At 38.5% G+C, this 71,661-nt stretch overlaps 4 protein-coding genes and 2 long non-coding RNA genes across 14 annotated transcripts in view; 5 read left to right on the top strand and 1 right to left on the bottom strand.

Moving 5' to 3' along the window:
- LOC148879532 (uncharacterized) overlaps positions 1 to 2,853 on the top strand; it is an 8,433-nt gene extending 5,580 nt beyond the window's left edge. Inside the window, exons 5-7 of one of the 2 annotated variants that reach the window (XM_088961088.1) lie at positions 57 to 122; positions 953 to 1,153; positions 1,238 to 2,853. In XM_088961088.1, coding sequence (XP_088817214.1) covers positions 57 to 122; positions 953 to 1,144 — 258 coding nt within the window. In that variant the 3' untranslated portion in view covers positions 1,145 to 1,153; positions 1,238 to 2,853. The remainder of the gene's footprint in view (positions 1 to 56; positions 123 to 952; positions 1,154 to 1,237) is intronic. The other variant, XM_088961089.1, reaches the window with a different exon arrangement.
- Positions 2,075 to 2,853, top strand: LOC148879533 (uncharacterized). The gene has a single exon (XM_088961090.1). It carries the CDS (start codon positions 2,132 to 2,134, stop codon positions 2,579 to 2,581), a length of 450 nt encoding a protein of 149 aa, XP_088817216.1. The 5' UTR covers positions 2,075 to 2,131; the 3' UTR covers positions 2,582 to 2,853.
- A 365-nt stretch (positions 2,854 to 3,218) lies between these two features.
- On the bottom strand, positions 3,219 to 3,674 carry LOC148879531 (uncharacterized). The gene has a single exon (XM_088974656.1). The coding sequence runs from the start codon at positions 3,672 to 3,674 to the stop codon at positions 3,219 to 3,221; it is 456 nt and encodes a 151-aa protein (XP_088830782.1).
- Positions 3,675 to 8,380: 4,706 nt separating this feature from the next.
- Positions 8,381 to 9,238, top strand: LOC148879530 (uncharacterized). Its single transcript, XR_016104268.1, has 2 exons — positions 8,381 to 8,807; positions 8,885 to 9,238. It is a non-coding gene; the product is annotated as an uncharacterized LOC148879530 (long non-coding RNA).
- Positions 9,239 to 15,989: 6,751 nt separating this feature from the next.
- LOC148879529 (uncharacterized) lies at positions 15,990 to 45,908 on the top strand. Of its 7 annotated transcripts, none has more exons than XR_016104266.1 (18): positions 15,990 to 16,671; positions 19,475 to 19,533; positions 19,611 to 19,742; positions 20,234 to 20,374; positions 27,279 to 27,335; positions 28,217 to 28,311; positions 28,532 to 28,664; positions 28,983 to 29,162; positions 29,670 to 29,863; positions 29,985 to 30,051; positions 32,358 to 32,491; positions 34,377 to 34,443; positions 34,660 to 34,722; positions 34,815 to 35,059; positions 35,138 to 35,267; positions 42,934 to 43,012; positions 44,573 to 44,776; positions 45,411 to 45,908. XR_016104266.1 is itself a non-coding variant. In XM_088961083.1 (18 exons), exons 1-18 carry the CDS (start codon positions 16,257 to 16,259, stop codon positions 45,699 to 45,701), a joined length of 2,700 nt encoding a protein of 899 aa, XP_088817209.1. In that variant the 5' UTR covers positions 15,990 to 16,256; the 3' UTR covers positions 45,702 to 45,908. The 7 variants fall into 7 exon arrangements, 5 of the variants coding, with proteins under 5 accessions (XP_088817209.1, XP_088817210.1, XP_088817212.1 ...); XM_088961083.1 differs by having other exon boundaries at positions 42,934 to 43,026; XM_088961085.1 differs by having other exon boundaries at positions 16,000 to 16,671; positions 19,607 to 19,742; positions 42,934 to 43,026.
- Positions 45,909 to 46,622: 714 nt separating this feature from the next.
- Positions 46,623 to 66,436, top strand: LOC148879528 (uncharacterized). 2 transcript variants are annotated; one of them, XR_016104264.1, is made up of 2 exons: positions 46,623 to 47,886; positions 66,125 to 66,436. It is a non-coding gene; the product is annotated as an uncharacterized LOC148879528 (long non-coding RNA). The 2 variants fall into 2 exon arrangements; XR_016104265.1 differs by having other exon boundaries at positions 46,761 to 47,886; positions 66,122 to 66,436.
- Positions 66,437 to 71,661: the final 5,225 nt, after the last annotated feature.

Here is a 71,661-nt window from a genome sequence, read left to right as displayed (position 1 = left end):
CCGTTTATCTTCTTCCGACTATAGCTTTCTTACTCAATCAATTTACTTGCTTTCAGACCATCATCAATGACCCCTTCATGCTGAACAGTGTCATCCTGGTTTTCGCAAATAAACAGGACATGGTCTGTTGAGTTCTTTTTTTCTCTCTTTCTTTTAAATAATTTCCCCTTAAATACATGGACAAGAAAAATTACACTTGTGAGTTCAGATTCAGGTATAAAACAATTTCACATACCCAATATGTTATTAATAAGATATATCCTTGTCTATCAACTTGCAATAATATCCTTTAACCCGTCATTTGTCTTTCTTGAGGGGAAATAATTGATTAAGTTTCCATCTCAAAAATGCATTCTCACAAAGGAAAAGGACAAAACTATTGCCGTGTGGCCTTTTTTCCCCAACCACTAATTGGATTTGGACAGTGAAGAACTTTAGAAGCCTCTTTTTACTTAATTACGATATTATTGCAGGTTGTGGTGTTTATGTTTCTTGATTTGTTTAATTGTGTTTTTTTAATACATCAACTTTGGTGATTTTTCTCATTTCAGCATAAAAAATGCTTTTAGAAATTGGAATGAATAAGAAGATTAATCAAGTTGTTTTTATTAGTTGGACTTTTATTCATATACATTAGGTGCTATTTTTTTTTTTTTATTCCTAGCATCAGCATTTTTTTTTGTTTTTTTCCCGTATCAGTAAATATCATCATCATGATATTAGTAGAACCGTTGTGCAAGTACCTGGTTTTAGCATGGTTTCCCATTATCAGATTTTAGACCTATTAATTTTAATTGTGTCCTGGTAATGCTGGTAGATGCAAATTTATTTTCTGTAAAAGAAAGGGAAAACAAAAACCAGAGTTTGTCGCCAGAATCCTTGAGATTGGAATATACAAGAGTCCATGTATTCACTTGGTTATTTATTTGCTGGAATTTCTTTCTCTGCTTAGAAAGGCGCAATGTCCCCAATGGAGGTGTGCCAAGGGTTGGGTCTCTATGATGTGAAGAACAGAAAATGGCATATTCAAGGTACTTGTGCACTTAGAGGGGATGGCCTTTATGAGGGTTTGGATTGGCTATCTGGAACTCTCAAGGAATTAAAGGCCAGTAGGTCCTCCGCTTCAGTCAGCACATCTTTCTAAAAAACCCATGTGAGCTTTCCAATGTTCTGATTCCATATTTTCCTGTAACCTCTTTTTTTTTTTTCTCGTCTTACCGACTACTTTTCTCTGCAGCTTTATAGTTCAGGTTCAGGTAATCTGCCTTCAGACGAAGCCTGGGTAAGCTTAGTGTCAACTAACTGATACTAGAAAATCACATTACATGGTTTTGTAATCATGTTTAAAGCTAATGAAGTTCTATAATCAAACTCTGACCTGCTGCTGCTTTCAAAGCTCCAAATTTATTTCATGGTATAGAAACATTAATGGGGGGCTACAAATTCACGAAGATTAACTGGACTTCTGCTGATGTATTCTTGGATGTTCCCTGTAATACTCGTGTATACTACTTGGGAATTGTTGAAATTTTTTATTTGGGTTCCTTTAGCCCATAATAGCCTTGGAATATGGAAATGTGTTTTAACTGCAGCAGTACAGATTTTAGTTAAGAGTACTCTGGATTTCATTCTTTCATTTTTGATCCATTGAATTGTTGGACGTAACTGCAAGTAATTTGATCAGAATGTTGAAAGGGGTGCGGGGGGTATCTTCCAGTTTTGTCAAACATGGACCGGACGGGATGGTTGAACCATCAGAAGTGGGAGCCAAAGTGGTTTTTGGGCTGTTTGGTCTCAGAAATGTTTACTGACTTTAATCTTATTTTAACAAAAAAAAATTCAAGAAGATCTTTGCATTTTTTCAACCTTTTTAAAAATTGAATGGTCGTCCTTTCAATCTTCTGATACTTCAATTAGTATCCACCCACCCTTAGTTCCATTACTTGCAAAAATTATCCATCAGAGTCAATTTTTTTTTTACCGTGTTTGGGTCCCAAAGCCCATCTTAATTGCAAGGGCAATTAAGTCATTCTACCACTAGAGGCTAGAGAGAGATTTTTATAGTTTCCTATTGAGAAAACGGATAAACAAGATCGCTAGCGCTGGTCTTTGAACCTGACGTCGGAGAGAGATGGCGGTGGCAATGATTGCCCTCAGCTTTAGCCTCTCCTCGGTCCGTCCGGGATCTGACGCCAGAACCCACCGCCGCGTGGGCGGTGGAGGGCGAATAAAATCGGGAAGCACGATGAAGGTAAAGGCGATGAGGATAGAGAAGCCACTAGAAGAGCTGTACAACGTGGGAGTGGAGAGAGGGGTGTCAGCGCAGCGGCTAGAGGAGCTAGGAGTGCAGCGGTGGTCGGTCTGGAAAACGGGAAAGTGCAGATTGCCGTGGGACTGGCATGTGGACCAGCTGGTCTACATCGAGGAAGGGGAAGTGAGGGTGGTTCCCGAAGGGAGCGAGAGGTTCATGCGGTTCGTGAAGGGAGACCTGGTTCGGTACCCTAAATGGTTCGAGGCCGATCTCTACTTCAACGGCTTCTACCAGGAGCGTTACCGGTTCCGTGCCTACGGCGACGATTAGTGCTTGCTAGGTTTTATTTTAAGACTTTCCCTGCTCTCACAAACTGCTTCTGTTCTTGCTAAGGATTTGTTTTGGGGTGCTGGGGTTTTGCTAGGGCTTTGTTTGGAGAGTTGGGTCTCGTTGTATTTTGCTTTTGATTCTTCTCTCTACTTGTTCTGTGTGGATAAAGTAATCGCCGTGGACGCATGCTGAACCTCTCTCTCTCTCTCTCTCTCTGCAATGACCTCGTTTAGAAATGAAAGTGAACTTTGCAGGCTTTTGCATTCGACCCAGTCTAAGGAACTTGAAGTATTTAGCTCAAAAACCAGTGTAATCGAAGGAATTTAAGTGATTGCTGTTAGGCAGATGTTAATTATTGGAGTGGAGTGTACTAGTTTAAGTGATAAATCAGAGATGCCTCACCCTAAACGATGGCCGGAGTTTGCATAATTCAACAGCCTAGAAACCCAAGACCTTATAATAAGAAATTTTTTGACAAGAATGATGAGCATGCAAACTTCTCAATTTACCTCTAACAGATAAATTTAGTTGGATTTTTATTCTAATACAAACTAACTAGAAGATCTAAAGAGAAATGGAAAAGATAGAAAAGGCTGGAAGTTACTAATGTAGTCTAGACCTGTAGTAGCAATCACCTTTAGGGTAGGAGTTTGATTTCAATTTTTGAATCCTCAGTAACAAAATATGCAGAGAGGAAAAGAGCATCCTCCATTTCCCTGGAGAAATGAAAGAGTGCCATTTTCTCAACTGGAATTTTTGCAATGGCCTGAATTCTCTCCTTTAATTTGGCAACAGTCAATGCTTCTTCCACTTCTACGCTAAGCTCTTCTGTTGGTGTCTTAGCTACAATGGGGAATGTGTAGCCCAGAGATGCACGTTCATAGTTGAGAATGATGGTTGCCCCATCTTCAATATCATAGAATTCCTTATCTCTATCATCTCGTACTTCAGATCCATAAAGCCAAAGGGATTGACGAGCCACCCCGGCACCAGAAATCTGCTCCATCTTCTGCTTAACTTCAAGGAAAGTCATAGATGGTGTCACTTCAATTTGGTAATTATGCCGCTCCTGAGTTCTAATGGTGATATGCATTGCCCTGCCAAGGTACAAAATACTGAAAATAGGTCTAGCAACTCAATTAGGACAATGATCAAACAGCTGGTGCTCCTTTTGTTGTTCATTTTCTGGGATCTGAGTTTTTTTATAGGATAAAACTCATGCTAAACATGTAGATCAATCAAATTCATGTTCTGATTGTGAATCTGAGCACATGGTCATGACCTTTTGGTTTGTTACTTTGTTTCATCATCTAAAAGGCTCAAGGGAGACTAACAGGAAAAAAAAAAAAGGTGGTGAGGGCAGAAAATTAGATGCCCAATACAGGTCCAACGTCCAATTCAGCCTCCTCCATTGAGCAACTAAAAACTGCAAAGAAACCACAACAAACACGCAGTGCAGCGAGTGAATAGAATGTAAAACATATGATACCCTTTCATTTCGTATGACCCATCTATACTCAGAATGGTCCCCCGGCCCCTCCCTACAGTAAGAATTCAAATCATATAAGACTTTCAATTCGAATCAAATTCCAAAAGTAAGACTTATCATAAAAGTGATAATCAATCAGGTATTATTTATCAAAATTTACCCGCCGGGGGGTGTTGATTGGTCAAAGCCAGTGTATCAGCATAGATTTTCCCTCTATATATAGGATTGGTTCAACTCAGATCTGTTGGGCTAACCCAGACCATAGGAAGCCCTAATCTTTAGTTAAAAGGGTTTGACTATGATATGGGAAAGATATGATATCTGAAAAACTGCTATTTATCAAAATTCATGGATGGGTTTTGATTGGTCAAAGTCTTTCCTGTATCATAGATTTTTCCTTGTTAAAATCAGTGTTTCAAAAACTGATCTGGGAAAGGAATTGTTTTTCTGTACCAGATGCAGGTTACTGGTTTAACCATTTGGGTCAAATATGGATCAACTAGTGGTATCATAGTTAAGCAATAAAATATTAAAAAAATAGATGAAATTATAAAAATTCAGAATTTTTACCAAAAAGGGTTGTCTTGAATATTATATCTTCATTATATAAAACAAAATAAGTTTGACAAATGAAAATTATTATTATTAATAACGGTAATAACTAAAAGTACTAAAAGAAAGGTAATAGAAACAAATAATTGATATCGAATATGTGATTAATTGATCGAGTCAAATAATTCAGCAATTCAACCGGTCATATCACTTGATCGTTGAATGGTTCAAGGATAAAACAGACCCAAAAATTTAACTGGTCTAATATGTGTTATGATTCGTTGAATGGTTGCACATTAAAGGAGTCACACGACCTACTTAATTTTTTCTAGTAAGTATGCACATGACAATTTTTTATGGTGATGATTATGATAGTAAATAATGTGTTTCCAATTTTTTTTTACAATTTTTTATCTATAAAAAATTGTTTTTATTTGTTTAATATGATGAATGTACTATATTATAGATGTGCCCATTTTAGATTGTTTTTAAATTTGTATATTATTACTATCATCAATATTGTCACACTTATTTTTTTCTTTAATATAGTTAATTAATATATGATTCAACGAAAGAATAGAATTAATACCCTAAATATAAGACTTAATGAGAGGGAATTGAATGAAGAGAAATGTAATAGTTCAAATTACATTTTGTGCCCTCACAATTAGAGAGTAACCAAATTCAAAAATAGGGGTATTTTAGGCAATAATAGGACTCAATGAATGTTAATGAGAGGTTATACCTTGAAAATACTTAATGAGGGGTTTTAAATGAGGAGAAAAGTGATTATTCAAATTACATTTCTGTCCATACAAGTAAAGAGAGATCAAATTCAAAAATTGGGTATTTTAATCAAACAAAAGTTTCACGCTTTTAATATTAGTATAGATATAGGTGAGTTCACATTTCACAATGTGTAACTAACATTAAAGACTTTAATAATGTTAGATGTTCAATTGTGACTTGTCGCTTAATTGTTGGTTCAAGTTTCTTGCTTCACATTGAAGTTCATACACTAGATTTTGTCTCAATCCCATTAAGGGTGATAATTTTTGTATGTTGTTTTTTCACTACATTGTGATAGATATAAGTAATTTTTAATTCATTTTATTACCAATATATTATATTTTTTATAATTTTTAGTTCAATTTACTTATACTACTCAATATCTGAATAGAATCCAAATTTGATTCGAATCCGATATAAAATATAATTGATAAAAGTGAATTTAAATGAACCGGATTTGGATCCAGTTCAATTAGATCCATTTGCAGTCCTAATTGGGGTGTTCAAGTTTGGTTTTTGGAGATCTCAAACCAAACAAGTAAATTAGGGTTTGAGAAATTCTTAGACTAAACCATTTTACTATAGAAACCAAACCACTTGCGGTTTCGTCTGATTTCTAATGCGGTTTTGAATCACTCTATTGGGCTTAAACCAATTAAAAAGTCTACATAGCATGCATACCTATATAAATAACAAATATAATTCAAATATCAAATTGAAATGTTAACAAATGTCACCTATTAATATTATATAAATGTAAAATTATAAACTACATTAAAAAAATTTCAAACATAAATAGCTCATTAAATATCAAATTACAAGGAACAAACAACAATAATAAATGAAATGTTAAACGAATACATACATATGTTTAAACATATAAATATATATTATTAATAATTTAATTTAATATGATTTTCGTTTAGTCAGATTTCTAAAAATATAGAAAACTAGACAAAATCAAAAAGTTAATTTTGGAGGACCAAACTGTTTTAACACAAATCAGACCAAATAACTATTTTCAATTTAATTCAGTGTGAACCCTAACCCTAATTTTTGAATGCGGATGCGATTCTGAATCATGAATCACTGAATACTACTGATGTTGGGTGATCTAGATCTTCTTACGTGTCAAATGACTCGGACTCTGATTCGGATAGTACTTGTCAAGCCGAGCTGTGCTAGGTCGAGTTGGTTCTATTCTACAAGAGGAAGAGTTAGAGTGTCAGGGTTGTCTTTACCTGGGGTGGGCACTCCAATGCTTAAGTCAGAGAGTATTTTAAAGGGATTTTTGGATTGCAATCCCCCTCAAAAATCTAATTTTCAGCCCCCTCCTAGTCTACTAGTAGCCTCCCTATAAACTACATCCTACCCGCGAATTTGGTATCAATCCACGGTCAGGATTCATTCCACCCCTAGTCTATTAGTAGCTCCACCTAAGGGTGGACTGAATGGTAAAAACTCATATTTTAAAAAGTGAGAGAGCTTGAGAGCTTGTAATCGCACGTACCTTCATAGGTAGAAATGGGCACCTTATATAGGCATCAGTAGTTTGAGCACCCTTACAAAGGGTCTCATCGTCTCATAGAGCCATTTCCACTTGGTTTGGTGAGTTATTACGTCGATTGCGTGTTCTACACGGGGGTTATGATCTGTCTGCATAACTCTGGGGCATGCGATGCGGTAGGCCGGTCTAACGATTGAGGCACTAATGCTCCAGAGATCTCGGGATGGTAACGTCTCTTCGGGGCAAGTCAGCTCGCTCGCTCGTAGGTCACCAGAGATTCCTACAGCTTGGCCGATTTCTTAGACAAGTCATTGTAAGCAGGGAGACCTGTCAACTCGGCTTGGTCGAGGTGGAGGTCACTTGGGCAAGGTGCTTTAGGTTAACTTATCGAGCTAGTTTGCTTACTCAATGTTGTGGTGTCGTCTGTAGGCCACGTGTCACAATGCGATTCAAAGGACCAAATCACCCCTCATCAATTGCCCCCCACTCCCAAGCCCGCATCAACTCGGCGAAGGGAATAGCTCTCGATAAGGTAACTGATCCGACTGGTTCGTAGGTTGCCCAACTCGCTCTCCTGACCCGGTCTGAGGTTGGGCACGATGGCGACGAATTTCAAATTTCAAAATTGGAAAAGGGGCACGCATAGCAGACGCACTGATTTTAAACATGAAAAAGAGGTGCGATAGCAGGTGTGAAAAATTCTGAATTTGAAGTTGCCCGCGCGTCGCCAGTCATCTATTAGTTGTCAATGCATCTCTACCGCTCGTTCTTTTGCCTAGTGGATTATAAATATGGGGTCCCCACTAAGGTCCCCACTTACATTGTTTTTGGATTTTTCTGGGGCGGTATGCGATTTGAAGAGGTTGTTGTCGAAGTGTTGTTCTCGGTTCACTAGTCGAGGTTCTGTCAATTGTTGATGCCAATCTTATTTGTTTTCTTTCTGGTGAGTAGTATGCCCTTGGTGTTGAGGTACTATCAGTTGTCGAGGTTCTGTCGAAGTGTTGTTCTTCGGTTTCCCCTTCATCATTTCTTTCTCTTGGTGTTGAGGTACTATGTTATCTCTTTAGGTCAGCTCGTCCCTAATGCAGTTCGGACCTTGGTCAAGTTGATTTGTTTATGTCACTAACGCAATTTCCCTTCCGTGGCGGCTATAAGGTGCTCGATGAGTTTCCCAATAAAGTTAAGGACTGGAAGAGCATGTATTTCTTCCTCTCTAAGAGCGTGGCTGGGGCATGAGAACCGTTTGGCATAGTGATTGCCGGAGTTTCAGTGAGGGGTTTAGTGAAGAGTTGCACGTTGTGGTTTAGAAATTTGTCCGCCAAAAGGTTAAAGTAGAAACCATTCTAACCAAGCCCATGCTTATACATGTCAGCCTGAGTCACATAGGTAGATCAGTCTCTGAGATTTTGTTTTTGGTACTACTGCTTTTTAGCTCGAATAACCTTTCTTCCTCCTTTTTCAGACATGGCGAGCATGGAATCAATGTTGGCAGCTTCAAAGAAGAAGGCTTCAAGGAAGAAGCGAAGGGCAGATCATCGTTCATTGATGGAGGGGACCTTGGCCAATGCCAAGGTGAGGTCGCCATCTTTTGCTCCTCCTGCCGTCAACCTCGAGGGAGGTAGCGAACCAATGAGTACCGATCAGTACTCTACAGGTCCCACTACCTTTCGACCTCAAGTCAGCTAAGAGGAACGTGAGGCCGGCCCGTACACACCTCGGATATTCCTTGCTTCATTCCTAATGTCGATGTCTCCATACTTGATCGTGCGAATGATCCCTATGTAGCTCTTAGGATGGCCAGGGGCATGCTACTTCCTAAGGATGTGCGGTTTTACCGCGGCCTGGACCCAGTCGATGCTGGAGCTTGGTTAACTCGTTGCATTGTTCAGGTATGCTTTCTTTCGAGATTTCTGTCTTTTAGTTTCAATGATTCTCGTCCTGACCATATTTTTCTTTCTTTTGGTAGGCGAACACCATAAGCCAGGTCCTACTGGATCAGGTTTCTACGGGCCAGAAGGAGGGGCGCGAGCTGCAGGCTAACGTCACCACGCTGCAATCAAACATTGACGTGCTACAACCCAGATGCGTGGGATCCAACTCAATGTAGAGGAAGACCACCAACGTTTCATTGGGCTGAGTGAGAAAATGCAACATGAGTTGACCGAGGCTCGAGAGATTATCATTGCCCAAGAACGCCAAATGCCTTAGCGGTTTTTGAATACATGTAATTCGGCCATTGGCCTTTTGCTTAATAGAACATAGTTTCTCATATCTGATACTTGCCTTTCTGAATGGAGCTTCATTTTATTTTTTTCCTACAGTGCAAGTCGGTCGGACTGTTGAAAGGTCGGCCCAAATGCCTTAGCAGTTTTAGCAAGTTCATGGATGTAGCTCAGAACTCTTCTTCTACGCTTTCCTTTAGCCAAGCTGTTGAGAGGTCGGCCTGAATGCCTTTATAAATTTTCATTAGTTTGTGATTGTGGCTTAGAACTTTTTCTTTTAGATGTAGTATTTTCTCAAGTTGTCTATGTTCCATGCAAGGGGGTACAACCTTCCCCTCCAAAGTTTCGAGCTCGTATGCCACTTATCACTTTTGAGACCCTATAAGGGCCTTCCCAGTCCGGGCCTAGCTTTCCTACACCGGGCTCAGGTACCATAACTTTTCTAAGTACTGAGCCACTCGTCGTTGGCATGCTGTGGTCCAAATGTAGGCCAGGTCTCCGACTTCTTCTACTAGGTCGAGGTTGGTCTGAAGATATTCCTCATTAGCTTCCTCGTCGAATATCTCGATCCTTAAGGTTGACACTTCTATCTCTGTCAGTATCACAACTTCGGTCCTATATGTCAAGTTAAAGGGTGTTTCACCTATTGTCGTCTTGATGGTTGTTCAGTAAGCTCATAACACATTGGGCAGTTCGTCCACCCACAAACCTTTAGCTCTGGAAGCTTTAAGGTCGTGGAGGATTGCCTTGTTAGTTACCTAAGCTTGATTGTTAGCCTAGGGATGGGCGACTGATGTGAAGTTCTGCCTTATACACATTTCTACACACCATTTCTGAAACTTAGTGTCTTCGAACTGTTTGCCATTGTCTGAGATCAGGACCTTGTGTAATCCAAATCTACACATGATGCATTTTCAAAAGAAATTTTGCACATTCCAAGCTGTGATCATGACTAGTGGCTCGACCTCTACCCATTTCATGAAGTAGTCAACTGCCACCACTAAGAACCTCCTTTGTCTAGTTGCTAGTGGTAAAGGGCCCAGTATATCTATCCCCCATTGTGCAAATGGCCAGGGGCTGGTGAGGTACTTCAGGTCGGCCATTGGTTGGTGCAAGATGCTGGCATGTCGCTAGCACTTGTCATATCTTTGTACTAGTTCGATCGCATCTGCTTTCATCGTGTGCTAGTACCCCTGCCGTAAAGCCTTTTGAGCGAGGGCTCTGTCCCGCAAGTTTCCTCCACAAAGACCTTCGTGAATTTCACATAGTACCTGGTCTGCTTTAGCTCGACATAAGCAACACAGGTATAGTAATGTAAAAGATCTCCTGTATAGCTACTCGCCCATGATCACATAGCGAGTTGCCTGTCGTTCTATTCATCGAGTTGCATTACGTTCCTTTAGCAATATTCCTTGGTGTATGTAGTCGACAAGTGGGTCTATCCATCTCGGCTCTGCTATCGTTAGTTGGACAACCTCTTTTACTGCCCTTTCTATGGACGGGCGAGGTAAGTCTTCTATGTAGATTGTTCTGATCATCGAGTCGATTGTGTTGGCCAACCTAGAGAGTGTCGATCTCGGTGTTTTCTGATCTCAAAATTTGTTTGAGATACCAAGAGTGGAATCTGGGCAGGAGCTCCCTAACCTTGGCCAGGTAGGCTGACATGGTGGGTTCCCGAGCCTCACACTGTCCATTCACTTGGTTTACTACGAGTTATGAGTCGCTGCAAACCATGAGATGTTTGGCTCTGACTTCCTTTGCTAGTGACAGCCCGGCTATAAGTGCCTCGTACTCAGCCTCACTGTTTGAAGCTCAGAATAAAAACTGGAGCGCGTATTCCAGCTTCACCTCACTAGGTCCATAGAGTATTTACCCAGCTCCGCTTCCGCTCTGGTTGGATGAGTCATCCACATGGACGATGAAGCTGGGGCAGGTGCCATATTAGTAGAGGCCTCCAATGCGTTTGCTAGCTTGGCAACTTCTGGGGTCAACAAGTTGAAGGTACACTCGACGATGAAGTTGGCCAGGAACTGTGCTTTTTTTACTGGTTACGACTCATAATAGATATCATATTCGCTAAGCTCGACTGCTCACTTCGTAAGTCTCCTCGAGACCTCGGGCTTCTATAGGATTTGCATCAAAGGCTGGTCGGTCAGGACTACAACAGTGTGAGCTTGGAAGTAGGGTCTTAGCTTTCGGGCTGCTAACACTAGTGCAAAGGCTAATTTTTCAATGTTGGGGTTTGTCTTAGCAACGTGCAGGACTTTACTTACATAATAAATAGGGTGTTGTACTTTTCCTACTTCTCTAACTAGGACCGAGCTGATTACCTCGTCACTTGCGGAGAGGTAGAGCTTAAGCTTGTCCCCAATCTTAGGTCTGGTAAACAAGGGAGGTGAACTAAGGTATCTTTTCATCTCATCAAATGCGAGCTAACACTCTCCGATCCACTCAAAGTCTTGGTTATTTTTTATTGTTTTGAAAAACAGTAAACACTTCCCAACCGACTTAGACATAAATCGGTTCAGAGTAGCTATTCAGCCAATCAACTTTTGGACTTCTTTAATCGAGTTAGGAGGTTGCATATCTAGTATTGCCTGGATTTTTTTTTTGTTTGCTTCGATGCCATATCGGCTAAAAATGCATCTGAGGAAATTGCCTGACGCCACACCAAAGACACACTTGTTCGGATTGAGTTTTAAGTTGTATTTCCTCAAAACATTGAAAATGAGGCCCAGGTTGACAATCAAATCATTTGAAAATTGAGTCTTAACAACCATATTGTCTACATAATATTCAACTTTATTTCTGATTACATTTGAAAAAAAAAACATTATTTACAAGTCGCTGGAAAGTTGCTCCAGCATTTTTTAATCCGAAGGGCATGACTTTATAACAGTACAAGCCCATCTCTGTTACAAAGGCAATTTTTCTTCATCAACTATGTCCATCGAAATCTGGTTGTAGCTAGAGTAAGCATCCATGAAACTAAATAGCTTGAACCTTGAGGTTACATCTACCAGGTGGTCGAGTAAGCATCCATGAAACTTAACAGCTCGAACCTTGAGGTCGCATCTACCAGGCGGTCAATCTAGGAGAGATGAAAGCTGTCTTTAGGGCAGGCTTGGTTTAGGTCGGTATAGTCGACACACATGCGCCATTTGCTGTTGGCCTTCTTTATTAATACTGGCTTTGCAATCCATCTCAGGTGTTGGACTTCTTTCACAAAGTCCACAGTGAGCAGCTTCCCTACTTCTTCATCTATTATTTTACATCTCTCTAGGGCAAGGTTCATTTTCCTCTACCGGACTGGTCTGACAAGTTGGAGCGCATTAGTTCTATTAGGCAAGCTCCTATTTGAACCATCTTCTCTGGCTCAACCTTTGAGACCTGCACCATGACGGTTTCTTCAGTTGGCTGAGCTTGCTCGTCTATGTTTTCAGGTGGTGGCTCCAAGTCGATGTCGACGAAAATCTTGCCTTTCGCCTTCAGGGCGGCTATGTAGCACTTGCGAGACTCTAGTTGGTCGCCTCGCATGACTCCAATGCCTCAGTCAGTGGGGAACTTCATAGTTAGGTGATATGTCGAAACAACTGCTCGGAGGACATGTAGGATAGGTCGGCCTAATATGACATTGTACGGGGAGGGAGTGGCGACCACTAGAAAACTGTGATCGAACTAGATTGTGTTAGCAGGTGAGTCTGCCTCAACTGGTACCCTCTAGTTGGACTACTACCCCGCTGAAGCCAACTAGGGGTACGTCAACTAGTTGTAGGTCTTTTCTTCCAACCTCCATGTGCTCGAAGGCTTCTAAAAAGATGATATCAGTCGAGCTCTCAGAGTTCACCAAGATTCTTTTTACCTCGAAATCTTTAATTAACAATCTTATCACTAAGGCGTCGTCATGCAGATATTGTATTCCGCGTGTGTCGTCTTCTGTGAAGTAAATTACTTCTTCTCTTCGAGGGCGCTTTGGTGGATTGTCATTATCATGCTCAAGTTCCTTGATTGAGCTCTTTTCGGCCAAGGTGGTAGAACCGGCTACTATGGACCCTTCGATGACCATGCTGATGACCCCCCAGATAGGTCTTTCCTACTGCTTCTTGCTCCCAACTCGTCTGAGGTGCCTCCCTGCCTTGCTCATCAAGTCTGCCTTCATCTTTCATGAATTGCTTAAGGTATCCTCGGCGGATCAGGTCTTCAATCTCATTCTTCCAATTCCAACAGTCCTCTGTATCATGACCGACGTCACGATGGAAGTGATAGTACTTATTGGGGTTTCTAGTGGCTGGGTTGCCCTTCATCCTAGGTGGCCACTTTACATTGTTTGTTGATTTTATTTGCATCAATGTTTCTCCCCCTTTTTGCATTCAAGGGGGTAAAATGTCTTATTGTACAACGGTGGGGTGCCGGATCACTAATTTGAACCCCGCTGAGGTGACTTACTCTTTCTTCTGGGTGAGCTGCTTCGTCGGATTTTCAGTGACCTGCTTTTTTAGGGAGACTTGCTTCTCCTCTTCGACTTACTACTGCATGCTTCTTCTTCAGCTCGCTTTCGTTCCCCAGACAACTCGGACCATGACCCCAATGCTTCTTCTACCTTGATAAATTTATTTGCCACGTCGAGGAATTCCTCCATAGTGGTTGGGGGTTCAGTTCTATCTCCTAGCATAGGTTAGGGTGACGTATGCCATTTTTAGCTATAGTGAGCTATACAGCTAGGTTCAGATTTGGGATTTGCAGACGTTCCATGTTAAATCTTCTTATGTACTCTCGGAGAGTTTCATTAGGCTTTTGTATTACATTAAGCAAGCATGTCGCTAATTTAGAGTGTTTTTTACTCGTTGCAAAGTGTGTGATGAATAGGTTGGTGAACCAGGTGCCGAACTTGAATACCAGAGCCGAGCTTCATCTCGAAGGGTGGCGGAAAAAGCTATGCACATGCTGGCGTCATTGGCCTCGTGAAGCAGCATTAGGGCCTGAAAGTTGTTAGCATGATCAATCAGATCTATTGCACCTTTGTAGATCTCGAAGGTCAGCTCTCTAGAGTTCTTTAGAGTCAGGTCCTAGAGGATTTCCGGTGCAAGTGGTGACTCCTGAGTTATGAGGGGTTGTTTAAACGAAACGCCCACCTGGCTGGTCGTTTTGCTTTCTACTTTTTTGTCCATCACGCTCCCAGACAAAGTGAGCTGACTCTTTTTGGTGGTGTGATGAGCATATCTTATGCGCTTTCTCTTGGACCCTTCAAATGAGTTGGCGGCCTCTGTTCCGATGGAAGTTGTAGCTCGGCTCTCCATTGACAATTGGTTCTGGTTCAAGTCAGGGACCACGTTGTCAACTAGATGTTGGTTGTTAACTAGTTTAGGGACTCGGTTGGAGACCTAGACCTGATTGGGAACCCAGGCTAGGATTGGATTCTGGTTGCCTTTTTAATTCAGTCCAGCATTCTGTCATGGTACCTGCCGAGGTAGCTTTACCTATTGGTTCTACTGGTGTTGAACTGGCACATATCAACCCTAGCAGCAGTCGTCGTGGGCTCAACCGTAGGGGGAGGCACATTCATAGGTGCAAATGCAGGGTTTAGAGGGACGTCGATTTGTCCTATGGTCACTATGGGGACTTCTGGGATTGCCTTGAGCTGCCCAGTGACCTGGTTGTTGTTGTTGGATGGCTAGTTGCTTGATGATGGCATTGGTTTTTAGAAACTTATGAAATAAGATTGAGTACTTAGCTTTTGTGTTGGTTTCCCACACACGGCGCCAATTGATGTCTTGCGATCTTGCTCTTCTTGCTTGTTAGATGACTCGGATTCTGGTTTAGATAGTACTTGTTAGGCCAAGTTACGCCAGGCCGAGTTGGAGGTGGCCGAGCTGGTTCTGTTCTACAAGAGGAACTGTTAGAGTGCCCATGTTTTCTTTACTTAGGGTAGGCATTCCGATGCTTAAGTCAGAGAGTATTTTAGAAAGTGAGAGCTTGAGAGCTTGTAATCATGCGTACCTTCATAGGTAGAAATGGGCACCTTATATAGGCATCGGTAGTTTGAGCCCCCTTACAATGGGTCTCATCTTTTTGCGGAGCCATTTCCACTTGGTTTGGTGAGTTATTATATCGGTTATGTGTTCTTCGTGGGGGTTACGATCTATCTATCTAACTCTGGGGCATGCGATACGGTAGGCCGGTCTAATGGTCAAGGCACTAATACTCTGGAGGTCTCAGGTTGGTAACGTCTCTTCGGGGCAAGTTAATGAGCTCACTCGCAAGTTGCCAAAGATTCCTACAACTTGGCCGGTTTCTGAGACAGGTTGTTGTAGGTAGGGAGGCCTGCCAACTTGACTCAGCCGAGGTGGAGGTCAGCTTGGACAAGGTGCTTCACGTTAACTTGCCGAGTTAGTTCACTTACTCAACACCGTAGTGTCATGAGCCACATGTCGCAATGTGATTCGGAGGACCACATTACCCCTCATAAAATACCTCACCAAACCCACCCACATAGCTTTCGTGATATAGTGTTTAACGGTTGATTGATGGTGAGAAGTCATAGACCAACGATGAGTGCGGTCTAATAATATCAACTTTACAGGTGGACCCTTTTTCCCTCGATAAGTCCAAAGACACCAACTCAACAAGCAGAAGACAATGTAATGACTCATATCAGATTAGGCCAGAGTCTGTATAACTCACACTATTGGATCGGACCCCACATCTGAACGCTGATACGCGATTACTGTCAGCTGGTTCATAAGATGCCAATCCAACCGCAAGTAACAGCTATCCCTAATCCATTTAGTAGAAAAGCTGTACCGTATCATGAAAAACGATACAAATTCACTAAAAAAATCTCTATCATTTAGATTCTTTTGTCACCCTTCTCTCTCTCTTCCAAGTTCCAACGATACAAGAAGAACAACGACAGCCACGGAAGCCCTCGGGATTCCTCGTTTCTTCCTTCCCAGCCACACGTTTGTCGCCATTTCTGCGCCGTTAGCACCTCCGACTGATGTCGATACACCTAAATATCATCGTCTTCAGTTAAATTAAATCCTGTCTCCACTAAATTCTCGCAAGATGTGATTCTTCGAACCAGAAAAAGAAAAAAAGTGGAATCATCTAACTACCATGTCTTCCTGCAGCGGGACGGAGTTAGGGCATCATAATTCTCGGATGTTAGGCCACAAGAGCTCCCAAATTCTCTACAGAATTCCCTTAATGCGTTGCAGAACAGGTTTTCTGGGTGATTTCGTCCCATTCTTGGGAAATCCCAGTAGAATTCTTAGAAGTTCGGTGAAGTTTAGGTGTGTTTTGGACCAGATTCCTCCGAAATTCACTGCCATCTCTTCATCGCTGAATTCGGTTTTGACTACCGGAAATGCGATTGCGTCTGCCGCTGCGGCCACGACTGGCTCTGGTTCAGCTCATGCGGCAGTGACCTCGGCGTTGGCTCATGTTGCTGTCACTGCGGTGGCTATAGCTTCAGGAGCTTGTCTTTCTACCAAGGTTGATTTCTTGTGGCCCAAGGTGGAGGAGCAACCTGGTACGGTAATATCAGCTGGTTTATGCTTGCTTGCGAGGTGTTTGAATTTCCTTATTGAACATGTTCAAGAAGTAACAATTCTGACAATTTTGTTTCTCTAAGCTCACTGTTTGGTGTTCTTGCCACCAAAAGAGAAAATTTGTATTCCCCTCCAACGTTCATCTTGCGTTGTTATGGCCAAACAAGAATAAATAATTAAGTATTAGGATGTGGCTTCAAGAGAGTAAGGAGTAAGAAATCATGGACGTGATAGATGACATCCTGGAGGGGGTGCGTGTTCAGTGCATTGCATTAAAAACCATGTCCTTTTTGGTTGAATAACTGGTATGTTGATCACCTCATATTCATTTAACAAGCACCTCTATATAATAATAGGACCTCTAACACATACTCAAATTCTGATCATTCCATTGGCTTACTAATTAGTTATTGCTCATAAAATATGGATTAAATATCTAATTCTGAAACAAATCCAGTACAAAACGTCTGGTTTCTAATGTTTTGAGTGTTGAATTGACCTTGACTACAACTATGATATTGAACTTACAGTTTCATCACCAAAATGGAGCCAATTCCAGTGATTAAGGAAAATTTTGTATGACTTGAAATCCTGAAATGGAATCCTTAAAAGTGGTAGAGATCTTCAATTAAATAAAACCACTTCATTCCATGTGGCTTCTAGATGTTTATTAGGAAATCATATTTGTTTTTGTTTGGATTGGTGGGGAAATGAAAATTTGGGACAGAAACAGAACCCACTTTCCTTATCCAGATTTTGCACTTTGGGAACAATATAGGCCAAGTGGAATCTCAAAATTATCAGCATTTTAAGATCTCTTTTCCTCTGTTTGAGTAGAAAGAGTTTCATTTGCATATGCAGGGAGGTGGGGTTGGTGGCTCAAACTCACTGATTTGGGTGGATGGAATCTCCATATCATTTTCCTCTGCCTTCCCTGTATATAAATATATCCTTTCTAAAACTGAGATAACCTTATCTATAGGTGTTTGAAGACTTGGTCAAGTCCTAGGTTGATAGGTCAAACCTAGGTGAACAATTATGTGAATCTCCACCCAAAAATAATAAAAAAAGGAAGTCAGAGTCCAGTCAATGATGTGACCAGTAGAAGTAGGACTTTACTTCCCTTTTGACCACTTTTGGATTGATGCAGACCTCAACTTTTGCATTCATTTCATTTTTCATTTTCTTTTATTCTTTTTGTCCTTCTTAGCTTCTCCCATTTTTGATCCCTTTATGCATACATTTTCCTCTTTCCTGGTTGATTGGATTCTTGGAACCAAGTTGTACCCATAACTCGCTTAGTTATAGCTGAATTTGCCAATATAGGTTCTACTGTTCGTTCAGATGGGTCTGGCCTACAAGATAGATCCATTTGTTAAATGGGTCTGCTTCTAATTCTCACATAAACACAACCAAGCTAACTAGAAATGCAGAAGATAATCTGACCCCAACAAAACATCCAACCAGACTTCAGCCTGAACAAAATTGATGACATGCATTGCACGTCTTTTTTGTATTAATAACTTATACACTCATATGTAGTAATTTTTTATCTTGGGTTCTTTTGTAAACAAGTTGGAATGAAGAAAATCTGAACTAATCAACAAATAGTAATTTTATTTTAAGTATGAAAATTAAACTGGTGAAGGGACACTTCCTTGGAAGAGGCAGCATGTAACAAACTTGATTATGCATGAGCATTTTAGAAAATTATATTTGATCGGTTTTTCTGATATGGTGGATGAATTTTTTTCTTTCATTTTGTAGGATTATCATGATGATGAGGTAATTGGGAACAGTTATGGCGTTTTCTAGATGATTGTGATGTAGGAGACTTTAGCTTTGTTGATTTCTCATTTTCAAATGCGTCAAGGACCATATTTAGCCCCATTCCATGCCCTAGTTAATTATGATGTGCCTTTCCTTGCTTTAACTGGAGAATTTTATGAATCAATTAGTGTTGCATGGACATAGACATGGGAGTCAGAATCTGATATGTGTCCAAGAGTCTGATTCAGCAAGATGAGAAAACGTGGACTTGCAGGCACATCTAAGGAAAAGTGTATTCTATCAAAATAGTTCACAATTTTTGAATTCTGACATTATATACCTGCAAAAAGTATTTCCTTTGTCTCCAAGAATCCATGGGCTGTCAGGATCTGGCTTTAGGAGAGTCCATGCGGCACTGGAATCGATGAGACTAAATTTGTAGGGTAGTTTTAGAAATTTTGAACAACACCCATATATATTACATTGTCATTAATTTAAGCACCAGACTTTCCTTTGTTTTGAAACAGCCTCTAAATGTTTATCTCAATTCAAGTTATTTCTTATTTCTACAATTATAGTGGCTGACATACTTATTTATTCTCTGTCCTTTTTAGCATGTAGAGGATGATTTTTTTTTTTCCCTTCCTGCTTACAGAATATGTTTAAACCCCTTTGAACTGTTAAAGACATGGAATCATCTCAACCTCTTTTCAACTACTTATCTATGAGACTCTAACTACTTTCTGATATTGAAATCACAATTAGAATTAAGGCTTGGATCATTCCTTGTTTTTAACTATCAGCTTATTTTCTTATGAATTTATTAATTTACCAAAAAGCCTTTTTTGCCACCTCGTTATGGTGGCATTTAAAGAAGTTAAGGATGGAATTAGTTGACTTTATAATAGTGAAGGTATACTGGTATTTATGAGACTCTTGAAGCAGAAATAAATTCATGAGTTTGTTTTCGATACATCTTCATCTTAATAAAGACAACTAATCCATGTGATGCAGATTCTCATATATTGGATGGAGTAGATGTCACCGGGTATCCAATCTTTTATGATGCAAAGGTTTATCATTTCCCCCTGTATCACATCAAGCATATAGTCATTTTCTGTCACTTAGACATTAACCTCTGTGAAGGCAGGTGCAAAAGGCTATTGCATTTGCAAGGAAAGCTCACCATGGCCAACTAAGGAAAACTGGAGACCCATATCTAACACATTGTATTCATACAGGAAGAATTCTAGCGGCTTTGGTTCCATCCAGTGGAAAACGAGTAAGTACCTCTTTTTTGAGCATTGGAATTAAATTCCATATCAGCGTATTTCAAACTTGTTCAGTCTTGTTTTACAATTGAATTATTGGCATATAATTTAAATGTTTTATGATTAGGTTTTCTGGAGAGTTTGTAATTCCAAGGATGCTATAAAACATGTTTATTGAACAAAATACATTTTGAATTGTCCCAATGGCTTAATTGGTTTATTGACCATCTTATGGATGTGAATTTTGTAGTCCAAATGCAAAATATTTTTCATTTAAGCTCCTATTATCCGAAGAATGTCTGTTACTAGATTTCCAAACAGTACACTCTAGCTGCTTGTTATGATGGTGGTTAACTGATATCATCTTCAACTAGAAAAGGGTGCTTAGGGATGCTTGTGCCGTCTACATTTCTTGATTAATAATGTTTTGTAGTCATGCTTGTTAGTAACATGAATCCAGCTCCCCATTTTCCTTTGTTTGATATAATAAATTCTGCTTCAGGCCATAGATACAGTTGTGGCTGGGATTCTACATGATGTGATTGATGACACATGTGAAAGCCTGCATAGCATAGAACAAGAATTTGGTGATGATGTGGCAAAGGTGGTAGCTGGTGTTTCCCGGCTAAGCTACATTAATCAGGTAATCCTGAACCTGAAACTCTCTAAATAATACTTGGAAACAATCAAAACATTGCTTACATTGTAGCATGTAAAATGAACTACAAGACAACTTTTACTAAATGAAACATGAAAGATTGTTAAGTTATATAAGAATTATTTACAATATAAATGAAGAACCTAATAATGGTCTTTCTTAGAACAAGTTAGTTGAAAAACAGCCCACTTGATGTATGGAACTGTTTGAGATTAGATGCAAACCAGAAAATGAACAAACAAGAGAGGAAGAGAAGAGAGAGCTGGCGGCAATGAGTGTTAGAGAGTAAGAGGTTCGAACTTAACCATTCTCTAACACTCTAAACATCTTATTAATAAGTTAATCTTTGACAAATTACAGAGAGGCCCTTGAGTGAGCAGGAAAATACAAAAAACAGAATATTACAGAGTATGGGCCCAGAATAAGGCCCACAACAGAGAGAAACATAACATAACATGAAATGACAGTCTATGGGCCATTCGGCCCATCTTCTCTACACTCCCCCTCAAGCTGAGCATAGATGTTAATCATGCCCAGTTTGCCAGTGTCATGTTGAAGCCTTGCCTTGGAAATGCCCTTGGTGAGAAAATCTGCCAGTTGTCCTTCAGAAGTAATGAATGGAAGACACACTTCACCGGAGGAGACTCTTTCACGAATAAAGTGTCTATCAACCTCAATATGTTTGGTTCTATCATGTTGTACCGGGTTGTGAGCAATGTTGATGGCAGCCTGATTATCACAGTACAACATCATGGGTTTGTCATGATCTACCCCAAGTTCTTCCATTAAGGACCTTAACCACAATAATTCCGAGACTCCATGTGCCATGGCTCTATATTCTGCTTCTGCGGAGGATCGAGCCACAACTGTTTGTTTCTTACTCTTCCAAGAGACAACATTACCAGCCACCAGACTGCAATACCCTGAAGGAGATCTTCTATCATCAATATTTCCAGCCCAATCAGCATCAGTATAGGCTTCAAGTTTCAGATGACCATGTTTGGCAAATAGAATTCCTTTTCCTGGAGAGCCTTTCAGGTAGCACAAAATCCATTCTGCTGCTGCCATATGGGTATCTCTAGGAGCATGCATGAACTGGCTAATGCAACTGACAGCATACGCGATATCTGGCCTAGTCATGCACAGGTACAAAAGCTTCCCAAGAAGTCTCTGAAAGACCCCTTTGTCTTTCAACAAACTTCCATCCGAAGCTGAAAGTTTGTGACTCATATCAATAGGAGTTGCAGCTGGTCTTGCACCCAATTTTCCAGTTTCAGACAACAAATCAAGGACATATTTCCTCTGGGAAATAAGAATCCCATCCCTGGATCTGGCAACTTCTATGCCAAGGAAATATCTCAACTCCCCCAGATCCTTAATCTCAAATTCTGTACGGAGGAAAGACTTAAGGCCCAGAATGCCAGAGGCATCATCACCAGTCACTATAATGTCATCAACATACACAATGAGATACACTGCTAGAGACCCACTTTTCTTCACAAAAAGAGTATGATCTGACTGTGTCTGAACATAGCCGAATTTAACAAGTGCAGCTCTAAATCTCTCAAACCAGGCTCTAGGAGATTGTTTGAGGCCATAAAGAGATTTCTTCAGTTTACATACCTTTCCTTGCATATCTTTCCCATACATTCCTGGAGGAAGACACATGTAGACCTCCTCATGTAAGTCACCATTCAGAAATGCATTCTTTACATCTAATTGATAGAGAGGCCAATCAAAGTGAGCTGCCAGAGATAAAAGAACCCTCACAGATGTCATCTTAGCAACAGGGGCAAAAGTCTCCAGATAGTCAATCCCATATGTCTGTGTGTAGCCTTTTGCAACAAGTCTGGCCTTGTACCTCTCAATAGTCCCATCTGCCCTGTATTTAATGGTAAAAACCCACTTGCATCCAACTGGATCCTTCCCTTCAGGCAAATCCACCACCTCCCAAGTACCATTTTCATGTAGAGCGTCCATTTCAGCCTGCATGGCATCTCTCAATTCTGGAATCCCAAGAGCTTCTGATACAGACCTAGGAATGGGGTTAGAAGCAACTGAAGAGAGATAGGCACAATATGAAGGGGAAAGTAGGTCATAAGAAAGGTGTTTGGAAATGCAGTGTGCAATACACTTCCGCTTTCCTTTCCTAACAGCAATGGGGACATCAAGATCTGGGAAGGGGGATTCCAAGGGAGCTGAAGCAATACCTGTTATCTCATCTGTGATTGGGAGGGTATGAGCCTCATCTGTTGTAAGGGAAACCACTTGCTCATTCCTGGATCTCTGCCTTTGATACACTTTAGGATTATGGGTAGGACGAGGAGGTAAAGAAATAGGAGCACTAGGACAAAAGGAATGAAGTGGCTGATCCTCCTTTGATTCATTTTGTGAGGATACAAATTTGTCAAGAGACTGAACTGGGACAGGAAGGGGAAGAGCAAAAACTTGTGACAGACTCTCCCCCTGTTGACAATGTCCTTCCTGAGAGGAACCATAAAAAGGATAAAGTTCATCAAAGGTAACATTCATAGAGACATGTCTGGTGCCAGTCTTTGGATGAAAACAACAATAACCCTTTTGTGTGGGGGAGTAACCGAGGAAGATGCATTTGTGGGCTTTTGGTTCAAACTTGTGTCTCTGCACACTTGGAATGTGAACATAACAAGTACAACCAAACACACGAAGAGGAATTGGGAAGAGATCCTTATCTGGATGAAGAAGACTGAAGGGGGATTTAAACCCTAAAACCTTGGATGGCATACGATTTATGAGATAGGTAGCAGTAAGTACAACATCACCCCAAAATCTTGTGGGAACATGTGAGGCAAATAAAAGGCTCCTTGCAACTTCAAGGATAAGCTCTTCTCAAAATACTCTTTTGCATTGTCAGATCTGAAAACCTTAATTCTGGTATCAAATTGAGTCAAAACAAGCTCATGAAATTGCCTCACAAGTCTTGGGACTTCATCTCGGGATTTCATTAAGTATATCCAAGTGAATCTAGAAAAGTCATCAATGAACAGGATAAAGTATTTGTAGCCCCCCATAGAGGATAAGTGGTAAGGCCCCCACACATCAGAGTGTACAATATGAAAAAGAAAAAATGATCTTTTATTGCTCACAGGGTAATTTTTTCTACAATGCTTTGACAACTGACATGACTCACAATTGAGACTGGACACACTGACTCCCTTAAACAGTTTGGGAAGCAAATGACTTAAAGCAGAAAAAGGTAAATGACCCAACCGACAATGACTCAACATAATTTGACTGACTGACTCTGAAGAAGTAGAACCAAAAGCAGCATTCTTGGGATGATCAAAGCATTGGCCAGGGGTGTCGAGCAAGTATATTCCATTCGCTTCATGGCCACTCCCAATCACCTTCCGAGACTTCAGGTCCTGAAACACACAGTGAGAAGGGAAAAAGGTTACACAGCAATTCAATGACTTGGTCAAGCTACTTACAGATAACAAGTTGGTATTTAACTTAGGTACATGAAGAGTGGAAGATAAAAGTAAAGAGTCTGTAGGCTTGACAGTTCCCTTGCCAGAAATGGGGGGCAAGAAAACCATAAGCTAAGGTGATTTTGTCACGACCAGGAAGCAAATCATATGACACAAACAAAGTGGAAAGGTTGGTCATGTGATCAGAAGCACCTGAGTCAATGATCTAAGGGGTCTTGGGATTACCTGAGGTAGATGCATGGTTAGCAGAAGCCCTTATACCTGAGTGAACAAATGCAGAGGTGGCTGGAATTCCAGAAGGGTTGGATGATGAAGTTACACCTTCAAGCTGGCTGATCATCCTTCCAAACTTCTCATAATCAGCTTTCATGGCTGCCAATTGTGCACTTGCAGACTCAAACTCTGTATCTGTACTTGTGGCTGTATGTGCACTTCCTGTCTTTTTACTGTCATTCTTCTTCTGGAATCGGATAGGGACAAGACTGGGATGCAATTTCCAGCACTTGTCCTTAGTGTGTTTCGGCTTCTTGCAATATTCACACACCACCTCCTTCTTTCCTGTGCCACTGGGGGCTTCTGTAACCCCTTTGGGTTTGATTCCCATATTTGCAAAATGATCATTGATACCGACCCCTTGAACCTGCATTTGCCTCCTACTTTCTTCACTGCTGACCAAAGCATATGCTTGAGACAATGAAACATCTTCCTTGGACAAGATGTTTTGCTTTGTAATGTCATATTCAGAATTCAGCCCTGTCAAGAACTCAAAGACCCTATTCCTTTCAACCAATTTCCTATATGTTTCAGCATCCTTAGGGGTATCCCATGTCATGGTCTCTATCAAATCAATCTCTTGCCATATAGATTTTAGGGCTGAGAAGTATGCTGCAAGTGACTTCTCCCCCTGTCTTAGATTCTTCACATCACTTCTCAGTTTGTAAGCTCTGGCAACATTCAACTTCTGGGAGTAAGTTTCTGCAACACTATCCCAGATTTCTTTAGCCGAGTTTATCCACAGATAATGCTGACTAATCTGTGGCTGCATTGAGTTCACAAACCACTCAATCACTGTGTAGTTTTCTTGTACCCATCTCTCATAAGATGGATCATCCTCTGGAGGAGCTTTCTTGCTCCCAGAAATAAAACCCCATTTTCCTTTGCTACAAATGTGGATTTTCACTGATTGTGACCAAGCCAAGTAGTTGGTCCCATCAAGCTTAACTGTAGTTACAGCCAGCATAGAATCAGTTGGGGTTCCCAAAATCTGTCCATATTCAGCAGCATTCTTGTTTTCAAGGCTTGAGAAATCCATCATGCAAAGGCTTCAATTAGGATTTTTAATAGGTTTCTCAAGGTACTGGGGTTTTGATGAGTTTAGTTTGAGCTGAATAGGCAACAACAACTAGCTCACAGAATCAGTTCAGACTTGATAACTGTGACAGTCCAGTTCGATGGTAGTTCTTTTCTTTACTGTTTCACCCTTTAAAGGACACCCAACAAACCTCCAATCACAAGGTATTTCAGGTTCTCAACAGCCGTTGTCCCAAAGAGAAGAAAACAGGGCCACAATCCTTAAGAGACTTTTCGTCGAACACTCAGTGTGCAGTAGTTAACAGTCTACTGTTAACTAGAAGAAACCACTTCAAGGTGTTCAGTATAGGTCCAAGAAGAGGCTGGGATGAAGATGAGACTAGTGCCACTTAGTTTTAGATCAGTTTTAGCAGCTCGACAGTCCAATAATCAGCCGAATAGCACTTCCAAAACAACCCAGAAAAACAGTCCAGCAACAGTGGGCCGAATGTATGTGGGCTTTGAATGCTTTAATAGTCCTCCCAAACAACAAAAAATAACTCAGCAAAGGATTGAGAAAAGACTTACAGCAAGAGAGTCTCTGGTTTGAACTATAAACCAGGCCGAACACTTGTTCTCTGAGATAACTTCAAAAGTCCTTTTCTCTGATTTCAAATCAGGCCAAACAACTTGCTCTCTGATTCTTCCTGGTCACCGAACCCTTCTCCAAGTGTATAGAAACTTGGGCACCCTCCAATGACCTCCAAGAACCAGGCGGATGACTGTAAACTTTCAGCCCTAGAACCTCCTCATGTAGTTGGCTGAACTAGAACCACATGAGGGACACGCCAAGCAATGGCCTGCTCTGATACCAAGTTGAAAAACAGCCCACTTGATGTATGGAACTGTTTGAGATTAGATGCAAACCAGAAAATGAACAAACAAGAGAGGAAGAGAAGAGAGAGCTGGCGGCAATGAGTGTTAGAGAGTAAGAGGTTCGAACTTAACCCTTCTCTAACAGTCTAAACATCTTATTAATAAGTTAATCTTTGACAAATTACAGAGAGGCCCTTGAGTGAGCAGGAAAATACAAAAAACAGAATATTACAGAGTATGGGCCCAGAATAAGGCCCACAACAGATAGAAACATAACATAACATGAAATGACAGTCTATGGGCCATTCGGCCCATCTTCTCTACAAAGTTCAATACTGGAAAATGAAGATTTCTTCCACAGACCTTTATTTATTTATTTTGAGAGGAAGGTGAAGTTAGTGAACAAAATTTACAGCTTCAGATGCAAGAATCTTCTTAGAGAAGAGAGAAGGAAGCAGTGAGAGAATGTGTGATGACCAGGGTAATACATTGGATCAGAACTATGGACACTTTATCACAATTCTCTTTCGATGATATGAGGAGAAGAAAGTGGGAGGTGGTGGTTAGAAGCTCCTCTAAAAAGGAAGGGTAAACTCGGCGTGGATGCCTCCTGAAGGAGGATGGGTAGAGGAGATCGGCTAATGTGATGGTGGATACCTTATATAAGCAAGAGGTAAATACTGAATAGGGATCAATTGTATTGGGCTGAGTTGTAATCTGTAATTTCTCTTATTATGACAGGAGATGTCACATTTCATGCCTCTCTTAGGAATTCTTGTACTGTATATATTTCTTGATTAATTAAAATTGTCTATTACAAAAAAAAATACAGCCTGAGATATTTGCATCCTTCATAACCTCCCTCATCTCTTGAATGAGGTGAATAACTTCGACAAAAGAATTAGTTGGAGACTCTTATTATGCATTATGTATCTAATGATCTTTTGAGATTCTGATTTATGTTTTATCTTAAAAATCCCACAATCTAGAGATTCAGTCATTACTTGCAAACAAATAGTGGATAAGAAAGAAAGAACTCTAGTTCTATACCCATATGTTCCCATATACAAATCATAACCTTCTCAAACCACTTCTAATTCATGCAACTGAATCCCATCTTTTGCATCCCATCATAGTTCACTGGGCCTAGAGTTTTCTTCAAGTTGATTGTTTCATCACCTATCAAGATAGTATCCTAGAAGCTGCTCATTTTATTTAAGTTTTTCTTTTTCAAATTCTTTTTGTATTTTCAGCTTCTGCGGAGACACCGCCGAATAAATGTAAGCCAGGGTAATTTTGGCCCTGAAGAGGTATGCGTACTACTTTAATCATATGTTGATATAATGATGAAACATGCTATGGCCTTTTCCTTTTTGATTCAGAATTATTGGAAGATAAATGATGCATATGTTATTTCATGTCCTTAATTTGTTACTACTGTTTCTTTTCACTGCCTGGAGTTAGCATGGGTATGGGCAGAAGACATTAGTTCATAGATAAATTAATAATCTGATAATGGCAATTGTCATTTTGTAAGAATTATTTACACATCCACATGATCTTTCATCTTGGGGCGAGTACATAAATGTGCATAAAAGGTCTTATTTTTAGTCACATGATAAAGGTTCTTAAGCTGAAACTTGGCTTATAAATAAAGTGAGGGAAGATGGGTCTTTTTGGGACCTTAACCTTAGCATTGAAAGATTATTGGGTTCTTTAGATTTCTTTAAATAATCTAACGTACCATGCACACTTATGTATGTATATATGTGTCACCTAGAAGGTTAAAATAATCTATGAACAACTGATACTCATGCTGTTGAAGCTATAATATATTGCAAGCAGTTTATCCCGTAAAATTCTAGGAATAAAATAGGATTATGTAGATCCAAACATTATTTGCTGGTTACTTAATTGTAAAATCATGAAGATGTCATTGAAGAACTCAGTGTTGTCCAAATTACCTTCTGCAATTCTAATATACTTAAAACTTAAAACCCTTTCCATAAAAAAGGTATCATACTTTACCTTTAAAAGGAAGTACTGTAATTTCATGAAAAATCATGCATTTTCATGATAAGCCAATTGAATTTATCTTATGAGTTAGTTCTTTGAAAGTTAAACACCAAAGCATAGTTTGTAGCTATAATGGTTCTATTTATCTTATAGGTTTCATTTGTTGGATTTTCAGGTTAATAATTTACGAGTGATGCTTTTGGGCATGGTAGATGATCCCCGTGTTGTTCTTATCAAGCTCGCAGATCGCCTTCATAATATGAGAACCATGTAAAGTACCCAAACCATTTGTGGTATTTTTGTTCTTCTGTTATCGATTCAAAAATTGAGTAATATTCTTCTCGTGGTATTTTTGTCAATCAATTTTCTATTAGTCATGTTTAGGTTAATCATTTCAATTTGAGAAACTTAAAATGCGGTATTGAACTTATATGGTTTTGATCATAATGTTATCATATGAAGTCACGTTTCTATGTGCTATCTTTTACAGTTATGCTCTTTCATCTCCTAAGGCTCAAGCTGTTGCACAGGAGACATTGGCTGTTTGGTGTTCACTTGCTTCCAGATTGGGTGTATGGGCTCTAAAAGCTGAGCTGGAAGATCTATGCTTTGCAGTTATTCAGGTTTTGTCACTAACTTCTTTAATGTTCCTTAGCAGATGCGAATTTCATTTATTAATGCATATTAAAGATGTTTTAAATGGTTGTTGGTACCTTGAAGACATCTCAGTAAAAGTTGCAAAAATAGTTTTTGATATTATGGGCTTGTTTTTCTTCAAAATCGTCTTATGAATCAAGTTGCTTTATCAATACTTCTTGACCTATGTTTGTAAGTGTGTATTTTGATGTTATTTCTGTTTTTCTCCTATTACCTTATCTGAGAAAGTTGAAATTCAATAATTCAATCATGTTTAGTATTTGACTATTTGTTAACGTATACAGCCTAAAACCTTCCGTCGGATGCGAGCTGAGCTAGCTTCAATGTGGAATCCTAACAAAAAGGCAAGAATTCTGAGAAGAATATCCACTAAATCCAGCACATTTGTGCCCTTGCACGAAAATGATATAATTTCTGACTATGAAGGGCTTATGGCAACTGAGGAAGATCCATCAACCATGAAGGTAGTACAGGTTCTGTGGAAGAGTTTTTGTAATTTTGATGGCTTTGAATTTTGCATTTTCTTCAGATTTTCTTTCATCAATTCAAATTAGCTTTTCCCACTTTATGGATAACTGGAAGTAGAAAAGGGCATTACCAATACTGGTCCTGGCCACAAGAGTCCTGGGAATTATGGACCTAGCCTCTGGCATTTTAGCACAAAGTGGCTGCTTTCAGACTGAAACCTGTGTTCTCATGCTTGTCAGCCTGAGATTTTACCAAGCTATGGCCCCTTCATGAATTACTTTGAATGTATTTTCCACAAGAAAATGTGAATAAGAAAGTGTCAAAAGTTTATAACCTATCAAGATTTCTAAATTGAGATTCTGGATGTTAACTGCACAATTCTCTCCATGTTCTGTATTACTATGCTTTCAGGATTGTCAAAGATAATTTATTTGCACCTTAATGTTTCTCTAGGTTTTCTTGGATGCGTATTCTCATTTTCTCTAGATATTCCTTTTACGCAGGATCTTCTGCAAGCTGTTCTCCCATTTGATCTCTTGCTAGATCGGAGAAAGCGCACTAACTTTCTTAATAATCTTAGAGAATACTCAGAGGCTCCTAAAACAAAACCCAAGGTTGTTAGAGATGCCGGAATTGCTTTAGCTTCTTTGGTGGTTTGCGAGGAAGCACTTGAGAGGGAGTTATTTATATCAACTTCGTATGTTTTTATATATCTGACATCTGGGTCATTCACAATTTCTAATTCGATCCATTTATTTTTCATACCATATCATACATGTTTAATAGTCACATTGAATTTGTTTTTTTTCTACTTTCAGTTATGTTCCAGGAATGGAAGTAACCTTATCTAGTCGCCTAAAGAGCTTATATAGTATGTACTGCAAGGTATATAACCTAGGTCATGATTCATCTTGTCTAAGAAAAAGTTTATTGTGCATTTCTTTTTCTCATTATGATTTTTTTTCCATTTTATCTTACTAGGAATTCCTAGAACTACCATATTTTACTATGTTAATATGAGCAACTGTTTCCCTTTTGAAGGAAAAATATGATCAACATGCATAGGCATTATGCATTTATGCATAACAAATATCACTTCAATCTCTCTATTAAATAGAACTTCTTAATTCCATCTATAGAAAACAGGAAATGGTTTCCAAATTCTTTTTTTTTTTTTCTTTTGAGTAATCAAAAAGTATTTTAGGTAATAATAATATGTATGAAATTGTACAGAAGGGCTTTTGAAAACATTAAGATAAAGAGGCTAATCCATTAAAATCCTCCTATCACACAGAAAGTGAACATTTGACCAAAGCCCTTCAACCTCCATCCAATAAAATCCAAGAGAAAATCAAATGCAAGACTTGGAGTAAAGACATCAGCTCCATTCTAAATCTAATAGATTCTCATAGCCAATGAGACCTGAGTATTGGTGTACTCAGAAAGCACCACCAACACCTTGGTGACCTGGGTAGGGGTGCAAGTCAGGTACCTAACTGAAGAATTTACACAGCATCAGGCCTGGGCCCTCAAGCTGGGGCTATTCGAATTTTAACAAATCAACTTAATCACTCTTTTGGAAGGAAGGGACCAAAGCTTGGGAACAACAGATCTACTAGTTAATTATGGAATATAAATTTTGGTATGATTTAGCAATTTCATGCCAATAAGATAATGGTTTAACTCAGCGCTTAGACACTGCAGAACAAAGATGAAGTTGTCAAAATGACTCTATTTTCTGAGTAGGGTAAGGGTGCTTTTGTGTGATACGTCTGGCAAGAATGTTGAGAGAAAATATTAACAGAGAATGCTATAAGATGATGGTTTGTCAAGGGGGATACGAAATACCTATTGACAGCTTTGGAGCCAAAAATTCAATTTGCATCATGTTTCAACAAGTTGTTCTCATTGTCTGAGCACCTTGACACAGTAGGGCTAGGGACAAGTGATCAAGGTGCATCTTTGTTGGTTCAGATAGGGAAAAGGGTGCTTTGTATGACATGTCTGTGGTATTCTGACAGTGATTAAGAGAAAATACTGAAAGTTAATGTATAAAAATATGGAGAAGAAAATTCAATACCAAACATGTGAGAAAGGGTATTTGGCTCAAAAAACATGCATGAAAAAAGGGAATTGACATTCTTTCTGATGCGGGCAAACAATCAAGATATACACAGTATTTTAAGTGAACAACAATAGGCAAAGTAGTACTGAACTGAAAATCACAAAAACACACTATATTTTCTTAGATTTTAAAACTGAACCTGATATAAAAATCCTCTTGGAACCATACTGCTACAGTAGTAATGGTGTCAAGCTGGCCTCTTGTGCGGATATTCAACGATAGAGGGATTGGAATTTGGAAGGCACCCAATGGGTTGACTCCTCAAAACATGCTCCCAATATTTGAAAACCCGTAGTCCCAATATCTGAATGTTAAGTCAAAACACATATCAAGAAACACGTGTTAAGGAAATGCATTAATTTCTCATGGAAAGAGTTTGGTTTTATGTTTCCAACATTCTTGTTATCAATTCATTTGGTTTTGTGTTTGGCATTGAAAGTTATTTAGTTACGTCTCTATGCTTCTTGATATTTATCAAAAGATTGTCATATGAAATACTCAATCAATTAATTCCATGGAAATGCATTTACACTTCCCATCATCTTGAGCCTCACTAAGTAAACCTTTACTGTAAACCTCATTTCTTTGTATCAATTCATTTAGTTTTGTTTTTGGCATTAAAATATCTGCAATTATATTTTTATCCTTGTTGATATTTATCAAAATATTTTTATCTGAAATACTCAATCAATTAATTCAATGGAATGCTTTCACATTTCTCATCATATGGATGGAACCAAGGTTCAAAATATCGATACAGCCTGATACACCGGTAGGGCGTATCGGGGCTTGCTCCCCTTTTTTTTGGTTTCTTTAAAACCTGGTTCAAAGGGGTCGGTTTAAGTCCTGTCTACCCCCTGAACTGGGTTAAACCCCAAAACACCCCCTTTAGGGGTGTATTGGGAAGCCCTCGATACAATACGTATTGGCTGATACGGCCTGTACATATCAAAATTTTGAACCTTGTATGGAACCTCATTAAATAAACCTTTACTGTAAAGCTTACTTCTTTATAATAGAAATTTCTATTCTTATCTATGTTTTTTTCACTGTGCTTCCTAAGTAGATGAAACGTAAAAATGTTGGCATCAGGCAAGTGTATGATGCCCGTGCACTAAGGGTTGTTGTTGGTGATAATAATGGGGCATTGCATGGAGCTGCAGTTAAGTGTTGCTACAGCCTTCTTAACATTGTGCACAGGTGAATGAAGAGATTAATGGTTTTTTTCACAGTATTTCAAAATTCTAAGCTAAAAGATTTTGCATCTATGCAGCTAGAGTACTCTTAACTTCGATATATTGTTGGATGATAAACTCTCACACTCATAAACACCTTTTGTATGATTTCACTTGTCACTTTGAAAGAACATTTGGCACAAGGTGGGCCTTAATGAAATAAACTAGACTAGAAATACTGTTCATTACTGAAAATACCCCATAGTAAACAAGAAATTGAGTCTTGGCAACTAGAATATGTTAAATACAATCCTATTTGACTGTAAATAATGGATCTCAAAAGAAGAAAAAGAATAAAGCACTAGATTCAAAATTTATTCATAAATGTTCCCCTAACCTAGCCTAATGAATTATTCCCAATTCCCAAAGATCACACAAATAACTATTGGTAGATGTATCTTAGACCATAGGCCATTCCTGGTCAATTATAGACTGATGAATCAGAGGTAGCTCCTTTTCATTTTGAGAACGTGAATGGAGAATTGAAAATTGTGGAGTTAGTGAAACTTTGGTGATCTGTCTCTAGTGCGAAGCAAAATCATCTTTTCTTTTGTTTTAGAGATTGAAAGACCTGAACAGGAGATAAAGGAAGGAAATAAGAAAGTCTTTTAAAATTAAGGCATTAAGAAGTAGCTTGAAAGCTTGGAAGGAAATCTGTTTGCAACTAATAAGGTTTAAAAGTACCAATTTCAAGGATAATTGACATCAAAATTCAATTGCTATCTTCACTTTAGAAGGGTGAAAATATCTAAAGTACAATGCCATTTAGAAGCTTAAAATTGTCAGAAACTTGGTCAAGGAGAATACAATTAGGACTGAAGAGGTAAAATCCTACTGATAAGATCTGGTTCGTTGCATTCCTTAGTTCAAGCTATATATGATGTTTGGAGACAGGAACTCAGCAAGGATGAGCATTGAGAGCACTGGGTCATTTGAGTGGGGATAATGCATTACGATCTTATGGTTTTTGTATTGGCACTCTGTATGAAGCTTTCAAGAAACACTCAGACAGTCATGGAGGAGGTTCACAGGGGTGCTACTTGGAATGGTGTGATTCCTAGGTTAATTCTATCCATCTCAAAGAAAGTGAAAGCCATGAATGTAATGACTATAGCCTATTTTCATAAGCAATGGATATATGCTTATTATCTTTATTTTGGCATCAAGACTGAAAGTAGTGATGGATGGAGTTAATTCTTCATTTCAAGGGGAATTGATTCAAGGGAGGCAATCCTTTTTTTTTTGTTAGTTTAATAGAGACTGGATTAAGGTTCTTATGCAATAGTGGCTTGGAAAAGTTTGACTCGTGGAAGCTATTAAAAACAGGAAAATTGGATACACCATAAATTATAAATTCAGAATGTACTATAAATAGAGATTTTGAAAATTGGAGCATGCTGTAAGTAGAAAGTCCTTAAAATGCCGAGTTATAAGTTTGCTGATAAAAAATGCTGAGTTATAAGTTACTGAAAATGCTATACTCTACATCCCATCTTTACCAGTTATCACTTTATCTTGCTTCTTTATCCTTTTATATGTCCACTCTATTGACAATTAGTTTACATGATTCAGCTTAACTGTTCTGAAGATGGGTATGGCTACATGTTTCCACGTCTATGTATATCACCATAATCTTGTAGATTTATTTGATAATCCAATATACATTTCATCTCTACTACCAACTAAAGTAGCAACATGTCATCTATATTTTCATATGCCTTTGTTCATACTCCTGTTATTGTGATAAAGAAAGTATTCCATTTTACAATAATTATTTTTGATGCACAGTGCATTTTTTATAACACGACAGTGATCTAAATTTACATACTACTTGCCCTTGTTTCATGCAGGCTCTGGACCCCTATTGACGGTGAGTTCGATGATTACATTGTTAATCCAAAGCATAGTGGTTATCAGGTTAATACCTTCTTATTTATAGTACAATATTTCCAGTTGCTTTGTCAGTCAAATGTTGAATGTGGAAATTGAAAGGAAACACAAAGACAAAAACAGTGAACATGTTACATTAGATTATTGACCTGATTTGGCCCAGTCAACCTCTGAGTGTAAAACATCACTTCTATCATTGGTTCAGTCAACTTGTAAACACTAATATTTTCCTTCTAATTGCAGTCTCTCCATACTGCAGTACAAGGTCCCGATAATGCACCTTTAGAAATCCAAATAAGAACACAGGTATAATAAATATTCCAACTTTACATAAGACTTTCATCATCGGGGTGGTTTACTTTTTTTAGGTTATGCTAATTGTTGGACTGTGACTGTAGAGGATGCATGAGTGTGCAGAATATGGACTTGCTGCACATTGGCTTTATAAGGAAACTGAAAATAAGATGCCATCCATGAGTACCTTACATGATGCTGAAAAAAATTCAACTCCCTATGAATCTAAAGAATTGGAGGATGATAATTCTGCAGAATATGATGCACTGGAAAAGTATGGTCCTCTAAAAGTAGGACATCCAGCTCTTAGAGTGGAAGGAAGTCATTTACTTCCAGCAGTTATTGTTAGGTGAGCTAATTTCAAATATCCCAATTATTCTGCTAATGTGTTGCAAGTTACTTCTCAAACTAATACAAAATTTAACAGGGTAGATAAGGATGGAAGAGAGCTACTCGTGGCTGTGAGCTTTGGTCTTGAAGCTTCTGAAGCAGTTGCTGACAGGAGATCTTCTTTTCAGATAAGACGATGGGAAGCTTATGCAAGGCTCTACAAGAAGGTTGGGCTTCTTTATTCCACCATGTTTACTATGCTTGTTAAAAAATTAAAATAGTATGTGTGTATTTCAATATTCCAAAGATCACAAATTAAAATTGCAGGTATGAATACACGACAAGTACAATGGAACTTCCCCTGTATTTGTGTGCCTGTATAGTTTTAGATTCTTAGGGGCCATTTGATAACGGCTCAAGTTGCTGAACTGAAAAGATTATGCCGTCTTTTAGTGGATAAATTGAGTTGATAATTATACCCTTGAATATTTTATTGTTTAGTTATTTGTTTAATCCACTAAAAGGCAACGCAATAAGTCATTAAGTTCAGCAACTTCTGCCATTGTCAAAAAGCCTCTTAGCCTCCATTTCAGTCTTCTTGTCACCATCTGACAACATTGTTAAGATCAACAACTAGGGGGTGATTACCAGCAGTTTTGTCTCACTTCCTTTCCCAGCTGCTTCCCTTCCAACTATACAGGTGCCACTGAACCAACCTCCAGAAATGCCTTGTCGCCTTTCATCTTCTAAATGCTCAACATTACAAGTTTACAACCACCAAGTGGACTATTATACCCCTAACTAGTAGGTATTCTAGGCATAAATGTGAAAGAACTAACCCACTCATAAAATAGAACAATAAATAGTAAAGATATTGTAGAGGAGATGGGCCGAATGGCCCATAGACTATTATTTGACGTTATGTTTATGTTTCCCTCTATAATGGGCCTTATTTTGGGCCCATACTCTGTAATGTTCTGTTTTTGTAATTTCTTGCCCACTCAAGGGCCTCTCTATAATATTTCAAAGATTAACTTAATAAAATGTTTAGAGTGTTAGAGGGAGGTTTAGTTCGAGCCTCTCACTCTCTAACTCTCATTGCCGCCAACTCTCTCTCTCTCTCAACTTCTTAATCTTCTCTTGTTCATTTTTTTGGTTTTTCATCTAATCTCAAGCAGTCCTATACTTCAAGAGGACTGTTTTCAACTTGGTATCAGAGCGGGCCAGAGCTTGGCGTGACTCTCATGTGGTTCTAGTTCAGCCAACTACATGAGGATGTTCTAGGGCTGGAAGTTTAAAGTCATTCACCTGGTTCTTGGAGGTCATTGGAGGGTGCCCAAGTCTCTACACACTCGGAGAATAGTTCGGTGACCAGGAAGAATCAGAGAGCAAGGTGTTCGGCCTGATTTGAAATCAGAGAGAAAGGTGTTCGGCCTAGTTTGAAGTTCAAATAAGAGATTCACTTACTATAAGTTATCTCAGTTATTGCTGGGTTATTTTCGTTGCTTGGGAGGGCTGTAAAGTATTCGAAACCCTCCTCCATTTTGCCCCACTGTTCGGCTGTTGCTGGACTGATTCAACTCAGAGATTTCTGGGTTGTTTTGGAGTGCAGTTTGACTATTGTTGGATTGTCAAGTTGCTGAAACTGATTTGGACTCAGTGGTACTAGTCCAAAAATTCTGTCCAGCCTTTGTTTTGGACCTATACAAAACATTATTGAAGTGGTTCTTACTAGTTAACAGTAGGGTGTTAACTACTGCACACAGAGTGTTTGTCAAAAGGCCTCTTAAGGACTGCAGATTGTTATTTCTTCTCTTTGGGACAACGGTTGTTGGGGACCTGAAATACTTTGTGTTTGGAGGTCTGTTGGTTGTCCCTTGAAGGCTGAAATAGTATTTCTTACTCTAGAAAGTGTTGCCACCGAGCTGGACTGTCACGATTATCAAGACTGAACTATTTTTGTGAGCTGGTTGTTGCCGATTCATCTCAAACTAAGTTCATCAAGATTCCCTGTACCTTGGAAAACTTATTAAAACCCTAATTGGAGCCTTTGCATGATGGATTCCTCGGACATTGAAAGCAAGAGTGCTGCTGAATATGGATAGACTTTGGGAACCCTAGCCGATTCTATGTTGGTTGTAACTATAGTTAAACTTGATGGGACCAACTACTTGGCATTGTCACAATCAGTGAAAATTCACATTTATAGCAGAGGAAAATGGGGGTTTATTTCTGGGAGCAAGAAAGCTCCCCTAGAGAATGATCCATCTTATGAGAGATGGATGCAAGAGAACTACACAGTGATTGGGTGGCTTGTGAATTCAATGCAGCCACAGATTAGTCAACACTATCTTTGGATGAACTCGGATAAGGAAATCTGGGATAGTGTTGTAGAGACCTACTCCCAAAAATTGAATGTTGCCAGAGCCTATAAACCGAGGAGTGATGTGAAGAATCTAAGGCAGGGGGAGAAATCACTTGCAACATACTTCTCAACCCTGAAATCTCTATGGCAAGAGATTGATCTGATAGAGGCTGTGACATGGGATACTCCCAATGATGCTGAAACATACAGGAAATTAGTTGAAAGGAACAGGGTCTTTGAGTTTCTAACAGGGCTGAATCCTGAATATGACATCACACAACAGAACATTTTGTCCAAGGAAAGTGTTTCATTGTCACAAGCATATGCTTTGGTCATCAGTGAAGAGAGTAGAAGGCAAGTACAGGTTCAAGGAGTCAGCACCAATGATCATTTTGCAAATATGGGGGTTAAACCCAAAGGGATTATAGGAGCTCCTAGTGACACAGCAAAGAAGGAGGTGGTCTGTGAATATTGCAAGAAGCCGAAACACACCAAGGACAAGTGCTGGAAATTGCATCCCAACCTTGTCCCTATCCGATTCCAGAAGAAAAATGATAGTAGGAAGACAAGAAGTGCACATGCAGCCACAGGTACAGATACAGAGGTTGAGTCTGTTTGTGACAGTTGACAGCCATGAAAGCTGAGTATGAGAAGTTTGGAAAGATGATCAGCCAGCTTGAAGGTGTAACTTCATCATCCAACCCTTCTGGAAGTCCAGCCACCACCGCATTTGCTCACTCAGGTATAAGAGCTTATGCTAACCATGCATCCACCTCAGGTAATCCCAAGACCCCTTGGATCATAGATTCAGGTGCTTATGATCACATGACCAACCTTTCCACTTTGTTTGTTTCGTATGATTTGCTTCCTGGTCGTGACAAAATCACCTTAGCTGATGGTTCTCTTGCCTCTATTTCTGGCAAGGGAACTGTCAAGCCTACAAACTCCTTACTCCTATCTTCCACTCTTCATGTACCTAAATTGAATACCAATTTATTATCTGTTAGTCGCTTGACCAAGTCATTGAATTGTTGTGTAACCTTTTTTCCTTCTCACTGTGTGTTTTAGGATCTGGAATCTCAGAAGGTGATTGGGAGTGGCCATGAAGCGAATGGAATATACTTGCTCGACACTCCTGGCCAATGTCTTGATCATCCCAAGAATGCTGCCTTTGGTTCTACTTCTTCAGAGTCTGTCAGTCAAATTATGTTGAGTCATTGTCATTTTGGTCATTTACCTTTTTCTTCTTTGAGTCATTTACCTCCCGAATTGTTTAAGGGAGTCAGTGTGTCCAGTCTCAATTGTGAGTCTTGTCAGTTGTCAAAGCATTGTAGAAACAATTACCTTGTAAGAAATAAAAGAGCTTCTTTTCCTTTTCATATTGTGCACTCTGATGTGTGGGGGCCTTACCACTTATCTTCTATGTGGGGTGTTAGAGTTAGCTGAATAAGGGTAGATTAGTCAACTCACCTTGGTTAAGTTATGAGCTTATGTGGCAGTCTTATTAGAGGTTCTCTGTCCCATACTTAAGTAGGGGCAGTTTAGTCCTTGTACATTTACTTAGAAGCCTAATCACTATTAAGAGGTCGACTGATAGGGTTTAGCTATTAGGGTTCGATAGTTCTTTCATCTTCTTCTTCTTCTTCTTCTTCTTCTCCTTCTCTTTCTTCTTCTCCTTACTGGTTCGGACTACTATAGCAACAATATAAACAGGGGGCTACAGATATTTCATCCTGTTTTTTGATGACTTTTCTAGATTCACTTAGATATACCTAATGAAATCTCGTGATGAAGTCCCAAGACTTGTGAGGCAATTTCATGAGCTTGTTTTAACCCAATTTGATACCAGAATTAAGGTTTTCAGATTTGACAATGCAAAAGAGTATTTTGAGAAGAGCCTATCCTTGTATCTCTCTGACATGGGGGTTATTCATCAAAGCTCTTGTGTTAGAACCCCTGAACAAAATGGAGTTGCTGAAAGGAAAAATAGACATATTGTTGAAGTTGCAAGAAGCCTTTTGTTTGCCTCACATGTTCCTATAAGATTTTGGGGTGATGTTGTTCTTACTGCTACCTATCTTATAAATTGTATGCCATCCAGGGTTTTAGGGTTTAAATCCCCCTTCAGTCTTCTTCATCCAGACATGGATCTTTTTCTTATTCATCTTCATGTGTTTGGCTGTACTTGTTATGTTCACATTCCAAGTGCCCAGAGGCATAAGTTTGAACCAAAAGCCCACAAGTGCATCTTCATCGGTTATTCCCCCACACAAAAGGGTTATTATTGTTTTGATCCAAAGACTGGCACTCGACATGTCTCTATGGATGTTACCTTTGATGAGCTTTCTTCTTTTTATGGTTCCTCTCATGAAGGACATTGTCAACAGGGGGAGAGTTTGTCACAAGTATTTGTTCTTCCTCTTCCTGTCCCAGTTGAGTCACTTGACAAGCCTATATCCTCACAAAATGAATCAAATGAGGATCAACCACTTCGTTCATCTTGCCCTAGTGCTCCTATTTCTTTACCTCCTCGTCCTATCCATAATCCCAAGGTGTATCAAAGGCAAAGATCCAGGAATGAGCAAGTTGTTTCCCTTACAACAGATGAGGCTCATACACTCCCAATCACAGATGAGACAACAGGTACTGCTTCAGTCCCTTTGGAACCATCATTCCCAGATCTTGATGTCCCCATTGCTGTTAGGAAAGGAAAGCGGAAGTGCACTGCACACTGCATTTCCAAACACCTTTCCTATGATCTACTTTCTCCTTCATACTTTGCTTACCTCTCTTCAGTTGCTTTCTAACCCCATTCCTAGTTCTGTGTTAGAAGCTCTTAGGATTCCTGAATGGAGAGATGCCATGAAGTCTGAAATGGATGCTCTACACAAGAATGATACTTGGGAGGTGGTGGATTTGCCTGAAGGGAAGGATCTAGTTGGGTGCAAGTGGGTCTTTACCATTAAATATATGGCTGATGGGACTACTGAGAGGTACAAGGCCAGACTTGTTGCAAAAGGCTACACACAGACATATGAGATTGACTACCTGGAGACCTTTGCCCTTGTTGCCAAGATGACATCTATGAGGGTTCTTTTATCTCTGGCAGCTCACTTTAATTGGCCTCTTTATCAGTTAGATGTAAAGAATGCATTTCTGAATGGTGACTTACATGAGGAGGTCTACATGTGTCTCCCTCCAGGAATGTATGGGAAAGATATGCAAGGAAAGGTATGCGAATTGAAGAAATCACTTTATGGCCTCAAACAATCTCCTAGAGCCTGGTTTGAGAGATTTAGAGCTGCACTTGTTAAATTCGGCTATGTTCAGACACAGTCAGATCATACTCTCTTTGTGAAGAAAAGTGGATCTCTAGCAGTGTATCTCATTGTGTATGTTGATGGCATTATAGTGACTAGTGATGATGCCACAGGCATTCGGGCCCTTAAGTCTTTCCTCCGTATAGAATTTGAGATTAAGGATCTGGGGGAGTTGAAATACTTCCTTGGCATAGAAGTTGCTAGATCCAAGGATGGGATTCTTATTTCCTAGAGGAAATATGTCCTTGATTCGTTGTTTGAAACTGGAAAAATGGGTGCTAGACCAGCTGCAACTCCCATTGATATGAATCACAAACTTTCAGCTTCGGATGAAACATTGTTGGAAGACAAAGGGGTCTTTCAGAGACTTCTTGGGAAGCTTCTATGCTTGTGCATGACTAGGCCAGATATTGCGTATGTTGTCAGTTGTATTAGCCAGTTCATGCATGCTCCTAGAGATACTCATATGGCAGCAGTAGAACGGATTTTGTGCTATCTGAAAGGCTCTCTAGGAAAGGGAATTCTATTTACCAAGCATGGTCATCTGAAACTTGAAGCCTATACTGATGTTGATTGGACTAGAAATATTGATGATAGAAGATCTACTTCAGGGTATTGCAGTCTGGTGGCTAGTAATGTTGTCTCTTGGAGGAGTAAGAAACAGTCAGCTGTGGCTCGATCCTCCGTAGTATAGAGCCATGGTACATGGAATCTCGAAATTGTTGTGGCTAAGGTCCTTAATGGAAGAACTTGGGATTGATCATGACAAACCCATGATGTTGTACTGTGATAATCAAGCTGCCATCAACATTGCTCACAACTCAGTACAACATGATAGAACCAAACATATTGAGGTTGATAGACACTTTATTCAAGAAAGAGTCTCTTCCAGTGAAGTGTGTCTTCCATTCATTACTTCGGAAGGACAATTGGCAGATTTCCTCACCAAGGGTATTTCCAAGGCAAGGCTTCAACATGACACTGGCAAGCTGGGCATGATTAACATCTATGCTCAGCTTGAGGGGGAGTGTAGAGGAGATGGGTCGAATGGCCCATAGACTGTTATTTCATGTTATGTTTATGTTTTCTCTGTAATGGGCCTTATTCTGGGCCCATACTCTGTAATGTTCTGTTTTTGTAATTTCTTGCCCACTCAAGGGCCTCTCTATAATATTTCAAAGATTAACTTAATAAAATGTTTAGAGTGTTAGAGGGAGGTTTAGTTCGAACCTCTTGCTCTCTAACTCTCATTGCCGCCAGCTCTCTCTCTCTCTCAACTTCTTAGTCTTCTCTTGTTCATTTTTCTGGTTTTGCATCTAATCTCAAACAGTCCTATACTTCAAGAGGACTGTTTTCAACTGATATACTTGCAAAGCTCTCCCTTAAGCTGGTGAGTATATCATATAGACCCATATTGGAAATTTAAGTCAACTTGAGGTCTATGCAATGCCTTGGTAAACAATTTTGCTTTCTGGTTTTCAAATTTAATCATTACTCTATATCTTCTTATGGACAAAGTGGCAATCAACTTCAATATGTTTGTTCTCTCATGGAATAGTGGATTTGAGGCAATATGTATTGCAACCTGGTTATCACAATGAAGATGCATTGGAAGTGATATGGGGACTACCATCTCTTTAAGTAAACTCTTGTTCCACTTAAGTTCACTTGTGGTATGATTTCTTGCCTAGTGTTCAACCTCTTCAATAGACTTCACAACTATGCTTCTTACTCTTCCATGTGATAAGATTTCTACCAAGAAAAATGCCCCTGTAGTAGAATGCCGATTTGAGGACGAACCAGCCTAACTACATAAATATAGCTCGATACAGTCAAAGTGTCCATGATCCTTATAAAACAGCCAAAGACATGAAGAACCCTTAAAATATCAAAATATCCTAAGAACTGCATCTATGTGAATCCATAAACTGACTGTTTGACACTGATAGAAAATTATATATTGGGATGTGAGACAGTCAAATAATTCTGGAAAATAAGGGTAACATAGCTTTTAGTTTAATCATCTTTGAATGAACTTCCTATTAATCCTTACTGCTTCCTGCATATTGGATTACATTTAAGATTTATTGAAGTGTCCTAATGTTGAGTTATTTCTGTTATGTCCCAATATATTGCTTATGAGGAGGATATATATGTTTTTTAAGGAATATTCATATCATAAAATGTTTCACCTGTTGTGCATTTTAGGTTTCCGATCAATGGTGGTGTGAACCAGGACATGGAGATTGGTGCACCTGTCTGGAAAAGTACACACTTTGTCGAGATGGTATGTACCATAAGGTATGTAATAGTTGAGGAGTCCAAGGAACATTACATGGAAATGCAATTCAAACACCACATAATTAAAACATGACAACTCACTCAAAGCTTCTCATTATGACTAATATCTAGTTTACCTGGATAATTCAGCTTAGTGAGCCAAGCATTTAAGAACCATGCACTCTTATACCTTCATTTTCTCCATGATAAATCCATAAGCATTTCCAAGGCTGAAGAGGAATGCCAAGTACAAAGTATTCTCCCTTAATGAGTTAATGGTGATGGAAAGCCATCATATATTGTAGGATGTGAATTCCAAAGGAATCGATCTTCAAAACTTAGTTTTATTTCATCTTTTGCAGGTGGAAAGAGAAAGAGGTGATGCCAATATATCAGAACGTCATTGTGGTTCAAATCTTTGAATTTATTATGCAATATGATCCAGTAAAAAATCAACACATACCCTATTACTGATGAAAAATTGTTGGCTTTTTTTTTTCTATCAGATCTGATCTCTTGATATTCCTTTCCTTCTAGAGGAATACAAAATCAACCAAAGCTCTCCAAGTAATCAATCCTCATCAATTGAAACAGCATATGCTTTTAGGAGTTCAAGGCATTTTTCTATGTTTCACCTTAAGAAGATGAGGAATAGAACAAGAATCTCTTTACAAAGATGGCAAAATATTGTATTTGTGCACAGGCCAACCTGGCACATGCATGAGTGTCTGTGTATTGTTGCCATATGCAGGCTTTTGTCATGCCTAATACATATCTACAGACCACCCCCGTATATAAGCTTGAAAGAACTTAATTTTCAGGCAGTATTCTCCCTCACAATGAGAGTAGGAGTTCTCACGAGGTTGAAATTGTAAAATCCTTAATCTGAACATTTCTTATAGTTAAGAACAGAAAATGCAACCAAAAAGTATAATATATAAAACAAGAATGAGTTTCTTATGCCATTAAAGCAACTAAAAAAACAATTGGAAACAAAATAAGTTGAAGGCATGATATTAGCAAGATTCTAATGTACATTATTTGAATTTCACATACTGATAAGAATAAAATACAACACCTTAACAAGCCAAACCAATAGTGAATTGCCAAGTATGGTTAGTGTGGAAGCTGTATCCTTTTTGGAAATCCTTGATCTGGTAAGGTGGGCAACCCGCAACCACCTCCAGCCATCAATGCATCCACAACTGAATCTACTAGAATTCCAGCTAAGCTAGGGTTTTGTAAGAGGTACCATTGAGATTAGTGTGGTTTTCCCAATGGTGTGCAAGGTAAGAGGACCTTTCAGATGGACCGTATGTAAATATAAATGTGAATCCTCATGTCTTATATCTCTACTTGACAGTTTCAAAATCATGACAGTCAAGTACTTTGTTGATATTGCAGAAAATGATAACATCATGGCCCCATACAAGATTAATTTTATCCAATGCTTCTTGGAAAAATGATTTTCACAGTTTGCTTTTCCTAGCTCCTTCCAAACTCCAAGCAATGCTGTCTTCACCAGAAGAAATATTCTGATAATAATCCCATGCTTTCTTTTTGGCAGCAAGACCAATTTGAGCGCCTTCTGCCCACCTTCATCCAAATAATTGACTTGACAGAGGAAGAGGAAACTGTGTATTGGATGGTTGTATCATCTGTTTTTGAGGGTAAACAAGTTGCTTCTATTCCTTCAAACTCAAGATACTTTGGAACATCAAGCTCTGACTCCCCTAATTCTACTCCCATCGAAACCAGCATCAACAACAAGGTTGGTATACAATCACCCGCAAACCCAAATTTGCTTCTTGGTTTTAATTATGCCATTTTACCAATAAAAAATCGTGATGTCTTGGATATTTCCACATTATATATTATACTTTCATGGATTGTTTGAGGTTTCCCCATGTTTCCTTTTTAGTTTTTTACTTATATAGATCTCAAGCAAAAGAAGGTTAATTGCTAGTTAACGAAGTAATTGTATGGTTGCACTATGGAAGTAAAGAACTTGTGGGGAGGAATTGTTGGGTGAGAATGGTCATATGCCAAGATCATCCAGCAGATACCTTGTGCTCAAGATCTCCTTGTCCAAATTTAAAACCTAATCAGATGATACAGAATTTCCAAAAACAGTGTTTCAAACTGAGTGTTTGTTTTGCATGATGCTACTTCTGCTTTTATATTGTCTCAAGAGTTTGTTATGCTAAGCCTCATGTCACCTGCCCTTACTGAAAAAAAAAGGCAATGGACAGGCAGGGCATTTTGTATTTGATCTGGCCATTAGTGCTTATGATATCCAGCTAAGGACGGGTCTAAACATGTTCAACATGTTTACTAAGTGCATGATGTTGATTAATGGCCTGAAGTGTTCTCAATTCTTAATAGATTTCTACTGTTAATGTCAGGTACGTCTACTGAGAGAAATGCTTCAGTGGGAGGAGCAAGTGCGCTCTGAAGCAGGTCTTGGAGACACAAAGCATGGCAAAAAACCAAATGGTGGACATGACTCTGTACTTGGAGAGGTAGTTATTGTATGTTGGCCCGATGGTGAGATTATGAGAATGAGAACAGGGAGCACTGCTGCTGATGCAGCTAGAAGAATTGGACTGGAAGGTAGGCTGGTATTAGTGAATGGTCAGCTTACATTACCACATACAGAACTAAAAGATGGTGATGTAGTTGAAGTCAGAGTATAAATCTCTCACAATTTATAGTTGAACGGGAGCAAAATTCTCAAAGTTGGTTTCTTTTTGTATATTGTAAGGTCTTTTTTCGGGGGTGATAAAATGAGCATTTAAAAGTTGTGGTCAAGCTTATGTACAAGGGTGGGTTCTGTTTTTCTAATTCAATGTACATATCGGTTAATTCTTGCAAAAATAAAGAAGGAAAAGAAATTCATTTTATACTTTTGATCCTAGTACCTCTAAAAATTTGTCTGATGAATGTCTGGAACATCTGTATGACTATGCTTTGGCTTAGGTCTAGAGTGCAAAGGCGTGCAGTATAATATGATTCTTAAGCTGTATTATTGAATAGCTGCAGATTGCAGAGACTGATCTATAAACCAAGCAATTGCTAATGATTTGTATGCTGAGTATAAGGAAAAATCTGGCACTGTGAGACCTGCTAGCCACCTAATAGAATCCAGTCAGTTGTTTCTGATCATAATTTTCTACATGAAATGTCAAATCAAGTTTCAACTATAAATATTAATGATTAATCCCGCATTTGTATCTTTCTGGTTGAAGTGACTTGTAACAACACATTTTTCACCAATTTGTATTGATCAACCAAAGCATTTCAGGTAGAAACAGCAGTGGTTACCAAAAACAACCTTGAAAGGCTATGACGCGGGATCAATGAGGTATAAGGCTATAAGCCTCAAGGCGAGGTGTACCCAACCCATCTAGCCTCAATAGCCTCACATATATGAGGCATAGGCCTCAAGTCAAGTGAGAGTTATTGCCTCATAGTCTTTAGCCTCGGATTTGTTTGTCACGAGACATTTTTCATGCCCACCTCACAGCACATTGCAGTCATGCATTGGGAACATCTCCCCATCAATGACAAGATACAAGTATGGGAGATATAAGAGATGATCCCCACGTCACTAGCCCCCGGTTAGTGAGCCTCTTATCAACGACGCCATGGCATTGGCAGCGCTGGAGGACGACGATCGTGTCATAGAGCCGGGTGAAGAAGTAGAGAAAGAGAAATATGAAACCTTTGCTGCCGTATTGATTATTATTGCAAGAAAACACGTCAATGAGACTGACTGGTGGCAGGCAATTGGCAAAAGCAAGAAGAGGTTCCAAGAGAGAAACCTTTCGAGTTGGCTGGCTGGCTTTAAATGATATCTCTGTGTAAGGCTTGGCATCTGAGCAATCATTCTAAGATTTGCGACCATGTAAACAAGAGTTTTTCTTCGTTTTTTTCCTTGGGTGAAATTCAATTGCTGTCTCCTCTCCATTCTACCGGGATAGAATCCATGATTCAGGCCCTTGGTCTTTCAACGGTGATGTGATTTTAATGATCAAGTGTGAAGCCAATATGGTACTGATACCTGCATATTGCAAATTGGAGATGGTAGAGTTTTGGTTTGGGTGCAGTTACCCAATTTACCCTCAGAATGCCTAACAGCGGAGCGGAAATTGCCTAGAGCATTGCTACCAGCCTACCACCATGGCAGAGGAAGTGGAAAAGTAGGTTCCGTTTTGCAAGAATAAAAGTCCAGATGAATATCTACCGGTTACCATTGGTTCGTGCTGTCGAATATACTTTGCTTAAATAATGAAGAGATAATGATTAGTATTGCTTATGAGAGACAGATTTTGTAGTCTGTGTGGATGCAAAGGATGCAAAGAGAGGGTGGACCTGGACATCATGGAGAAAGTAGTAAGTCTCTTAAGCACGGTTTGGAAGTAGTACAAATACAAATTTGTAGAGTACAAAACATTACATTTTCTATTATTTTGGTTGTATTTGTATTTGTACTCTGAGCATTAATTTCAAATAGAGAGTTACGGTCCCCGATTCAAGTCTATTTCGTTCGAGAAGCCAGCAAAGAAAATAACAAATTACACTACGTCAATATTGAGCTATAGTGGCAGTTCAAGTGACTGCCGGCGGAAATACGACCCTTTTAGCGGCAGTCGCTTTGAAGAACTAAAGAAGGCTGAAGGCGCGAAAAATGACAATAGGGTTCCCTTTTCTCAGCCGCTAGAGTGGTTCTCCTCCTTCTCTTCCCCCCCCCCCCCCCCTCTCTCTCTCCGATTGCCCATCTGACCGATTTGGGTTTGCCTGTGCTCTCCACCGGACGGCACCAACCGGCGACAGCTACGTCATCGGACTGGATTCCGGCTGCCCTATTCGCCTCTTAAGGTAAAAATCTCTCTTCCTCTCTCTGTTTTGTATTTAGTTAATCGATTGAGTTGGGTGCGTGGAAAGATAGAATGAGAAATTATATTTCGGCTTATCAGAGAAAAGAAACAGAAGATTGAATGAGAAATTCTGAATGCGTACTTTGCGTTAATGGAAGCAGTAAAATGTACCAGTTTGATATGTTTAATTTGTCCTTTTCAGATATGATTTATATATACAAAACTTAGCAACTACCATCGCATAATTATCTTTGGACTCCCGCCTTACCACTGGGACGTGAAGCCACGGTCTCACATCTCAGCCTCTTATCCTTAGACTCCAACCCAGTGCCATCTTACCTGTCTTCTTGAGAGGGGGAAAAAAATAAAAGCCATATAAAAACTACTTTTTTGAGTAACAAACTCTATGTATTTTCCACTAAAGATGTTCATCATCTATCAAAATTCAAAAGTCCAATCACTCTATTTTGCAAACTTTTAGATCATAAAAATATAGATTAGTATTTTGATCTATTTTAATTGAAGATTCATTATTCCAAAATAAACAAAGACACAAGTACAAACCTTGAGAATATATACTTTATTGATTCTTAATGAATTGCTAATTTATTCTTAAGTCTCTCCCTCTTAATTAAATACAACAAATACCCTTATTAAATACAGCAAAAGTAGAAACAGAATCTAGGACCAAGCAGTACTCTTATAGGGTGTTTTCTGTCTTTCATTGCCATTTATTCTTTATTCTCTTGATAATTCAAACTGTGCTGGGTTCATCTAAGATAATGATTCTCAATTCACTGACCTTTTTAGGTCTAAATTATAAAGAAGAAATTAAATAGAATGGGAACTATTTTTATGGCTTTCAACTTCTAATGGTCTTATCCACATCTTTACACCCATCACTTTCTCCAAATTCCTCTCATAACTGGGGTATCTCAAAACCGGGGATTCTTCCTTCAATTTCATAACGCAATGCTATGTTCCTTTCAATGTAACATTTCTTCCAATTCTATGGTTTTTGGATTTTTTCTTTTCTTGACATGCATTCCATTAGGAAATTGCTATGAAGATGCAAAAGACAATGCATGGCTTGGAGACTTGGCCTTGGACCATATATATTATGGGTTTTCCGATATAGGGGGTGGGGACCATGCTATACAAATATATGATTTTAGGTTTACCAAACAAAGTGGTAGTATGGCCACTGTAGTGATTGCATCAAATTCATTGAAAGATTGATCATGGTTGCCAAAGGATGGGAAGATAGAGAAAGTGCACTTTTTAAATTTGTCTTGGTATAAAAAACCCTTGGCCAGAGAGTTACTCAAGTTGTTGTGAATTGCATCAGGGGTTTCTGTGAGGTCCTGTAGGCCTGTTAGACACTTGCTGATGATATTACATCCATTAACACTGAGATAATTATGAATGTTAAGGTGTCTAACACATGTAGAAAAGGCAGCAAGGTTGGTACAGTCTAGAAAACAAGAGTCATGGTTCAAAGGATGGGGAATGACATGACTGAGCATCATCCCAAATGAGCTATCTTATAGATCATGTTCTTTGAAACTTGCAATCAAGCTTCCACTGAAGTTATCTATCTATCTATCTATCTATCTATTCAGCATTGTCCAATAATTCATAACAGATTGAGGTTGATGTCATCAATGGAATTGGAAAAGAATGGGCAAAATGGAGGTCTACATCAAAAGTTTGTCATCACATCTTTCTTATTAACTCATAATTAAGCAAAATGCTAAATTACGAAAACAGCATATGCGTTATAGGTGCATGTAGGAATTGATCGTACTCATCAATCTTCTTACAATCTTTTTGTTCAAACAAAATAGCTGCCATATGATTCACCGTTGGGCTGTCTTTGGTTTGATAGAGATTAAAAAAGAATGAAACATATGTTGAGGAAAAGTTTTTAACCAATGTTGTGAAATTCCTTAACAGCTTTCCCAAACATACCTTTATTAACTATTTATTTCGTAACTACATTGGCCAAGAACTCCTTAGGCCACCTTGGGAATGGGATGGCCAAGTCGACTCATACTATCTCATCCATTAGAGTTTGGAGCCAAAAAATTTTCAGGAAATCCCAACTCAAATGTTAGTTGTAAGATCATTAATATGCAAGGTTGCAATACTTGGTTGTTAAGTCACAAACAATATCTTGAGTTTACAAAAACAATAGATGGAATGGACTAATGCTGTTACAATTTACAAACCATAATCTCTCTTACTTTCTTTCTTGTTTAGGAAAGTTAAACCAAATAATTAAAAAGAGAGTCCAAAGTCACAAATATGTCACAGCCATAGGAGCACATAGTGGGATTGCTCTCTATTAGATTGCCTATATTCAAGAAACTCATATTAGATTGCTCTCTAGTAATTAAACCATGCAAGTCTCTCTAGGATTGCTCTCTAAAAGAAAAATATTTAACAAAAACCCAAGTTATTATCTTAAAAAAAAATAAATATTGCTAAAACATTCTCTCATAATTCCACTAAAGTTTGCCTCTTTTGCATGCATTTATTTACTCAAAGATTTAAGAAGAAAATGAATTCAAATTTTTATACATGATTACAGAAATTTTAGGTTCCAACACTGCAGAGACAAAAAAAAAAAATCAAATAAATAAGAAAGCATCCTATTATATAGTAAAAGAATTATCAATGATAAAGGTGCCCCACCCCCACTATCTCTCAAAGTGCTCATGCTTGATACCAATTAGGAAATCTGTCTTGTTTAAGTATTGCACTATTTTTTTTTTATGAATTAGGAATGATTTATGCATGATATATCAGAAATGTTACAAGAACCCCAAGGAGAGGCATGAAGTGCAACCTCCCTTGAGATTAAGTGTAAAAAACTATGCCAAAGACATTAACAATGTTGCCCAGTAGAGATGTTCCCTCAATACCCCCCCGTTTAGCAAGATGATCAGCCAAAGCATTCGCTGACCTTCTCACCCAAAGTGAGTTTACAGACATGTTGTTTATTAACCTGCTTGCCTTTTTTAGGTAATCCTTGTAGCACCAAATGGCTGATCTTGGATCTGTTAACCAGCCCGTAACAATCGTAGAATCTCTTTCAGTTAGAAAATGTTCTACTCCTAAATGGTTTGCTATCTGAATATCCTTTAGAGCCTCCAATAATTCAGCCCAGACCGAGTCTCCTACTCCCACTGGACCATAGTATAAAGTTAAGATGTTTCTGTCCTTATCTCTCAATACTCCTATGTTTGAGGAGCCAGGGTTTCCTTGACTGCTTCCATCAAAATTTAACTTTGCCCAACCTTCAGGTGGTGGGGTCCAAGAGGCAATGATCTTTTCCTTCCTAGAGGAGCTATTTGCCACTGCTAACCAGTTCCACCAAAGGTCGTCAAAGGAAAACAAATGAAAAGAATCTAGAGTTTCCGGTCAATGAATTGCCCTTGTTAAGATGAACTCCTTGATAAGTAAAAGACTTGGTTCCTTTTCTTGGAAAATTCTTGCATTCCTTTCTTCCCAAATTATCCAAAGTGTCATATCTCTAATACATTTCCACATAATTCTCCCTCTTTTGTTGGGCCATGCAAAAGTCGATGGATCAAAGAATAGGCTTATAACTGTAGGTTGGTTCCGCCTACATCCAAAAAAGGCAAAAATCCAAACCCAAATAGCTGTAGTGAAAGTATAGGAAATTAGTAAGTGGAAGCAATCCTCACCATTTGCTTTACAAAGAATACACCAATTAGGGGACAAGCACAAGAAAGGTTTTTTTTCTACAAACAATCAAAAGTATTGATCTCTCATGGAACACTTCCCAGCAGAACCAAGTGATTTTAGGGGGAGTAGGCCTAGTCCAACACTCCTTAACTGGAAAAACAAGCACAAGTAAAGGAAACCTTTACAAACCTTGTATAAGTTTCCTGTCTTTCCCTTCCTTTCCCTACATTTTCCTTCAAACCAAACATAACCTTCGGGTGGGAGACCAAATTCTTTTGTCTGGCTTTAGAGGATCCAAATAGACACTATCTAGGACACAAAGAAGAGTACCAAGTTCACCATCCCTTAAACCCCTACAGAAACCAAAATTCCAAGTCAAGGACAAAGGGTAAAAGGGGGAGGGGATAAAATGGTAAACAACCTTATGCTTAGGAAATGGAATAGAGTGAAGGAAAGGGATGGGTTACAATTGCAGAGGTGCAGGAGTACGAGGAAAGGTGCTGGCCGAAAAAAGAAAAGCTAAAGGCTGTGGGGGTGGAGAAGAAGTTTCAGGAATCAGAACAACATAAGGGGAATCTGGAGATAACAATTGAAGGTGCTGATGGTGTCCCAAAGTTCATTTTGAGAGGTAAGGAAGATTGGAGCAAAATGTTGACGGTGACAGCAAAGAAGAAGGTTAGAGACTGGAAAAGGATTTCTTAATGATGTTATGGTTAGAATTCCAAATGCAGATTCGGCTGTGATTTTTCCTTTCGATGGCAGTAAAGCTGTTCTGGATATTGGAAATTTGAAGGCAGAATGCATGACTGTTGAAACTTCGGAAGGTGCAGTGACAGCGGCGAACTGGACACCTTGCAATGAAATTTCATTACTTGGAGAGAGTGTAATCTTGAAGATCTTTGGTCTGCCTTTTAACTTATGGTTGGATCAAGTATTCGATAAGCTTGCAGGTGCGTGTGGTTGGAGTATTAGAAGATGTTTTCATTGTTGACCTTCATGCAGTGAAGATTACAGTTGCAGGTGCTAAACCGGATAGGATTCCCCACATGATTGACTTCTTCGCTAAAGGGAGATGATGGAAACTCTGGGTGGCATTGGAAGCTGAAGCGTCCCTGTGGTGTGGAAGGCGAGAGGTTGAAGACGAGGCAGGTAGAGTTTGGTGGAGTTCACGTGGTACATGCAGATTGGAAGGTTGGGGGAAGGGAGAAAACGAAGAGTTGTTGGACATTGGAAGCTCAAGGTTCATTGAATATTTTGGGCTTTTTCAAAAAAAGGCCTGCTATAATGCTGATTTCGAGAAGAACGAAAAGGGAGAAGAAGAAGACGAACAGATGTTTCGAGAGAAAAAAATGAGCAAGGACAGCAAGCTGGACCGGGCTTTAGGGGGTCCACACGTGATATTCTCGGAGAGCACATGGGTTTAAAAAACGGTGATGAGATGAGCTTGTTTGGGTTTGGGCAGTAGGGGTGGGTTTCCGAAGGATGTCAATTTTGGTTGGTAGGCCGTAGGGTCCGGCTTTTGCCTTGGTGTTGTAGTGTGGGCTGGTTTTCTTTTTCTTCTTTTTAGCTAGGTTTAAGGATTCTTGTTTGGGCTGGTTTGTCGGGCTTGAGGTTTCTAGTATCTATTTTTGCTTCCCTTCGGATGATTGCTTATCTGCTTCCTTTGTAATTGCTTTCTTGATTTAATAAAATTGTATTTTATGATTTATCTTAAAAAAAAAATACCTGCTTAGGTGGGAGCCCAGGGACATATCTCTGGAGCCAAAGATTCAAAAGGTTCGGTTTAAGTCTAGACCCCTTCCCTATTCCTGAGACCGCTGTAGAAGGTTAGAGGTGGGAAACCCTTCTTTGTCGATTAAGGCATCCGAGCAAACCTTGACGGGCTAACTCCCTTCAGGTGTGACAATGCAAACCTTCTTGGACAAATCTTGCCTCTTCAAACTAGTCTTGTTCAAGCTGAACTAAGAGGTTGTACTTTCTCTATCGTACTCTTGAATATCGTGTGGTCATTCTCAACTGCAGCGACCTCCCCATCTTCCTTAGAGTTTCCTCAGAGAATCTCGGTTCCAAAACTATCAGCTTCCATCAAATTCGTTGACTGAGTTAAATCAACACTCTCTAGGTGATACGGGGCATTGCCGCCTCACCATAGCCACATCAGCCATTCCGAGTATTCCGCCCCAATCACCTGATCCTCCGTTCAGGTTGTTAGTATTGCGCTGAGTGTCTCATCATTAATGTAATGGTCTCCAACCGCCCATGATTATAAATGTTTGAATAATGGAAGCGGATGATTGAACTTGCCTTATCATTAGTATTCTCTTGGGTCTCGCTTCTGGCCATCCCCTTCGAGCGGTGATTCTCACCATAGCTCGAGGAAACTCAAAGCTCTCTCCCCGGCAACAAGAAGAGGTTCTTAACACCGTGGTATCAGAGCAAGCGAACCCCTGGGCAGCTCAGATACTGGCAATGGAGGATCGCGTAAGAAGCCTAGAAAAATCCCGTGAAGAAATGAATATGAAGTTCGCTGAAATGCTAGAGCGTCTAAACTACATCTCTTCACGAATGGACCAACAGGAGGAGTCCCAGAACCGGTCATCCGCTGGTGGTGGCTTCAGGAAGGGGACAGAGAGCTCGGGGGCAACAGGGAGCGGCTTCATCTCCCCGCATAAGTTCTGGAAGGTGGAATTGCAGAAGTTCAGAGGCACAGGGCTGGACGGGTGGCTTCTCCTCATCCAACAGTACTTCCGCCTATAGGAGGTACCTGAGGAAAGCTGGGTTGTAGTGTCGAGCCTTGGGTTTGAAGGACGGGCAGTGGAGTGGTATAGGTGGTACAAGGATCATCAAGCTGAGCCCACTTGACGTCAATTTATAGTTGCCTTGGATGCTCGATTCAATGGGCCCCTGAGAAGCAACCATGTGGGGTGGTTGGAGAAACTTTCTCAAACCTCCACCGCCCATGAGTATATGGAGTTCCAGAGGATTTTCAGTCGAGTGAAGAGGATGAACGAAGAATCTCTAGTCGGGTGTTTCATTGCGGGTCTCAAAACAAAGGTACGAGTAGGGGTGGAAAAGTTCGAACCCGTGACTTTAGCTAGAGCCTTCTGCTTGGCGCTGTTGGAGGAAGAAGAGTGGGCAGCTCGAAGACGGACAGTTAGGCCGGAGCACTTGCGACCACGTCCTGCAGCGCCAAGCGACCCTCAAGCGATCAGGTCGTCTCCAAGGAGGTTTCCGAAAATTCGCTGGCTCACACCAACGGAAATGAAAGAGAGGCAGGAGAAAGGATTATGCTATAAATGCGAGGAACGCTATGGCCCTGGCCACCGATGCAAGGTACAGAAGTTGTTGCGGATCAACTGGGAAGTAGAGGAGGAGGAAGGTGACGACCCTGGTCCGACCCTAGAGGAAGAAGAACTGGAGCCTACATGCCATACCATCTTCCGATGACCATTCTCATGGACTCAGGATCTTCACACAACTTCATGGACCTGAGGGTGGCGTTGACTTCTGACGCCAGGTTCCGAGTGACGGTAGCAAATGGGGATCAAGTATCCGGACAGGGCCGCTGCGATGGAGTCCACATCCGGACACAAGGGGTCGAGATCATTGCAGATTTCTTCTTGTTATCGTTGCCTGGATTGGATGTCGTTCTCGGAGTTCAATGGCTTCGGACCTTAGGCCCAGTCACATGGGACTTCAACAGCTTCTCCCTAGAATACCAAGACCAAGCCGGCATTCACCTTTTGCATGGCCACCGACCCCCTAAGCTGAGATCAGTAGTTGGGGATCGAATGGAGAGACAGGTACGCAATTCTGGGAGTTGTTTCCTATTACAGATATTAGACAACCATTGTATGACAGAGCCCATCATTGATCCTGGGGTCCAATCGGTACTAAAAGAATTTGAGGAGGTCTTTGAAGAGCTGGTGGTTCTACCTCCTTCATGGGCCTTGGACCATGCCATTCCGCTGCATCAGGGGGCGGCACCGGTGTGTGTGCGTCCTTATTGGTATCCCCATTATCACAAAGGGGAGATAGAGAAACTGGTCTAGGAGATGCTCAACCATGGGGTCATCCGGCCCAGCACAAGCCCATTCTCCTCACCGGTGCTACTTGGGATGACAACCAGCCATGGATTTTGGTGGGTCCTCAACCCCTACTGGTGAGGACTTCAATCAAACATTTGGAGCAGAACAACATAGTTACGTGCGAACGTATGGATTGGGTGTTTCTCCCTCAAATTTAAGCATGAGTTGTAGAAATAGAGCATCAGAGTCTACATCAACAGGAAAAAGTTGTAAACATGGGGATAATCAGGAACGTATTAGTCGATTAGAGGATAATCTTGAAAAGGTAACCAAGTTATGTACTAATGTACAACACTAATTGGGGAGGATAATGTCTATACTTCTTCAGTATGTTCAAGGCATGCTAAACGATCAAGATTTACCTTTAGGAGATGTAGAGGTAAAGCATGGCTCATAACATAGTTATAATAATGATGGCATATTGTTTGTGTTTAGTAACATACTTTCTTGTTTGTTATAACCATCAGGTTTCTGATCAATCGAGTGCATCTCACAAAGCATCATAGCGTGTTCCCCAGCAGTCCTTGACTTCGAGCCACAATCCTAATGCAGTTTAGATAGCCATATTTGATAGGATTGTTTGCAAAATAAATGGCATAATTTGTTGAATTTACAAAAATGTTTGGAAAATAATGTCTAAACTAGTGAGCGGGAAAATTGTTTCACTTATTTAGAAAATTGAAAGAAAATGGGTTTAGAGTAGTCTTCCCAGTCTAAACAACAATATCTAACTCAGGAATCCTATACAGACCACCCAATGTGAAAACACTCAAGATTCAAGTCGATATTGTTGTTAGATCACTGTTAATCTATTGTTATTTCTAGTATGATGTCAGCATGTTTCTAGCATCTTTTTAGTTGTTTTTATTAAGTCAGGAGTGCATATGTAATTCTCCCTTTATGTTTTATCATAACATTATAAATAGAAGCTTGGGCACTGCCAACCTTTGATTTTTGGCTCCCAAACTTTCTCCTCCTCCTCCTCTCACTTTTCAGGAAGAAAACATGGTATCAGAGCCAGGTTTTGGACGACAAGAATATCCTTTTCTCTCTAATTCACTTTTTTTTCACCTAGAATGTCCTAGAATGTCTTTTTTCTGGACTGTGAAGAGGAAAATACTTGATTGGATTGGGCAGACCCTTTAACTTGTGTTTTTTTTTTTTGTTTTCTTCCTTGGTCGTAACACCAAGGAAACCCTTTTTGGTGACATGCAATGGTTGTGAAAGGTGTAGGAATGGCAACGGAGCAGGGTGGGGCCGGGTCTTGCATGTCCCATCCCCGACCCCGAACTCAAATGCCTTGTCATGTCCCTGCCCCAAACCCCATCGGGTCTAGAAATCCCAACCCCATCCCGTCCCCGTCCCGTCCCCTCCCCCCCCCCCCCCCCCGCCCTGGTCATTCCTACTTGCATACTTGTTTCTGTTTTTTTTTTTTTTTTTATACCTACTTAGAAGTATAGTAACAGTTATATATAATATAGTTGGGGTGGGTTTGGGGGAGGGCAAAAAGGGACAATTATATAATATATTATATTAACAGTTATATATAATATAGTTTACCTGTCTCTGATCCCTAGAGTTTCAGGTTCCCTGAAATCCGCCCCGAACCCCAACTAGTGATCAAGAAGGGCGGGGCAGGGCAAGGCTCCACAGGGATGGGTAAAATTTCTTTCTCTAGAAAGGTGATCTTTTGGTGTGTTTACCCTCGTATAGGTACTATAAAGGGGTTGTATGGTCCCTTTCGTAACAAGCATGTGCAGTTTTGCTTTGGCACCTGTAGTGTGTGATCTAATGGTGATCAGGGCTTAGGTTTTTGGGCTGGCTAGTTGCTGTTAGTGGAGTTTCAATGGTGTTCCTAACATTCTAGAAGGCAGATTGACCTGTTTTTTGTGCCCTACCTGTGGTTGTGAGTGGTAGAAATAGGGTGGGGATAGTTTGTTGTGCATCAGTGGTTCCTTTTGGTGTTTATAGAACTTGCTTTTAATGACAAGGATGATTCTGCTTCATCTGGGGTTACATCAACCCATGGGACAGCTAGTATGGGAGCTGACAATATGATCCTCCTTATGCCAATTACCCCTTTAAGTGGCCTGAATTACTTGGAGTGGTCTAAAGGTGTAAAACTTAATGTTACAACTAGGGGAAAGACTAGATACATAAATGGGAAAGTAAAAGAACCTAAGAGTGGGACAGTTGAACATGATAAAATGGAACCAAGAGAACAGTATGGGGATGCTTTGGCTTCTTGCAGCCATGGAATCTCTAATGTGAAGAAAAATTTTATATGGGCAGAGACTACTAGTGAAGTATAGGAACAAGCCAAAACAACATATTCTAAGCAAAGACACTATGCTAAGATTTATCAATTACAGGTTGAGTCCTTGACTTGTAAGTAGGGTGATTGTAGTTTGGCAGCGTACTATTCATCCCTTACTTCGGTATGGAAGGAGTTAGACTACTACCAGACTATAGAATGGAAACATGGTGATGATGCCAAAGCTTATAAGAAGTTGGTCTCTCAACAGTGGGTTGTTGCTTTCTTGTTGGATTAAACCTTGTGTATGAGCTTCTCAGAGTTCAGATCTTGGAGAGTAGTGAGTTGCCTTCAATTCAAGAGGTCTATGCCGTAGTCCAGTCTGAGGAAAGTAGATGAAGTGTGATGGTTACAACTAAGGGGAAGGTGGTGTACTCACTACTGACGTTCAAGACATACACGGGATACATGTCAAGATCTCATTGGGAAGCCAAAGTGGGCAGTAAAAATTGAAGAGCAAGGTGAGATGCAAGGTCAATAAAAGTATAATGCAGCTAATATGGCAGCTCAAGATACTTAGCCCACTACTCGGGAGCATCACACCGGTTCTAACCCTAAGTAGGATATCATTAACTCCTTCCATAATCATTTGGAATTGTATGGTAGGGCCTTGTGCTAGGGGTGATCATTTCAGCCTGGCCCAGAAAATCCGAGCTTGGGCCTAGGTTTTTTGTTAAGGCCTGGCCCGGGCCCGGGCCCGCAAAATTTAGGGCCGGGCTTGGGCCTAATTTTGTAGGCCCGGCCCGAATATTTATAATATATATATATGTATATTAAATAGAGATTTTAAGGAAATTAAAGATGTAAAGATGTTATCCTAGGGTCCTAATCTCCTAAATCTTACCAAATTTTAATCCAATATTTAATGAAATCTAAATATCTAATCTCCTAGATCTTACCAAATTCCTAGGGTCCTAGACTCCTAGTCTCCTAAAAATTACCAAATTTCTAATCTAGTATTTAGTTACTAAAGTAATTAAAGTATTAAACCCTACTATAGCATTCTTCCCAAGATCTCTCTCACCAATTTCACAAAACCACCTCCAGTGCCCCCAATCTCTTCCTCACAAAAAAGTCAATACTCAAAACCGAGACTGCAGCCAGAGTTAACAATCTTGGACGCATACTCGAGTCCACCGTTCAGAATTTCATAATTCTCTCACCAAGTTCACTAAAGCATACTGCAATTCTGCAAAAGTTCCTTACTGCAAGACAGCGAGGTACGTTCAGAATTCCAGAGTTCTTTGTTTTTTAATCTATTATATTATCCTGCAAGACAACAAGGTACGTTCAGAATTCCATAGTTCTTTTTTTTTAATCTATTATATTAGAAAAATGCATGCCTATTTTGCTGAGTTTCTTTTTTTATTTATTATGTTGCTTTTGGTTTTCGTTAATTAAGACAAAAACAAAATAATAATAATAATAATAATAATAATAATAAACTTAAAAAAGATTAGCCAATGTAAATCTCACCAATAAAAGATTTAACAATAATTTAGAATGATTTGGTTTACTTATGACCGTGAGTCCATGACTTTCACTTAATAAAAGATTTAAAAAGATATAAAAAGATGCATGCGCCTATATATTAATGCCGAGTTTCTTTTGGTTTTCTTTTAACCGTGACTTTCACTTAATAAAATATTTAAAAAGATAGACAATGGAAATCAAACTAATTTTAGTTTTGAATGATTTAGCAATATAATTATTTAATTTCTTTTATGTTAGAAGCTTTTATCTTTACATTAAGTTTAAAGTTTCTTATAGGCTCAAAATCTTTTATATTAGTAGCTTTTATCTTTTATGTTAGGCCCAAAATCTTTTACATTAGAAGCTTTTATCTTTTATGTTAGGCCCAGAATCTTGGCCCGAGGCCATATAGGGCCGGGCCCGGGCATAGCTAAGCCCATTGTTATGGAGGCAAAGCCCGGCCCAGCCAATGATCACCCCTACCTTGTGCCATATGGATAGTGAAGCTACTAGTACCACTTCTACTTCATTTGCATCTACATCAGGTAATGCTACCTCTGCCTTTCATGTTTCCACTGCCATTGATTCCCCCTACATCATTGACTCAGGGGTCTCCAACGACATGATCGGTAAGCCAAATCTTTTCCAATCTTACAACCTTTTGTCTAGGAGAGATAAAGTGAGGGTTGTAGATGGATTATTCTCCATTGTAGGCCAGGGTCAATATCCCTTCCCCATGGCCTTAACCTTAATAATGTATTGCATATACCTAAATTTCCTATTGATTTACTTTTCCATTAATAGTATCACAAACTCTTTAAACTGTAGTGTAACCTTTTTTTCCTGATTCATGTGTTTTTTAGGATCTAACTTCTAGGAGGACGATTACTAGAGGAAAGGTTGGTTTCTCGGTGTCATCTTTAGAGTCACATAGTCAGTTGAGTTAGTCAAATATTTTTGTGGCATAATCATTTAGGTCGTGTGTTCTTTGAAATATTGAAGACATTGCTTCCTTCTTTATTTGAGTCATGTTTAGTGTCAAAATTTCCAATGTCAAACGTGTCAATTGAACAAACAATGTAGAGCAATTTCCCTTTTCACATTGTATATTCTAACGTTTGGGGACCAACTACTATAACATCAAAGGGTGGTTATAAGTATTTTATCACACTAATTGATGATCTTTCCCGTTTGGGTATTTCCCATGTGTACTAGAGGCGAAGTTCAAAAAATTGTAAGGGACTTCCAAAGGATGGTGTTCACACAATTTCATGTTGAGATCCAAAATTTTCAATTAGATCATGCAAAAGAATATTTCCATGGTGAGTTCAATAAATTTTTGCTTCCCATGGATCACTTCATAGGAGCTCATATGCAACAACACCGCAACAAAACGGTGTTGCAGAAAGAAAGAACAAACACCTTGAAGTAGCACGAGGGATGATGTTATATATGAATGTACCAAAAACAATTTTGTATAGATGTTGTACTTGTTGTGCATTTGTCATTAACTGTATTCCCTCTAGAGTATTGAACTACAAGTCTACAAGGTCCCTCATCAGTTATTGCTCCCTTAATCTTCTTTATTTTTCATCACTATGAGAGTGTTTGGTTGGTGTGCCTTTGATCATGATTTGTTTCCTTCATGTGGTAAGTTGGACCCTCGGTTTATTCCATGTATCTTCCTTGGGTATTCCTCCTCTCAAAAGTGCTACTAGTGTTTTGATCCTATTGGTCGTAAGCATTTTGTCTCTGTGGATGTTTACTTTAGTCTGAACCATTCTACCCCACTTCTCCTCAAGGAGAGAGTAGTATAGGAGAGGAGAAGTAGGTCCATCAAGTTTCTCTTCTCTTCTTTTTCGGATCTTGCTCCTTTTCATTTCTTTCTACGTGAGTGTCATAGAAATCAGCAATGTTCTAAAGATGTGGAACTACCAAATACTAAGAAACTGACATCGTCAGACTCTCGGGAGGTAAGTCCAAATTAGTCAAGTACCCATGATGCAGGTGCTTATGGCAGACCAATGGCACGCCCGTGCGGACCCAATAGGGACGTCATGCGGAGCAAAAGCCGGCGTGCGACACAGGCCCAATGGCACGGCTGCACGCAGCGGCCTCGGATGGTCGCGTAGGCAAGGCCAGACTAATCCTGGTCGTTCGCGCCCACCTACCTCCCGGCGGTCTCAAGTATAAATAGAGGATGACCCCCTCCCCCCCCAAGGTGAGGATCCAAACTCTCTACTACCTAGAACTCAGTTACTTCCATTGTGACCTCATATGAGTTGTCTCAACTCAGGCCTCGTCCACCTCTCATCACACCCTCACTAACTTGACTGTCGAAGTCTTTGCCTCGGGTTAGCACCCGGGGCCTTTGATGTTTTCTCTCTCCTTGTAGGACTGACCTACAAGCCCTCGGCCACAGTGGACCTCAGACTCATCAGCCAACCCTCGGCTCAGAAGCAAAATTACCATATTGCCCTCAGCCCATCCAAGGCAGCAACACTGTTGATTCCCTAGTTCCCATTTCAGTTGTGGATGATCTTGGCATTCCAATTGCTCAAAGAAGTCAAGTCATGCACTACCAAACACCTCATTACCCATTATGTATCCTATGACCATATTTCTCCCTCTTACCATGCATTTTTCTCTGTCGTTGATAATATCCCCATACCCAAAAATGTGGCAGAGGCTTTAACTTGTTTTGAATGGACAGATGCTATGAAAGAGGAGATTAATGTGTTTCATAAGAATCACAATTGGGAGTTGGTGGATCTTCCAAAAGAGAAAGACCTAGTGGGTGTTTACAATGAGACACAAGGTGGATGGGGAAGTAGAAAGGTACAAAGCAAGGTTGGTAGCAAAGGGGTACACTTAAGTCTACGGTGTTGATTATGATGAGACATTTGATACAGTGGCAAAGATGAACTTGATTTGGGTCTTTCTATCATTGGCTACAAATTTTGATTGGGAGTTGCACCAACTTGATGTAAAAAATGCCTTCTTGAATGGTGATCTAGAAGTGGAGGTGTTGTTCAACCACCAGGTTTCTATGCCAAAGGAAGTGAAAATAAGGTGTACAAGTTGAGAAAGTCTCTCTATGGCTTAAATCAATCTCCCAAACCATGGTTTAGTAGGTTTCATATGGTAGTTCAGCAAGTAGGGTTCAAACATTGACAATTTGACCACATTCTTTGTTAAGATGTGTCAAGAGAAGGTTGCAGTGCTAATAGTGTATGTGGATGACATCATCATACATGGATCTAGAGTTTTGAGATACAAAAATTGAAGGAGTTCTTAGCTTCCCAATTTGAGGTGAAAGATTTGGGTCCCCTAAAGTACTTTCTTGGGATTGAAGTTGCTCGCTCAAAAAAGGGTATCTTCATCACTCAAAGGAAGTACATCCTTGATCTTTGACAAGACACCGACAAGCTAAGTGTAAAGCCAGTGGATACCCCTATGGATGTTGAGCATAAATTGGGTGGTTGTAATGGTGAACCTCTGAAAGATGTGAAACAATTTCAAAGACTAGTGGGAAGATTTCTTTATTTGTCTATGACATGCCCGGATATTGCTTATGTTGTTGGGGTTCTAAGCTAGTTCATGCATTCCCCTAAGGTACCACATATGGAGGCTATAAAAAGAATTCTCAGGTATTTAAAGAAGTATCCAAAGACTAGTTTACCATTCAGCAAACATAACCGTCTAAAAGTGGAAGTCTATACAGATGCCAATTGAGCAGGTGTTGTGGATGATAGAAAATCCATGAGTGGTTACTGTACATTTGTGGGTGGAAACCTAATGACATGGAGAAGTAAAAAATAGAATGTAGTTGCAAGGTCTGGTGTCGAAGCTGAGTATAGAGCTATGGCACATGGGGTGGCTAAAGTACTTTGGTTGAAGAGTTTACTAGGGGAGCTTGGGTTCAACGTTAACAGCCCTATGTCCCTCTATTGTGATAAGGCATCTATAAATATTGCTACTAACCCTGTCTTTCACGATAGGACAAAGCACATTGAAGTGGGCAAGCACTTCATAAGAGAGAAACTAGAAAAGGGTGAAATCTTACTCCTTATGTCAACTCCAAGGAGCAGTTGGCTGATGTTCTCACAAAAGGACTTTCATACTTGCGGCACAATGAGCTATGTGACAAGTTGGGCATGATAGACATATTTAGCCCAACTTGAGGGGGATTGTTGTTAGATTATTGTTAATCTGTTGTTATTTCTAGTATGTTGTCAGCATGTTTCTAGCATTCTTTTTAGTTATTCTTTATTAGAGTATGCCACCAGGGTATATATGTAATTCTTCCTTTATGTTTTATCATAAACATTATAATAGAAGGCTAGGCGCTGCCATCCCTGATTTGTGGCTCCCAAATATTTCTTCTTCTCCTCTCCTCTTTTCCTCTTCTCACTTTCAGGAAGAAAACACATATCAAGGAATGGAACACAAACCCAATGTGAAAACAATCTCAAGATTCAAGTCCATATCATAAACAAGGGGTGGGAAGGGATTAAATGTTCTGGGCTGTGTTGTAATTTTGTTTTTTTATGTTTTGACCTGGGAGGGTTAAGAGAGTTTGCCTTTCCTCTTTGCTTTCCTTTGTACTTTTCTCTTAATTTTGGTTTTATTAGTGATCAAAAAAATCAAGTCCATATCAAAGAATGGAATACCATGATTTCTCACCACTGTAACTCAGAAACTTGCTTATCCATTGTAGAATTGTTGATTCATTTGGTCGTTCTTATATATATATATATATATTCTAGAGTACCAGTTTATAGTCCCTATCCCCATGAAACCTTGTTCCTTTTTTCTTCTTTTTTCCAGGATTAAGAATGCTCAAATTTCTTGTTTGGTTTTCCATTTGTGATTTGTTGGGAGTTATCAAAGGAGAGGTATTATGAGAATTTTTTTAAGGTTCGTGCAATGGAAAATTTGTGGCTAATATTGATCCCTTTTAGTAGACTGGTTGGCGGTGCATCCTGAATTTGGATACATGAATATGGCTATTCTTGGTGATGATTGTGATCAACTTTGTCATTGATTATGTTTCCTTTTCTGTTGTATTTTTCATGTTGAAGTCTTTCTTTTGTTCAGGCCTTCTCAGCAATCTTTTGGTTTTTTGATTGGTTCAACATTTTCCTCTTGTTATCTCTTCTTTTTTCCTCTAATGAAGTTTTCTTTTTCCACTTTATCTTGTTGAAGAAAGTTTTTATTTGTGGGTTCCTTGTTTTGGGGTGGGGAGATGTGGATGAGTGGTTTCAACCTGCTTCTAATTTTGAATGTGGGAAAATATGTTATGGAGCCTTCATTCACTCTCGGTAGATGGTTGATGGATTTGGACTAGGTTGAATTCTTAGTGAGTGCAACTGGAGCCTCATTGTTGAAGGGTTTCCAACTTGGGTGTGGGTCTAGAGGTGGAAATGCTATTCTCTCTATCATGAGTTATCGTTTCCATGATATCCTTGGAAATTCAGGTTTCATGCCTTTGCTTGAGCTCGTATTGTGGGTTAACTACTACCTTGTGGAAGGGTTTCCTATATTACGGACCTGAGCAGACATCTGATCATGAAATGGGATATCTTGCTCAAAGGATCATGAACTGTAGCTAAAAGAGTGGTCTTAGTGTAGATGACTCCATACTGATAAAAAAATGCAGCTGATCCATAGCCAAGATTTGTTATCGTTATTGGTGGGAATTTTACAAGGTTGTGGTCCATAGATATCAATCAATATCAACAAAGTGCTACAATAGAGCCAATAGACCTTAGAAAAGAAAAAGAATAGATAGCCGTATAATTGTGGTTCACTAGAACTCTAAGGTTGCATTTTCTTTGATAGACCACAGGAGAAAAATAGAAAGTTGAGGAGTGTTATCGTTATTGGTGGGAATTTTACAAGGTTGTGGTCCATGGATATCAATCAATATCAACAAAGTGCTACAGATAGAGCCAATAGACCTTAGAAAAGAAAAAGAATAGATAGCCGTATAATTGTGGTTCACTAGAACTCTAAGGTTGCATTTTCTTTGATAGACCACAGGAGAAAAATAGAAAGTTGAGGATTGTTGCTATTTTGTGAAATTCCTTAAGAACTTCCCTAAACTTTCTTTGTCTATCTTATTTTTATATCACACCTAACATAGCTTAAATGAACACAATTACTAGTATGGATTTTAATAGCAGTAGGGTGTTGCCAAAAGTAGTTCTCTTACTCTTAAATGTGTAATTGACTTGGGATCGGAAGTAACCATGAGAGCTAACTGGGACTTGCATTTTGGATGGTTTTGATTGTTCAAGAGGGTGAACCACCTGGTTGAACCATTCAATCTGTCATCGAGGGCGCTTTTCAGGTTGAATTAGATTTGTCCAAGCTGAACTGTTGGTCAGATAACTTTTATGGTTTGATTAATTTTCAATTAATTATTTTCTAAATGTAACTGATTTTTTAATTAATAAAAAATAGAGCTATAATTAAACCGCTCACTATTTAGACATTATTTTCTAAAAATAACTGATTTTGCAAATTGAGCAAACTATATCATTCGTTTTGCAAAATGTCTTATTTGATATTCTTTCTTGTTTGCTATCACATTTGATTGCGTATTGGATATTTGCTTATGATTTTGGTTCATGTTTGTTTAGCAGCAGTAAGAGATTCAATAAATCAATGACCAAGTTCATCTTCATGCGATTTAGGGAGAAGAAGAAGAATGGGTTTGTGTGACCCAAATGTTTTGTATTGAATGGAGAATGAAATATGTAGTAAGGAGTTTATTGGAATTGAAACTAGGTTGACACTATGTTTTAGTTGTAAATGATGTTTTAAAGAGATTACTTATTTTATTTTAGATCAATTGATGGTGGTGAGCTTTTGTTTTAATGTTTAGTTTCGATTTGGATGGTTGAAGGAAAAACAAGTTATTTTGATAGTTGGAATATGGTTTGACTTGCATGTTATTTTGATGGTTGGAAACTTGGAATACACTAATATAGTTGGACTTATAGGTTATTATAATAGCTGAAAATTCGAATGAAACATGTGAGTTGTATGCTTTTTTAGCGTAGTTAGTGGACTTTTATGGGCCAACTGAGGGCTGGCTCGTTGGTGTATTAGCTGGTTTGTTCCAGCATTAACTCAGAACCCCGCAACGGGAAAAAGGGGTAAGGGGGAAGTTATAAATGGTGTATAGCACCAAATACCAAAAAAAAATAGTGGACTTTTGGGCAATCAGATTGTTGCTAGAAAAAATGCCATGAATAAGATTTTAGCCGGCAGATAAATGTCTAAATTTGCCACTAAATATTACATGGCAAAACTGAAATTATAACTAGGGCTGTAAGTTGGGCCAGGTTTGCCTGAATCAAGCCCGAAAAAGTAGGGTTGAGTTGGATTAGATTGAAGTTCAGGTTAGGGTTAGGGTTGAAAAGCATGAACTGACTTGTCTTTGGGTTGGGTTAGGGGCTTAGGGTTGACAACTTAAACCAACCCAATCCAACCTAACCTGAACCCAATTTAATTTCATATTTGCATATAGGAATATCATATAAATATGAATTTCATATTCACTATTCATGCATTTATGTATTTGCAACTATGCATTCATAAATGTGTGTATGTGTATATATATATAGTTATATATTTATATATATAAATATATAATTATATGTTAAAAATTTTAAGTTTAAAGACAATCTATATATACTAAAACACAGGAGTGAAGAAATTTTCTCCTTTTTTTGAATTTTCTATTTCTTTATTTCATGTCATTTTTTAAACAACTAATAAGATGCTCTCCTTCCCCATAAAAATTACCTAAAATATATCTATATATCTCTCTCTCTTGCTCCCACACGTTTCCAATAACCTAAATAATGTCCCCTCCTAAAATTTCTTCTAAACTACCTTCCCCACTATCCCTCACTTTCTCCTAAATTGTATCCAATTTAATAGAGATTTCTCTCCTAAATGATCTCTAATCCTATTTATCATCTCCCCCACTTTTTATCTATATCTATCTAAAGAAAGTTTGAATTAAAAAATTAAAATTTATTTAATATTCTCACGAAATTATATAATAACTTTAAAATATTTATTGAAAACACGAAAATAGCTTCTTTTCTCTCTCTCTCCCACACATTCCCAATAACCTAAATGATATACACTCCTAAACTAGCTCCCCCACTATCCCTTACTTTCTCCTAAATTATCTCTAATTTATTAGAGATTTTTCTCCTAAATTATATCTAATCCTATTTATCCTCTCCCCCACTTTTTATCTATATCTATCTAAAGAAAGTTTGAATTAAAAAAATTAAAAATTATTTAATATTCTCACAACGTAAAAATAGTTATAATAGATTTAATATCATTCATATAATTAATAATTTTATATTTTTACAAAATTATTGCTTTCTGGATTATTCAACTTAAACGTTATTCAAATAAATAAATATTTAACATTAAAAAAATATTGTTTAAATATTTCAATAATTAAATATCTAAAATAATAAAATATTAAAAATATCTAAATAATTATATAACAAAATATTTAATATTATGTAATAACTTTAAAATAAATAAAAGTCAAATAATGAAAATTTTTATATATTTTATATGTTATTTAAATATTTAAATAAGTAGATATTTTAACTAACAAAATACTTAATATAACTAGATTCTAAATAGTTAAAATAATGAAATTATGTAATAAATTAAAACATTTCTTAAAAGTGGAAAAATAATTATAACATAATATTCAAATTAGTATTAATTTAATATTTTATAAAATTAATAACGATAATATGTAATAATAGTATAAATTATAATTTTGTGGATTATTAAAATCAATAAATAATTAATATTTTAAAATTTAAATAATGATATTTAAATAACTAAATAATATTATAAATAACTAACTTCACTTATATCAATTAATCATTCTAGAAAATAACTTTCAAAAAAATTAAAGTTTATTAATGGAAATTTTAAAATCTTAATCTATATTTATGATATATTTATATATATTGAAATCAATATTTGTTGTGTGCAAATCTATTTTTGTTTTGTTATTTAACAAAAAAAATTCAATAATTATTAGATGTTAAACTTCTATTATTTCACTTTTTAAGTTTAATTTATAATACCTACTATATTTATTGTATTTTTGTTATAATTTATTGATTAATATTTTTAAGAGATTAAACTATTATTTGAGATTACATATTTGTTGACTAGTTTAATATTTTTGGTATTTATTGTATTTTTGTTATCATTGTATTTATTGTATTTTTATTACCAATATATTTTTAATAATTGTGTACTATTGCTATAAATTTTCAATAATTATTGAAGATTAAACATTTTTTATTTATTAGAGATTAGACTTTGGATATAGCTAAAATTAGGAGTGTTCACGGGTTGGTTCAGTTTAGTTGTAAGTTGTTTGGCCAACCAAATCAACTTGGTTAGGTTGGGGAGTTGGCCACCCAAAACTAGGGATGCAAACAGATCGGATCAGATATGAATTAAGGTATATCTGAATTCAATCCGATATTGGTAATTGTAGTTCTTGAATATGATACCTATGGAGCCTAATTTTGAATTTGATGAGGAACTCAGATTTTTGGAACTGATCCAATCCGATTTGATTTTAAAAAAATTAATAAATTATTAAAATGAAAATAAAATATAAAATTTTAAATAAAGAAAAACAAAAACTACAAGTATCTTTTCAACTATTTTCATCATATATATATACATGTTTTATAAAAAGTAAATAACATAACAAATTTACAAAAATGCAATATAAATAATATATTTATAGATGAATAAATAAGTAACATATCTATGTGTGTTAAATATATTTATATAAATAAATAACATATAAATCGGATCGAATCTTGTCGAATCATATAGGGGTTGGGTGATTTGAATTTGATCTTATTTATGATCGGATCCTATTATTTGATCCAATCAGAAGATTTGAAATGGGGCTATCTGAATCCAAGAATATAGAATCAAACTTCAGATCGGATCATGATCTGATCCATTTGCACCCCCTACTCGAAACCAACTTGCCATTAGTGAAATCCACCCAACTCGGGTTATATTAGTTTGAGTTGATTTTCGGTTTGCTTAGTCAATTCAAAAGATTTAAACTTAAAAAATAAATTTGAAAATTAAATTCATGGGAATTTTTCCACTTTCTTGTATTAAAAATTATATTAGAATATAAAATATAAATATATCTATGGTCAGGTCATTCAATTATGGTCAATTTACAAATGACCAAAGCGAAACTTATCTAACTTGATCAGGTTGGGAAATTGTTAAACCAAAGCCAACCAAAAATACTAAAAAATCAACCAACTCAAGTCAAGTTGGTTGGTTTCATCAATATGATGAATAGTGCTAGCTGAAATTAATTATTGTTATTTTTGTGTTGTAAAAAATTATTAATAGTAGTATATAAAGGAAAATATATGTTGCGGGAAAGATGTAGTATCGAAAGAGTTTTGACCAATGGAAATCCACCCATGAGTTTTGATAAATAACACCTATTGGCTACCACGTTAATGATAATAGTTGATTGGTTAAAATTTTTTCAGATATCATATCTTTTCTATATCATTGACAAACTCAAAATATAAATAATTATTAATTATTTCAAAATTAAAAAATATAAAACAATTGTATCTTATGTGTTTCTATTATTTAGTTTTCGCTTAACAAGTCATGTGCATCACATGGGTCCCTGCTAGTATTTTTTCTAAAACATGATAACTATATTCTTTCACACATAATGCTAAAATTGAACTAACATGAATCCTTAGAGTCTAGGAAATAAGTACATTTGGTAAAAAGTAGAGAAATTAGGCCAACCTAATCCTAACCCAACCCAAAGTTTTAGGATTGGGGGTTCAACAACTTGGGTTGGGTTAGGGTTTACCTCAACCTGACTTGACTTGCACCCCTACTTATAGTAGCAACAGTCATGCTATTGCTAGCCACTAATACTCGAGTTCACATTAGCACCCCATAGAGCAGTCCCATGGACACTTCCAATGCACGCTTAGATGGGCATGTGGATGCTTGGGGGTGCTGATGTGATCTCCTAAGGCTGCATTTGGAAATGATGCAAATGGAGTGTAAATCCCGGTTCAGGGTAAATTTACAATTTAATTCACTTTTGCTTGTGTTTGGCAACATTACAACTATGAATTAACAAATGACAGAAAACACATTTTTCAATGCATATTTATATTGATAATAAGATGTAAAAGTGCATCAATAAAAAAGAAGTAAATTTGCATTCAAGTGGGTTTTTGATAAAAAAAAAGGCATATGCCTTATTGGAATTCGTGTTCGCATCTATTATGGTTAAAAGTACGTTTGGTAAGAAGGTAAATTTGTCAGTGCAAAACTGACCCAACTTTGCAATTTATATGGACCGTTTTACACTACATATTTGCATTATTTTCAAATGCAGCCTAAAACTCTATATTTGCAGTTAAAAATTGCATGTCAAAAATGGCAACAGAAGATAGCACCTATAGCGACAATTAGGTCAAGCCGCTAAAAGTCCAAATCTTTCGTAGGCTATGTGCAAAGAAAAAAAAAAGAAGAAAAACAACTGCAAAAGCATTCATCTATAGTGGCCATAACTACTCCATTAGTAGTGGTAGACTGCCACTAATTGTGTAATTGTCAAAAGGCAACCTTCAACTAGGAGTGTCAACGGTATTCAAAAATTTGATTTCGAATTCAAGATTCAAGATAATTGAATTGAATTTTGATTTAATTTGACAAATATCCGAATTCAGTCGATTATTTTATTCTTATATATAATATATAAAATATTTAAATATTTTATATAATTTCTATATATAATATTTAAATTATATAAATAATTTATATATTTAGATACTTTATATAAATAAAATATGTATTTTTTTATATTTATTAATTACTTAAAATAATTAATCAGTCGAGTTCAAATCAAATCAAATATTCGAATATTTAATCAAATTTAAATTCAAACATTGATTTTCAATATCTATCAGATATTGAATCGAATTCAGATATCGAATTTTCTAATCACATTCATTATTTGGATATTACCTTATTTGATTTGAATTTAATCCATTACACCCCTTTAACAGCAGGTACTTGTTGTTGTTAA

Source organism: Nelumbo lutea, chromosome 1 (genome assembly GCF_056320005.1).
Source record: "Nelumbo lutea isolate HS-2025 chromosome 1, American lotus-T2T, whole genome shotgun sequence".
Lineage (NCBI taxonomy): Eukaryota > Viridiplantae > Streptophyta > Magnoliopsida > Proteales > Nelumbonaceae > Nelumbo > Nelumbo lutea.
This window is presented reverse-complemented; position numbering and strand designations above follow the sequence as displayed.

Excerpts from the sequence above, each read along its gene's own strand:
- LOC148879533 (XM_088961090.1), top strand. The coding sequence starts at position 2,132 with ATGGCGGTGGCAATGATTGCCCTCAGCTTTAGCCTCTCCTCGGTCCGT.
- LOC148879531 (XM_088974656.1), bottom strand. The coding sequence starts at position 3,674 with ATGCATATCACCATTAGAACTCAGGAGCGGCATAATTACCAAATTGAA.
- LOC148879529 (XM_088961083.1), top strand. The coding sequence starts at position 16,257 with ATGTCTTCCTGCAGCGGGACGGAGTTAGGGCATCATAATTCTCGGATG. Across the intron at positions 34,723-34,814 it reads AAATCCAAATAAGAACACAG|AGGATGCATGAGTGTGCAGA; the intron begins GTATAATAAATA and ends CTGTGACTGTAG. Across the intron at positions 44,777-45,410 it reads AAACCAGCATCAACAACAAG|GTACGTCTACTGAGAGAAAT; the intron begins GTTGGTATACAA and ends TGTTAATGTCAG.